This window comes from Taudactylus pleione, unplaced genomic scaffold (assembly GCF_031769625.1).
Source record: "Taudactylus pleione unplaced genomic scaffold, aTauple2 ptg000015l, whole genome shotgun sequence".
Lineage (NCBI taxonomy): Eukaryota > Metazoa > Chordata > Amphibia > Anura > Myobatrachidae > Taudactylus > Taudactylus pleione.
Window position 1 is genome coordinate 29,596,730 of NW_028284417.1, and position 72,089 is coordinate 29,668,818.

Consider the following 72,089-nt stretch of genomic DNA (forward strand, 5'->3'; position numbering starts at 1 on the left):
GACAGTGCCCTTTAAGCCCAGAAAAGGGTGGGGGCTGCTGGGGGGAGAGGTAGTTGGGGAACCATAAGAGCCAGCCACCCCTGTTCCATTGTGTTCACTCTTGAAGGGAGTAGCTGAGAGCTAGGATTGCTCCCCAGCTCGGTCTATGGTGGTCTCCCTCCACACAAATCCCCTAAGATTCAGCATAAGATAATTTAGGATTCTGACTCTTTATCATTTTCTTTTACTTGAAATCATTCTGAGCATTTATAACTGTATGTCTTTTTTATTCACCTATTTTTTCCTTGTAATTTAACCCTGGAGATATTTTCTCAATAAATCTTAAAACTTTATCAGCATTATCTCTGTGCTCTATGAATTCATGTGCCTGGAGAGGCCCATGCTACATTTGTCTAATAATTGTGAATTTAAGTGTTATTTAAGTGTTTGGCGAATGCAAGAGGGCTATTCTAATACTCTTCGTGGTGGCAGCTTTGGTAAAACCCACGTCACAACTGCCCATCTGCATCACTTTGACATATCTGAGCGCAGGCTGGGACACGGTGTTGTGACAGTATGCATAAATACTCATGTTCTCAGATGGATCCTTTTGCACCAGAAAAATGTAGGGCTGGTGCAAGTGCTCACTGATAATGATGACAGTTGTGAAACCAAGCATACAGATTGGGGTGGTCCAATTCTGTATTCAGGTGGTTATTCATATTTAGATATTGTAAGTGCATGCAATTTGGGTACAATTATAGCTGACATACATTCATCATTGCATCATTCACTAAGGAGTAAATTTTATTAAGAATTGTGCCTGGTCGAGATGTCACTCACAGGTGTGTTTGATCAGTTTTTACCACTCGCAAATTTACTAAAGGTAAATTCAGGTGAGACATCATGAAACACTCTGCAAAACATGGGTGAAAACACAAATAGAAATAAATACACCATTGGCCAAACTCGAAAGTACTTTCGAAAAACAGAAATACAACACATGAATATACCAAGAATCGTGATTATGATCACAGGTGTAATTTTAGCAAACTCGGCCCAAAATAGATGGTTCAAATAGACTAACTCTTCAGCTGCGGGTTTATCAGAAACATACACAGATCAATGTGATCTGTGATTTTTCCTGCCTGTAAATAAACAAAAAAGGGTTAAATAAAAAAAAATAATGTGGGATTCCCCCACAAAAGCTCTGTGAGTCAGTCCAGTTTTAAAAATAAAGGTAAAAACTGGGTAGGGGTCCCCCATATTTTATGAACCGGCACTGGGCTCTGCGAGCCGGTCCTCATTTTAAAAATACAGGAAAGAAATTGTGTGAGGTTCCCCGTATTTTTAAAACCAGCACAGGGCTCAAAATAGTCAGATTGTAATGTCACAACTGGAGCACCCTTTTACCAGGTCCCCTGACCAAAGCATTAACACCCAAAACAAGACAGCTCAGGCCCACTCCGACTAGTTTGAGCCCTGAGCTGGTTTTAAAAAGGTGGACCCCACATACATCTCTTCCCTGGCAAGTGATGGAAACCTTGTAGGTAATGTCACTTGTCGGGCCACCAGCCAATCAGAGGCCGCTCTAGAGTAAGTGGCCACTGATTGGCTGTGAGCTACGTGACTGTTGATTGAGAGCCATGCCGCTCACAGCCAGTTAGCAGCTGCTTACTTTAGAGTATCAATTACTCAAGTGATGTTACCCACAAGGGCCAGACATGATTTTTAGTAAATTTACGTCTGAGTGTTTATTTTTTTCACATATATTACTGTCACACATATCTATACTCTGAAAAGGATGTTAATGATACATGCTAAATATTTGTAAAATGCAGTCATGTACTAAAGAGCAACACATGTTTATTAAACTATATACTGTATATATAGTTTTCTGGAGTTACTACAGAAAGGTAAAAAGTTCATTACTAGCCTCTGGCAAACCATATAGCCCATGCCCTTCCTGAGGAATAACAGTAAATTAGTTTATAAAAAAAATCCTTTGTCAGTCATTCTGTAACAGCTAACAAGTCAGAATGAACATTTCATGAGACCGGGTGCTGTGGGCAAATGGTTTGATCTGACTCTGGTTTTGATTAAGTGACCTAAATCCAAATGGAATACTAAGCTTTTAGCTACTAGAACCACCTAAGACTGTAGCTAATTGCATTGTATCGTAATATATATATATATATATATATATATATATGTATATATATAAAATTAACTCCACAAGGGAAATACATGTTTTTTGCAGAAATGGCGCTCACATATTTAGAAATGTATATATATATATATTTGTATAGTCATATTAATTTTTAGAAAATGACAGTAAATTAGGCAACAACATTATTTTACTGTATAAAAAAAGATGAAGTGAGGTGATATTAGTCGGCTGCTGCAAAGTTGACATACAGGAACCATCTTACTAAGTTAAGTGAGCTGTTTATAAACTAGAGCCAGCTATGAAAATGCATGCTGCAGGCTTGTTTATTTGCTTGTTTTGTTTACTGAATTATCTAAATCTTAAATTAAAAATTGAGAGTGTCAAATTGAAAGACTTAATAACATATTGTGTCTCTCACAAGTGGCATTTCACAAGTTATTACAGGTTGAGTCGCCCATATCCAAATATTCCGAAATACGAAAATTTTTTGGCATGACTGAGATAATGAAACCTTTGATTTTTGATGGTTCAATGTACACAAACTTTGTCTAAGGCACAAATTATTAAAAATATTGTATAAAATTACATTCAGGCTGTGTGTATAGGATGTATATGAATCATAAATGAATTTCATGTATGTACACAAACTTTGTTTGAGCAACAAAATTACTGAAAATATTGTATAAAATGACCTGCAGACTGTGTGTATACGGTGTATATAACACATAAATGCAATCTGTGTGTATATTTGGGTCCTATTAATAAGATATTTCATTATGATATACAAATATTCCAAAATACGGAATATTCCGTTATCCAAAATACCCCTGGTCCCAAACATTTTGGATATGGGAGACTCAACCTGTATAATGTGTACAAACGGTGTATAATGTAATATAATGTGTGTATAATGGTTGTTTTCATGAACAAGTAGATCTTATTAACGGTTTTGGGGCTCATTTACATATGGATTAAAGTAAATTTTATGGCACGCCTCTCAGATGTAGCAGTACACACCCACGTTACTGCCGCGCTCATATGTGATGCTTTCACAATCTCCCTGAAATGCTTTTTCATAAGTAGGCTATATGACTTACCGGCAAACTGATCCGGCCTGTTTGATGATTCTTTTTGCCTACTCCCCTGGTACTGCTTCTCGTGACTTCCTAGTTTAATACTTCAGATCCACCTCACTTGCTTCAGTCTGTACCCTGGTTGCCTGCTTGGTTCTCAACCCATGACTGATGGTGGGCAGATAAGTTCATAATATAAAATTTAATTTAATCATCACATATAAAAAGGATCTAATTGATCACAATGCTAAATCAATATTATGTGAATATCATGCCACTAGGTATTTCCAACGTTTGGATTAAAAGAGGATCTATCAAGATTTTTCTTTGAATTACAAATTTTCTTTTGTATTTACATTTGCAAGAATGCCACTAGATTAAAAGATTCCATTGGTTGATAGTAGATAATAATAATAATAATAATAATAATAATAATAATAATAATAATAATAATAATAATAATGTGGTAAACAAAAGTATTGGGGAGTGTTATGTTTACAGTAATTGAGATTGATAATGGGCAAAAGTAGAAGGGACCCCTTTACAATATAACGGTTCAACTGAGGTAAACATTTCAATGCCATGACTTCCTATATTCCTTATTACCCCAGCACAAACAGCCCAGGTAAAAGCTGTGATAAGCTCCAGCATGTATTAGCAAAGGGCTGTGAGATTTCTACAAATTGCAAACCCAGGAATGAATGGGATCATGATATCAATGAGAATAGCCTGGATATTTATATAAAAGCACACACATGCATCCAGCATACTTTAACAGTGGAATACCGCACTTGACCTGCATATTAAATGATTTGGCAAATGGACAGAATTTATATGCATTTTTACATGCTGTTTCTCACTTGCATTTTTTAAGCAAATATTATTCAATAACCTACCTAAAAATATATCCAGAGTGACATTTTTGGGACATGTAAGTGGTATTCTTAGCATGATGCAAACGATGTTCTCTAGTTTGCGACTACACAACAGAAAAAATTATAAGCATAAGTGTTACTACTGTAACTAGCAGTGGAAAATAAAATTCAAATTATACTGATACTTTCTGTACACAATATCCCGAATGAATATACTGAAGAGTGATGTTGGATTAAAAACAAGGAAGTGAATAATGATTTTATTTCAAATTAGATGTTTCCCATAACATCTGTGAATAAGATGCATCAATTTTATAAACTGCTTTAGAAAGATTACATTAATAATCTATTTGGATCCTGTGGGTTGTAGCATGTCTGTAAAAGCACTGTGTCAGAGAGAAACAGAATTTTTATCAGAACAAAGCAAAGAAAAAAAAAGCAGGTTGCAGCCAAAAGAATATACACTTTTATTAGACAAAAAGCCTAAATCAGTCTTTTTAGTAGTCATTTTTTTATTGTCTGTAAGTAACAAGAATTGTAATTAATATTAGTGAAAAATAACATGGCAATTAGTAATCATACAGAATCAGCTAATGTGTGTGTACTGGCTATGATATGGCTCCACTCACATGCAGAAAGGAAACAATGCAACTAATATCTCTATCACGTGGCTCTGCTCCAACCACACATAGGGTCTGATGCAGATCTGCATGCAAATGCAATTGCAGTTGCGATATCGCCCAGTGAAAGCATCTCACATCCACCACTCACACACAAAACAAGAAACATTGAAAACATTGAATGCAAATCCTGCAGCCATCAGCCCTCTAACTAAGTGTAATATGCTGCAGACACAGCGTGTTTCCAGACACGCAGTGGGCTCTCCTGCTGTGAGCAAGGACATAGTGGCTAAGTTATGCATGCCAGGAAAACATTCTTTAAATGGTCAGATACGCCTGCATTTATCTAACCACACCGAGCTACCTCCCCGAAATGCTGGCAACCTGTCAAGTGGATCTTCTGTTTGTGCGTGATCACAAAACAATCGCAGCACGTGCTCAGTGCAGCTTTCACACATGTGCAGTGGATAACAATCGCTCAAACTGCATAAAAATCGTCATTGCATGCGGATCTGAATCAGGCCCACAATGTCAAAGGGAACGCGATGTGGGACGAAAGGGGCGGTCTACCTCAGGTCAAGTACAGTAAGGGCCTGTAATAGGGGCGTAAAGGGCCATTCTTACAGAGGAAAAATTCAGAGATGGTGGCGGCCATTTTTCCGGTGTTCTGAGCAGCGCTGACACAAAAACGAGGGACCACGGACAGGTAAGTATAAAAAAATATGAGTGCAGTGTGTGCGGTGCGGGGCCCCCCTGGACACTGCACCCATTATAGACACACCACTGTATACCAGGCAGTTTTGATTATATACTGAAATTTAGAATAAAGCCAGGACATACTGTACCTCTTCCCATCTAAAGATCCCTCATCACAAAGTAAGGCCCATAGAGATATATTTACTACAGTGAGAGTTTTTAGAAGTGGAGATGTTGCCCATAGCAACCAATCAAATTCTACTTAACTAGCACCTTCTAGAAGATAATAGCTATAATCTGATTGGTTGTTATGGGCAATATCTCAACTTCTAAAATCTCTTACTTTAGTAAATATACCCCATAGTGTGCAGATTCACCACAGAGATGTGTAGAACTCTGCATACAGTACACACCTTTGTTTCCATGCATGCAATGTGTGAGCAGTTATGGCTGACTTGCATGCAACTCTACTTCAGGTCCATTCATTTTTTTATACCATTTAAAGCAATTATTTCTCAATCACATTGTCCATCACAGTGTATTAACCTTTTCTGAATTTAGAAAATGAGAAGTAATTTTGCATTCTATGGAATGTGTACATGCAAATAGCTACCTATAACCTGCAGTTATGTATTACTAGTTATAGTTGCATTGCAAATAGTTAGTATTCCCTTCACATATTTGAGAATATCAAACACCATCAAGCATGTCCTTCAAAATGACTCTCAAATTGCATGCTTATTGCATATTGCATCACTACTACATAGACAGAAATCATTAAAGAGCTTCTCCTTCTAAGGAGATTCTTGACAGGATGTACAAATGTAAAATATTGATTATTAGCTTCTTTGTTCAGAGCATGAAATAAATGATGGATCAGTCTATGCATGAATATATGCCTATTGCTATAGTTAGGTAAGATTATTCTTATGGCAACTATCACCAACCAGGGAAAACAAGTTCATCAAGTTCCAGCATTTAACTTTTGCAATCCAGTTTTACAAAAAAATTTATATGAAATGTGTAGATATTAATAAAATCAGTCTATTATGTTTTTATTTTTAAAAACAGCACAGATGATACTTTCAGAATAATACTCAAACTAACTAAAACACAAAGGCAATAAGACAAAAGTATGGTTTGTGTGAGGATGGGGTTGGAATGAATAAGACATAAAAAATGACCAGAGCAAAGGTGTTGATGAGAGGCGTCACTGGGTCTGGTGACACCCGATACGCACTTCACATCCCCCTGCTTGGCCAAAAAGGGGTGTGGCCTAACATAAAGGAGCTGGCCTCACGTGAAATCCCAATCGAATAACCCCGCCGGAGACTAGTGTCAGCACTGTCGGTTCCTCCTCTATGCAGGGGAATGTCACACTGCAGCTCCTGGCTCCGGTCACTGAGGAGAAGCTGCCAGGGATTCAGGGAATTCCCCGGTGGACCTCGATGATATATAGCCACGCCCTTTCTTGCGGGAGGGCGGGACTTAGTTCATGACACCAGCATCTTTGTTTACATGTGCAGCTTCTTGCAGGGCAGTCAGGTTGTTGACTGACCCTGCGGTAGCTGCGTGCAGTGACCGGCGAGTAGCAGGTGTCCAGCGGCCGGCTCCTTCAAGTGACACCACTGATTCTACTTTCCAGAATCAGTGGTGACGTCATGGTGGCAGGGGCTTAGAGAAGCTAACCAGTGCGCCGTTGTTTAAACTGACTATGCACTGCATGCAGCTACTTGCCGGGCAGTCAGGCTGGTGACTGATCAGCTTCAGGGCTGCGATTGGTGGGCGGCCGGAAGGCAGCGAGTATCCAGCAGTCAGTTCCTTTCCAAGAAACACCACTGCACTGATTACATTTTCCAGAATCATTGGTGACATCACGGGGGGGAGGGGCTTAGCGTTAGCAGGTCCAAACATACAAGGTAAATAATGTCAGTCAGCACATCAGCCCCAATATTTATGACAGAACATATTACTCCACTACTCTCTTATACAGCACCAGTATCTTCTGCAGCCATATGCATTGTATTAGATCACAGTGCCACAAAATACTTATTTCACAATACTGTACATAAACCTGGTCGCACATGTTTTAATGGTAATTTAAGGGATTCCTTAGTGCATTTCATGTGTGAAATTATCTCAGTCTGCAGGATGCTATGGGGTAGATGTATTATAGTGACAATTAATGTGCCGCTACATCGCTACCTGCTTTGCCTCTTTACCGAGGCGAGGCAGGAAGCACTAACCATGAGATGTATAAATATCTCATTGGCCGGAGCGGGGGAGCGATAACTTCCCCCTCTGGTGCTCCCTGCTAGAGACCGCAGCGCATCAGCCTAGTGCTGATGCGCTGTGTCTCAGTCCCGGCCGGCTCTACTGAGCATGCGCAAGTATCGCGAGATCCCTGCGTGCAGCCTGAAGCCGGCAGCCGCCGCAGCAGGGACAGCGCTGTCCCTGTTGTGAGGATAGGGCATCGCCAGGCTGTAGCTGTCGATAGCGACAGCTACAGTGGGCCGAACGGTCAGACGATCTGACCGTTCATACATTGCCCAGGCTTACCGTCAAACCCCCGATCATACATTGGGTAGAAGTGATAACAGCGCACATAGCATGCGCTGATACTGCTTCTGAGCTTCTTACATCTCCCCCTATATGTCATATATCTGCAGATGATGGTCGTTCATACACACTGCGGCCTTTGCTGCATGTGTACAGGATGGTAGACCGTCCGTACACACTGGCCGATGGTCAGATATATCTGCAGATGTTTCTGCCATCGGCTCTGCAACACGATATGTCTGTGAACAACGTCATTCACAGACATATTGCTGGTACACACTGGCCGACGGGCACCAGATATATTGGCCAATCAAAAGATCGGCCAATATATCTGTCAGTGTATACCCAGCATTACCAACAGATGGAAACATATAGGGGTCAATCCAATTAGGAGCCAGTTTTTGAAATTGTGTTTGATGAAACTCTCATCAATTTGCGCACCCGAGAAATGCAAGAATCATTTAGACATGCCAATCTGCGATACTCATGGCAAGGTTTTGTGACTTTTCTACAAAAAGTGACCAGGGAGCAGGGATGGACTGGGAGCTCCTCTCTCTTCACTGCTAGTGACAGGTCAGATAAAACTAATGTGGGGGCCTGGGGCAATAATCAATTAGTGTTTATCTCTGGGGGCCAATGTCTTTGTTATTTTCCTATGGGGGCCAGTGTGTTTTATTTTTTTCCTGTTGGGCCCAATGTGTATGTGTTTTTCCCTGTGGGGGCGAGTGTGTGCATGTTTTTTTTTTTTCTGTGGGAAACAGTGTGTGTGTTTTTTCTCTTGGGGGCCAGTGTGTGTGTGTGTGTGTTTGTGTGTTTGTCTCATGGGATACTGATAGTGTGACTTAGCAATGTTAAAATCTTGTTTCATTATTTCTCTTAGAAAGCTGCCCATATGTATACAGGATGTTTAGTGTAAACTAAAATGTTCCAATTTGTTTTTAAGCGGGGGGGAAAAAAGACATCTCATTGAGAACAGACAGAGGGTGTGATTCAGAGGTGGATGCAGATGCGCACACAGTAGCAAATGCAGCTTCATGCTCTGTGAGGTTATACAAATGCTGCTACATACACTTTCTCTGCTCTACGTTCATGTGGTCAAATGTTCAAAGACTGAGACACCCACTTTCAGCATCCATGCACGCACTAATAACAATTGGTCCGTCCTTAGATACCACCATCAGTCGCACCATAGAAACTTGCACCAGTCCTATGACAGGTTCAATTTCTCCATCTGACCATAGCCTGCTATGTCTGTCCATCTCAATCACAAGACTGCCTGTATGTGTAAACTCTGTGCAACTCATGAGCCATATAAGTACTTCTAAATGTTTGTGCATACGCAGCTGCAAAAAATCACACAAATACATGAACATTGGCATTGCATTCGGATTGCATGCTGCTCTGAATCAACCCTTAGGCCCATAATACTGAGGCGCCAACGCTAAGTTGGACACATTTTGCACCAAATACACAGCACAAAATGCTACAGAAGAAAATATGTATCTATTTTGTAGTTTGCAGAGCTGGGTGTATCTTGCTTTGCATCCATCTCTGTAACATTATGCACCAGGTGTATGGATAGCGAACAGCAGTAAACAGTATTTGCCAGGTTGAAGCCAGGAGAAAACACTGGCACAATATAAAGTATTTACTTGGTTTATTGCAGGACCATCCACCAGGACAGTGATGGCTAACCTGATACATTTTGGGGGCTAAATTTAGACGTTAACCTTTATATAGTCCGCACATGGGGATACTGTGATAAAGATGATGCTTTGTCCTGCTAGCATGATGGGGATCAATGATAAATGTAAAAACAGTATTATTTGAAAGGTTAATTTATTTTTATTATATACTATATTATGGCGCTCCTATAATGGCTGGCCTCTCCTATGGTCGGATGGCCACATCCCTTCCAGCAACTTGCCTTGCCCCTTAGTGGGCCTTTGTGATTGCATTCCCCTGGTGGACCCTTCATGCCCCAGTCTGACACTGGCCGACACTTTGGTGCCATCCCCTCCGAGGGTGACATCCGGGTGAGGCACGCACCCCCTCTGTCGATGAACAATGAATAATCTTTATCAAAACAATTAACCACAAGTAAAGTTTTTTCTTTCAAGTCTATTTGTACTCCAGAAAATGAGAGCATTGATGGAGACTCAGCAGATCGCCAGTGTTGGGGAAAAGCATTCATCAATGACAGAAATACATCCCAGTTGGATAAAAAAAACTGTTGCTGTAGGAGTCTTGGGAACCGTCTGCCCAGACACCTTATAGATTCATGAATGTATCCCAGGGTTACTTTACATTTTTGGATGGTTACCAGAAATTGTTTTTCTATCTTTATTTTAATATCAGTGCCTCTGTAACTACAGGTGCTAAGAGGCTTGCTTGGGAAAGCCCCTCTCTGAAATGATTATAAGCAATGAATATTCCTATACAGTTTGCAATGCTAACATTTCACAAAAATAAATGACACTTGTAAATAAAAAAATAATTGACAGTATCTTTATTTTAAATAAATATTTCATCACTACTGTCTTCATCTAGTTTAGCTGAATACTGTCACATTGAACAGGTAAATACTGTAAAGACTTTAACATACTACAGGAAAGGAAAAAATAACTAATACACTACTATAAATTAGAGATGTGCAGTTTCTTTTTTCTTGAAATGCGAACACACCTGAACTTAATAGATCCGAATACTTGAATAAGATTGAGGAAAGATAAGCACCCTGTTTAGGATGGAATATTGCTAGTTCACCAGGGGTTAAAGAAGAGATGGTGGCGTAGCCAGGATTGTGTCCATCAAAATAATAGCCTATGGCAGCATTAAAGGGCAGGGCCCTTACTATTCTTTATAAATAGTCTGGAAGAGGAGCCATTTTCCTTTTTGCTAGTTCTGGAACCAGACTGGGCTGAGTATCACCATTTATTAGTGCATTTGCTGTCCTGCTGTTGTGTTTTTTCAATTAGCTGTTGATTTTCTGCTCGCCCCCCCTTGTTATTCCTTTCATTTCCAACAGCTCCCCTGTGCCATTCTACCCTGTGCATCAAGTAAGCAGACCCCTTGCCCCCATCTCTAGCATGCCCCCCTTCACCATGCCCCATTCCTCGCCCTTCCCTCCCCAGCACCATTTATTTGTACATCCAGACACCTTACCCATGCATCCGTTCCTTCCCCAGTCACAACGCGCACCATCCTAACAGGCTGTGATACTGCGCCTGTCTCATCTTCCGGCGCACACACTGGCAGCTCCAACGCTGGATCCCTCCGCCCCTTCACCCTCCGTCCCGCCCATGGGGACTCCGCAAGTCTTCCAGGCGGAATGGGTATGATATACCGCCGGCCTGACAGGAGCAGAGATAGAAGCAGCGGAAGCCCAACAGCACTGGAAATCCCAATCGTGGATAGGTAAATACACACTAAGCTAACCCCCCTAACCCTAACCCTCCTTAGTGGTGCCTAACCCTAACTTCCCCCCCAAGTGCCAAACCCTAACCACCCCCTTCCCCGCTGCCTAAACCTAAGTCCCCCAAGGGGTGCCTAACCCTAACCCTAAGTCCCCCCCGGGGGAGCCTAACCCTAACCCTCCCCCTAGCCTAACCCTCCAGAGGGGGTGCCTAACCCTAAGTCCCCCCTGGGAGCCCTAAACCTAACCCTCCCCCCCACGGCTGTCCGCTCGCAGTGCCCAGCATCACAACGATCGTGATGCCGGGTGCCGGTCTCCCGGCGTCGGGGAAATGCGGGCGTCTACATCTAGACACCCGGCATTTCACCCATGCCGGGATAAGACAGTCGGGAAGCCGGCTGCCGGTATTTAGGCAGGCGGCTTCCCGATTGCTTCCCTTCCGGGCACCCCCCCAAGCACATCATGTGCCATCTGAACAGGCCGCAATATCGCGCCTGTCTCCTTGCCCGCGCCTGGCTGCTTCCCCAGACAGATCAGCGGGAACCTAACAGGCCGCAATACCGCACCTGTCTTACCTCCGGCGCGCATGCCTGGAGCTCTGGCGCTGGTGCCCTGTCACCCCTTCTACCTCTACCTGGCTTGCGGGGCGCTCCGCAAGCCTCCCGAGCACCCTTGCCAGGCTGTGCATCGCCCCCAGACCAGGCACCCCCGTGCTCCAGTCTCCATCTGGCCACACCCACTGCATCCCGGTGGCCATTTTAGCCCCAAGCAACTGCAGCACCCTCTCCATTTCAATTTTAAATAAATAAATAAAATAAATAGATGTGTTTTAATGTGGCTCATATTACAGCAGGATTGGTCACTCCTCATTACAGTTTAATTATTTATTTTTTTGAAATAAGGTTAAAACTCTTACAAGATTCTCCATAACCCCTCCTTTTTATGTTCCCCCTCCATTTGCTGCCCCCCCTTTTACCAACCCCCCTCCCTTCCTGCACCATTTCTCAACCAGCCCCAGTTTTTACCAACCTTCAGCTGAAACTATATGTCAGCACGGTTACACAACCCACCACCCACTCCCCCTACTCCGGCCCGCTACCACTTTTTTACCATTCCTGATCAACTGACGGAGGTCACACCCCATGCTTCCACCTCTTGTGTTATTATTTCAAGTCCTCAGGTTGCCGTCTCAGAGTCCTCCAGGGTTCCACAGGAAGTGTCTTGAGCTGTCCAGGTTGATCAGAAGGGAATCAAGTCATGGTGGGCGCACCGCACATCGAGGGACAAGCATCCGCAGGCAATAGATCATGGACGGGCCTTCCTCTGCCGGATCTGGTGAGCATATTTTTTTCCTTTTGTGCAGCGTTTTCCCCTTTTCTTTGCATATTATAGTGATTCTTCCATAAACACCGATAGTCCCAGTAAGTTCATGAGGTGTTTGGTACAAAAGATTAGGGGTGAGCATAAAGGCCAAAGAGATATAGTACTATATTAACATGTAGGGTCCCGGTTGCAGAGGGGGATGGGGTCCATTGTGCAAATGCAGCTCTACTTAGGAGATTGGAGATTAAAGTTATGGCAGCACCGAAGGGGAGCGGTTAATGTTACTGCCTCTCAGTGCAGACTTTGAGGATTCATTTCGAGCCTTGGCCCCATCTGTGTGGAGTTGGTTTATGCTCTCATGTACTCATGTACATTGTAGGCATGTTTGCCAGTACAGCGGATGCAAAAAGGCTTAAACCAGGAGAAGACCTTTTTGGCATTTTGGGGTCGGTTACCATCGTTCATACCTGAATTGGTTAATTGGCTTGTTCATATTTGCGATGAGTCTTACTGGAACACCCGGCGGGGAATACATGGATGTGCTGAAGTACATGCAGTTTTCTGGAAGAAGCAGGAAGGTTAGGCAGTGTTTCAGTTCATGATTCAAGGACATGGAGATTTTTGGTTGGAGGTTACTTGGCAGTCCTGCATACCCATGGGTTCCATGATAGCCTGGAAGCAGCACTGTCCAGCCTGTCCAAGTACCTCAAGTGCCGGGTGCCGTGAAGGTTTTGCATTGAATAATGCAAAGTGCATCAGGGAGTCGGGCATAGGTGCATTGAATATCTGCATGCTGTGAGGCGATGGCCATCGGCCAGTAATATAGCCATGTTGGCAATGCAGGTGCGGATCGAGGGGATAATGAAACGAGCAGCAGAGGGGCATTACATAGTGTTACAGGGTTTTAATTTGGGTTTTCGTTTGCTCTCAATGCACATTATATATGTCATATTGCAAACGGCACCCTTCAGTCCATACGCAATCACCCGGAAGTCGTTAGGAGTAAATTGGTAACGGAGGTTAGATTGGGGCGCATCTGTGGCCCTTTCTTGTCTTTCCCTGGGAAAGGATTTTGCATTCGCCTTTGGGGTTTGTACCTAGGAGGGTGATGGGCAAGTTTAGATTTATTCAGCATCTTTCCTACCCAGAGTGGTGATCCGTCAACGACGCGTTAGATTCGGCAGTTTGCCATGAGGTGCACCAATCCTTCGAGCAGGCACTGGAGAGGGTGTGAAGTTTTGGCGAGCGAGCTCACCTAGCTAAAATGGATATCGAGTACACTTTTTGTTTAATGCCGCTTTCTCTCCATATCTTTTCTGAGTACGGGAATTGTGAGTCGCTGGAATTTATTCCGTAGATAAGTTCTTTCCAAAGGGTTGTTCTGTTTACTTTTCCTCTGTCGACTGTGGCAGCTCACTTTCGCAATGGTGCGTGCAAGCACGTACATGTCACGGAGACAGGGGGCGAAGCCCAATTATTTGGTTGCTTTATTTGCAGTGGGGCCAGTGGTTTTTAGTTTGCAAGGATTTACTTTTTCTTTATAGGTGTCTTACAGGCATCTTATCGATTCTAGGCGTACCGGTTGCTCGCGACAAAACTGAGGTCACTGTTTACACGTTTGTCCTCTCTGGGGATATATATGGACACTTTGCTAGGCTTTGCCGATTGCCTTTGGATAAAGTTAGTGAATTGGGGAATTATTGGGAAAGTGTCACTAAAGCAATTGCAATCGCTTCTAGGCCGTGAATTTTGATTGTAGAGTAATACCCGCGGACAGGACATTGGCGTCATTTGGACTGATCCATAGCCAGGATTCAAAATCTAACCATTTTCACTTGTCTCAGGATTTGTGGGAGGATCTGCACGTTTGGTTGGTAATGTTTTGGGAGTTCAACAGAGTTAGACTTGATTACCTGCTCAGGTGGACAATTACGGGCTTCAGCTGTTTAAGGATGCATCTAGTGCTGTAGTTTTCAGGGAGATATCAGAGGGCGACTGTGCGCGAGAATTTGGCTGGATTCATGGATGCGGTAAGATATAACTGCCAGTATGCTGTTTTTTAGAGTTTTTCCAATCATGGTTGTAGCCAAAATCTGGGCTACCAGACTCAGAAGCAGCAGGATTATGATATGCAGAGATATTTTAGGTGTAGTTTATGCTATCAATATTTACGGGGCTGAGTCCCCTCCGGTTTTGCGTTTGTTTAGGCGTTTTTTCACCTCTTTGTGTGTTTGCGCAGGAGCATAGATGTTAGGGCACGTCACTTTCCGGGAGTGGAATACAGGATAGCAGATGTCCTTGTCTCATCGTCCATGAATTGGGGTTTTGGGGGCTGGCCTCCCCCTTCTTGCTAATATACATGGCTTACCTGGGACCTTTTCATATAGACTGGTTGTTGCGCCGGTAGTTTGTTTTGATGTCATTGGCTCCGTGTATGCTAAGAATTTAGTCGACAGCTTGTATGTTTAGCAAGGTTTCTTAGCTTACAAGGGCAAGGGTGATTTGCAATTCCATGCATACATTGTTAGGACTATTTGGAAAGGGCATTGCGCTAAGTCGTTCCGGAGCGTCCATGTTTGGCGGCTCGGTCTAGCAGTTTCTTATTTCCCAAAGTTTCCTGGTAGGTCGGTCGCGAACATATGTTTTGTTTATTAGCTAGGGTAGGGAGAGGTCAGGGGCAGAGCACCTCATTTTAGTTGATTTTGCGAAGACCTATTGAGCTATCAATTTTACAGGAGCTGATAGTTACAGTGTTGGGGATCGCATAGGTTAATTAGGAGGCACAACTCTTTAATTTAGCATTTAGTTAGCTTATTTAGGGACCTTTATATTTGGCGGGTTGTTGTCAAATAAGATGGGTTAGATATCAACGGGTTGTTGTTTGAGAATGAAATTTTTCAGTATAACCTGTAATTGTGTCGTATACATAGATTAATACACTGATCAGCTTGCTAAAGAGTGATGGACCTCTATCCCGGCTCAAGCACACCCTTTCTCCAATCCAGTAGGTTTGGCCATCCATTTAATAAGTCACGGCCCCGGGTAACGCAGGATGGCTCCACCATGCCACTCAGAAAGCATTAAGTAGGGATTTGCTTTACAAGGGTCTTTCACAACTGTTTGATTGATTTAGATTTGCCGCTAGACAAGTTTGGCACACAATTTTCTGGATTATGGCAGCAACCTGCGTGGCACCTGCTTCCATTGACGCCTTAAAACATTTAGGTCGATGGTAGTCATCAGCCTATGAGAACTAGTTGCCTAGCAAAAAGTTGCATAGTTAGCATCGCTTCTTGCAAGTATGTTGGGAAACCCAGGGGCCCTATGCCTACTGCCACTATGGATTTTGAAGGGATTTTCATATTTATCCTCAAAGAGGTTTGCTGTTTTTCACTTTCAGATGGGTCACCCAACTATTGTTTTCCTTCCCTTGGCTAGGCTGTTTTTCTATAAATTGTGTTAGCCCACCCAGACGTGATTAACCCCTTTTTGCGGGGTTATTATAGGAATGCTAACTGTCAAGTGTGGTTCGGGGGACATTCATGTATCTATTGGCCCAATAAGCTTCATTTAGCATTTCAGGCCCTGCATTTATTAGGTACTAAGAAGAATTTGTGTTTCAGTTTTAGGGGCATGCCCTGGGATAGACTTTATTATGTTTATGGACAGCGGAAGCCAGATTTGGGACCTGATTAGTCGTGCAATGAGGGGGCAATGGTATGGGTGCTCGCGAATGCATTGACCTTATATTTACTATTAGGACCTGCCAATTGTCTACTAGAGATGGCCAACAGCAGGATAATCTCGCTGTAATGTCTAGTCTGGTCACTATTGGACGGATGTGTTATATTCGCACCTTTGATTGCTTTACAGGGAAAGGAGTTTTATAGGTCCGATGGGGTACACCTCATGGGCACAGGTCTAGAATTTTCTATTTGAAACATTGCAGTCTTCTTGGGAATGCGATTATTTCCTGATGGGTGGCGGGGCTCGGCTCTTGGAGCCGATATTTTAGCGGGAAGCAGTGCTACTAGGCGGCCTATTATAGCATAAGAGTGCCTGGGTAGCATTTGCCTTTTGATAGCGGCCAGTTGGTCATTCCCCTTAAGGGGGGACCGGGCCATCATCTTAGGGAGGGGTCAATGCTGTGCCAATTAAGGGAGAATGGTTCTGCCTCAGGCCAGTTTGCACTGGCCAGGGATCTGCCTCTTATTATTTAGTCAAATATATTTGCAGGGCTGTGGCCTTGGAGCACTGCTTTTTTTCTACCACCATCTTTCTAATTACAAATTGATTGATAAATTTCGGCTGGGTCCTCTTTTAATTCCACATAGGTGTCCATGTTGTTATTTCTAGTTAGTAGTCAAGTGAGAGAATTAGCATAGTGTAAGATTCAAACAATGGATGAGTTAAGGGCTCCCAGTCAAATTGAGTTGCAGTTCGGAATCAATTTGGGGTTCTGAGTTGAATCGAGTTACGACTCAGGTCTACTGTCAGTTCTGAACTCGGATTTAAAAACCAAACTCGGGTTTCGGATTGTATGTAATCAAATTGCATGAATTTAGCTGTCTTAATAATTTAGAACCAAAACACGAGGGTCCACACAAATCTCTACTTTAAATTAATCTTATTAACCATAGCTGCTTCCTATAGTCATTGCTTTTCCTTTACCTTCATCTTTTCACTATAATAGCTTTAGTATATAACTTACATGAAGAAGTAAAAGACAAGGCAATTCACAGTTTCTACAGTCCACAACACCATAACACACAAATGCATGGGAAGTTATGACAAATAACTGGGTCAGCGGTGTACACCCAGGCATAGGAATGATACATTCTGGTAAAGTTGTGATGAATAACTGGTTATTAATGATGACTTGTGTCCAATAAGGTGATTTAAGATTATCTGAAAACTGAAAGCCAATAAATGTCTTTATTATGGAAAACTCCTTAGTTATAGTTTACAGTCAGGCTCCTACAAGAAATATTATAGTCTCCTTGTACTGTAGTACTATTTTCCATAAATTGCATATGTTGGCCCTGGGGTTTCTGGCTCTAACTCCTTTCTATCACTGAGGTAAGAGGCTATCTTGAAGTGATGTTCGTATATTTTCCTACTATATGAAGTTAATCAGGGCTGGCCCTAAGCATAGGCATTCCAAGCAGAGCTCTGCTGGCCCTGCTGCGCTGTGTTTCGCACAGTGCACAAAAGCAGCAGGCACAGGCGAGGAGGAGAGAGGAGGCAGGGAGGAGGAGGCGGACTTACAGGCCAGGGCAGGGTATGAGTAGATTGGGCTCACACACTACAGGGCCCGGTGCCGTGACTGTTTGGTGTTCGGAGGAGCCCTCTGTGTCATCCATTAGCCTCTCGCTGCAATGACGCGTTTCTTTTATTTTAGCGCAGCGTGTGGGATGTCATGACATCACGCGCCATGCAGAAACTCAGAGGAGCCACGGAAGAGAAGTATCAGGGAGAAATAGAGTATGGTAAATGAGGTTGCTTCTGCACAGGGTGCTACTCGGCTGGCAAGGAAGTGTCTGTGCTTCCACTCTCACAGGCTCAGGCACGTCCTCTGTCTAGTTACCACAGTGATTGCCAGCTTAAGAGGAGAGGGGGTGGCAGCCAGGAATGTCCCCAGAAGCTAGGCAATGTCTAAGATATTGAATTGTGCTGTGTTAAAGGACTTCTGATGTCACAACCATGTGACCCATGACAGCAGGGGTAGGAGTAAGGTCAATGGGCTAGCAGTTTTACTATCCACCTGTTACCTCTGTCCTGTCCCTGTCACCACTCTCTCCTACCCCTCTGTTCCTCTATTGCTCTGTAATCCCTGTCCTTTCCCTGTCCTGGCCCTGTCACCCCTCTCTCTTGTCCCCTCTGTTCTGCCCTGGCCCTCCCATCCTTAACATGTACCCTCTGTACTAGTTCTGTCACCTCTGTCCTGGCCCCATCCATGTCACCTTTCTCCTGTTCCTGTCACCTTTGTGCTGGTCCTGTCACCTTTGTCCTGGTCCTGTCACCCCTGTTGTGCCCCACTGTCCTGTCCCTATCTTGTCCATATCAATGCTCTCCTGGACGTGTCACCTCTGTCCTGTCCTGTTACTGTCCCCCCTCTCCTGTCCCTCTTTTCTTTCTTGTCTCCCCTGCCCCACTGTCCTGGTCCTGTCACCTCTGTTCTGGCCATGTGACTGTCACTGTCACCTTGTCCTGTCACTGCTGTCCTTTCCTGCCCTGTGCTGAGGGGACAGTGAAGGGGGCAGTATGTGGTGCTGTAAGGTGGGCAGTAGCTAGGTTAGTGTGTGTACTGTGGGGGTCTTCAGTGTGCTATGGGGATGCAATAAGTGAGGTGGGATGGAGGTCAGTGTGCAAGGCCGCAGTGGACCTTTTCTTCAGGGTGCTGTGTAGGGACATGAATCTGGAATGAAAATGTAGTTCTATGGATCTTTTGAGGGGAGTGGGGCCCAAAACCGGTATCTTGCCTAGGGCCATATGAGGTCTAAATTAGGATTTTGGTACTTACCGATAAATCCCTTTCTCCGATTCCACAGGGGACACTGGGGTATAGAAGTGGGTTAACCGGGAGCTGGCACCTTTAAAAAAATTTGATTGGTAGCTAGCTCCTCCCCCTCTATACCCCCCCCAGGTCAGTCTAAACAAACTGTGCCCGAGGGGAGCTGGAAAGTAAGGAGAAGGAGACAGAAAAGCTACCGCATTCATGTACAAAGAAGTAAACAAATATATACAGGAAAACACAATATTCCAATCAGACAACATAAACATAAATAATCGTCTGCACCTGGAAAACAGTATCTAATGCAGGTAGAACAGCGCTGGGTGGGCGTCCAGTGTCCCCTGTGGAATCAGAGAAAGGGATTTATCGGTAAGTACCAAAATCCTAATTTCTCCTTCATCCTCTAGGGGACACTGGAGCCTCAGTACAATGGGGACGTCCCAGAGCTCACATCCCGGGTGGGAGAGCGCTGAGAACCCAGCAAAACTGCACGGCCAAACCCTGAAGCAGAGGCCGCAAAAGTATCAAAGCGGTAGAACTTTAGGAAAGTATGCTTGCCTGACCAAGTAGCTGCCCGACAAAGCTGGTTTAAAGAAACCCCATGAGCAGCCACCCATGAAGGGCCTACCGAGCATGTTGAATGCAACTTAATGGAACCTGGTGGTTGTCTGGAAGCGACCACATAAGCCAGTCTGATAGTCAGATGAATCCATCTTGAAATGGTTTGTTTGGAAGCCGGCCAACCTGGACGGGCCAAACCGAACAAACAAAGCATCGGATTTCGGAGTGAAGCAGTCCTAGTCTACATAAATCCGGAGCACGCTGACTACATCTAAGGACTTAGAGGTTGAAGACACATCCTTAAACACAGGGACCACAATTGGTTGGTTGTGTGAGCAACTCCGCCCTATCTTCGTTGAAAATTAGATAAGGGGGGCAACATGATAAAGCACTTAGTTCAGACACACACCTCGCTGAGGCGAGTGCCAAAAGAAGAACCACCTTCCAGGTTAGGTACTTAATCTCCACCCACTGCAACAGCTTGAAGGTTTCAGATTGGAGAAAAGCCAATACCAAATATAAGTCCCATGGTGCTGTTGGAGGCAAAAAAAAGGAGGCTGAATTCTGACTATGCCCTGGAGAAAGGTTTGGATATCCGGTAATAAGGCCAATTTCTTCTGAAAGAAAATTGACAACGCGGAACCAACATGAAGGCCTGCTGTTAAACCAGCCTGAAGGAAAAGAATACGTGATACCTTAAATACTGATGGTGGAGAATTGCGTTTTTCACTCCAAGCAACATATGTCTTCCATAAGCAGTAGTAATGTTGAGACGTGACTTCTTTCCGAGCCCGAATCATAGTAGGAATCACACTTGGTGGGATACCCTCTTTCCTGAGGATGGCCCTTTCAATAGCCACACCGTCAAATGAAGCCGCCTTAAGTCTTGATAAACAAACAGACCCTGAAGGAGGTCATCTTGTAGAGGGAGTGGCCACGGCTCGTCTACCAACAGATTCCTCATCTGCTAGTCTGGGACAATCTGGAGCTATTAGCAGCACCTTGACATTCTCGTGCTTGAGTCTTTGAAGCAATCGAGGAATGAGTGGAAAAAGGGAATAGGTAGATGTAGTGAAACTTCCACGGTGTTGTCAGTTCATCCGCTGCCTGCGGGTCCCTTGTTCTGGAACAGTAAATTGGTAATTGGTGGTTCAACTTCGATGCCATGAGGTCGGCCTGTGGACGGCCCCACCGCAGAGTAAGTTGGTGAAATACCTGAGGATTGAGCGACCATTCCCCAGATGAATGTCCTGCCAACTGAGGTAGTCGGCCTGCCAATTTTCCACTCCTGGGATGAATATTGCAGAAATTGCCACTGCGAATTCCTCCGCCCAAAGCAGAATCCTGCTTACTTATCTCATGGCAGCCCTGCTTTTGGTGCTGCCTTGTCTGTTTATATATGCCACCGCTGTGGCATTGTCCATCTGTACTCTGATTGCCTGACCCTGCAACAGAGGATGCACCAGCTGGAGAGCATAAAACACTGCTCTTAATTCTTGAATATTTATAGGCATTCGTGCCTCCTGCTGAGTCCAGTGCCCCTGAAAATGTTTCCCCAGGGTCACTGCTCCCCACCCTCTCAGACTTGCATCTGTGGTGAGGAGAAACCAATACCACACTGCAAACCATCTTCCTGCCAGCAGGTGAGAGGGATTCAACCACCAAATGAGAGATGTTCAAGTTTGGGGTGACAATAGGACTCGCTGGTGGAGAAAGAGGTGGTATCCTGACCACTGGGAGAGGAGGACCAACTGAAATTGGCAGGCATGAAATCTTGCATATTGAATCGCCTCGAATGTCGTCACCATCTTCCCTAGAAGGTGGATACAGAAATGTACAGACACTCTGCGATGCCACAGAATCAGGCGCACCATGTGCTGAATGGAGGAGACCTTGTCCTGAGGCAAGAATACCTTTTGTTCCACCATGTCCAGTATCATGCCCAGGAATAGCAGGCATTGGAATTAGGGAAGACTTTTGGAAATTTAGAATCTACCCGTGATGTAAAACAAGACTCTGAGTTAAATTAATGCCCAGTAACAAGCGAGCTACTGACAGGGCCTTGATCAGGAGAACATCCAAGTATGGAACAATGACGACCCCCTGAAGATGCAGCAGGGCCATCATACTGGCCATGACCTTTGTGAACACTCTTTCTGCCGACAAAAGACCAAAAGGTAGGGCCTGAAGTTGTAAATGTGAGTCTAGGACCACAAATCAAAGAAATGCCTGATGAGGAGGCCAAATGGGGATGTGGAGATAGGCATCTTTTATGTCTAATGACACAAGAAACTTGTCCTTCTCGAGTCCTGCTATAACAGACTGGAGAGACTCCATCTTGAACTTGAAGTCTCGAAGATAAGGGTTTAGATCCTGAAGGTTGAGAATGGGTCTCATTGAGCCGTCCGGCTTGGGCACCACAAACAAGCTGGAATGAAAACCCTGACCTCTCTGATGGGTTGGAAAATTCACTACCACCTGAGAGAATAAGAGCTTCTGTATTACTTCTTGAATTACCACTCACTTTACTGATTCCAGAGGTAAACCAGTTGTGAAAAAAACGAGAAGGTGGTTGGATTTTGAAGTCCAACTTCAGGCCGTGAGTAATGATGTCCCAGACCCAGGCGTCCTGGCAAGACTGGATCCACACTTCCTTGAAGTGCAGAAGATGAGCGTCATGCGGAAGGCTTTGCTGCAGCTTTGTCCTGCTGGGACCCAGAGGCAGCTGATGCAGAAGCTCTACCATGGTCTCTAGAACCCCAGGAGAAGGCCTGAGCTCCTCTGGAGCTCCTCTGGAACATCCTCTAAACCTTCCAGGGGCACGGAAGGACTGAAAGGAGGTTCCTGCTGCAGATCTTCTAGGAGGAGGAGCAGCAGATGGTAGCTAAGTAGATTTACCACCTGTAGCTTGTGAGATCCACTTATCTAACTCTGAACTGAAAAGGACGTCCCCCGTAAAGGGAAGAGCCTCTACTGCTCTCTTAGACTCTGCATCTGCTTGCCATTGAAACAGCCAAAGAGCTCTCCTAGCTGATATCACTAAGGCCGAAGATCTAACAGAAAGACCACATAAGTCTTTAGAAGCTTCCCCAAGGAAAGCAGCTGATTCTGCAATCTGTTCGGCCAGCTGAATGAGGTCATCAGTTTGCGTTCCGGTCTTAAGATCCTCCGCAAGCTGCATAGCCCAGTCTTCAATCGCCTTATTTACACAACAGCTAACTAGTGCTGGACGCATTGAAACCCCTGCTACTGTATATATGGATTTCAATGTGTTTTCCAGCTTCCTCTACCACAGCCTTTCCACATGTAAAACCTCGCGTACTGCAGTAAGTAATGCATCTACGCCCTGAGATGTAGGTTCAGATTCTTCAGGAATGTGAACCTCATCATCCTGAATCTTGCCCTCTTCAGGCTCCTGCATATTGCATATTGAACTGTTGTAATTCCTACACCGTTCACCCGATTTGGATGTAATTACCCTCAAATTAAATCTGAAAGTCTGCAGTTAAAGCACATCTTGTTTATTTCATTTCAAAACCATTGTGTTGGTGAATAGAGGCCAAAATCTGAAAATTCTGTCAATGTCCCAATATTTATGGACCTGACTGTATATGCAGAGTACTGTCAAACACACACACACACACACACACACACACACAGGTGAAGGGACAGACAAGATTAATACAGAGATTAATACAGTATCACAACAGAGACTTTGCTGGAAAGTTGCATAGAGGGAGATATGCTATGACCCCTGCAGCGCTAACTGAATAGTGCTGTTTAGACAATAAATGCTGATAAACAGTAATACTGGCCTGACTCCTGTCACAGTGTGCAGACAGTCTCCATGTGTAATGCAGCAGCTAAAATGGCCTCCAGCGTCCTTGTGGAAGCGCTGAGGCTGCTGGGAAGCAGGAGCAGAAGAGTCACTTATTCTCCATCCCCCCCCCGCTATGGCACTGTCAGTGCTAGCGGACTGCAATATTAATGCCCACCTAATGTAACTTCCTGGCTCCTCTGCTAGCCAGAGAGCCAGGAAACACTAACCTGGTCTGCCTGTGCTGCCGGCAGCAGGCATTGCTATGGGAGCCCGCTACATGTGCCGCATGCAGCGCGTCTAGAACTCCCCAGAGACTGAGGTCTCTGTAGCAGGAGACCTCAGCCCACACTGCAGGCAGCTGCAGTGAGCTCTCCCCGGCAGCTCCAACAACGCAGACAGGCAGGGTCAGTGAGCTGCCTGTTTGTCCTCATGCTGATTGATGATTTCAGTGTTAATTGTAGAGCTCTAAGGAAGCATAGGTACAGCTCCCAGAGCACAAATTTTAGACTGACCTGGGGGGGTATAGAGGGGGAGGAGCTAGCTACCATTCAAATTTTTTTTAAAGCTGCCAGCTCCCGGTTAACCCACTTCTATACCCCATTGTACTGAGGCTCCAGTGTCCCCTAGTGGTTGATGGAGAAATTACCTTTTCCGCAATGTAGCAACCACATAACGAATGGATTGCATCTGATTGATCTTCTTGGTAATGTACACCCAGACCTTTCCATGGTCTTGATATGTCACTTCTTCACCACTGTAAAATCTGGTTAGTGCCTCATGGCAGACAGTATCCATTGCCGTACAAGGAATAATGTAACCCTGTATCTCGCCATCAGGGGCAGACACATCAGGAGGTGATGTGCTTGTAGGGGGTGGAGGAGGAACATCTGATATTGGCACAGGACCACTCTCACCGTCCACATCTGCAAGTGTGTCATCAAGTTCATCTTCCTGTCCTAAACCTATTCCAAATTCCTCCAGATAATCATGTATATCACTGAAGCAGCCTGCTAAATCAAAAGTCATATTCTCCTCCATGAATGCCATTTAAAAAAAAACACAGGTGGTGCTATTTATAGGCATATGCGTATGCAAATTTTGAGTGGAAGAGTTCACAGCAGTTAACAGTATCTCAAGAACCATTCTCCTACAGTTGCACTAAAGGGTATAACACCTATCAAAGTGTGGTCAAAGGTACAACCAAGTGTAAGAAATTTCAGAACCTTTGGAAATATGGCCTATGTGCATATACCAAATGAGAAAAGGTGAAAGCTGGATTCAAAGTCAGTAACGTGCATCATGCTTGGCTACTGCAATGAGAACAAAGATTACAGATTGTGGAATCAAAATGCCAGAAAGAATGAGAACAACGATTACAGATTGTGGAATCAAAATGCCAGAAAGATTGTTAATTCACAATACATCATCTTTAAAGACACAACATAAGTTAAAAAAAAGTTGTAAGCTAGTATGCAGCATTAATATGTGTCGCTGGACATGCCAGCAACTAAAGATAAATTTGAAACAGAGACTATAAATGTGGAAGTTCAACCAGAGAGACGATCTTCTGCAAGGTCAAATATTAGTAAATCACCTAAAAAGTTTGATGAGTAATTTGCAAACTTTTCAATCAGTGAGACTCAAGTAATCCAGATGTCAAAACCAAAGTATGATTGGTATGAATGGAAATCCAAGACAGGCAAAGAGACTGCACAAGATTTAAAAACCACAAGCGTGAAAAACATCAAGACTCGTGATAGTTGCAACAGTCCTAAATTCGTGAGTCAAGGGACTGTTGTTAAGACCCATCTTATCAGTAAAGGAACTTTTGCTAAAGTATCTTTCAAGAAGGCCAAGTTAAAGTCATGTGATGAGTTGATGCCTTTTCATATGTTTAACCCAATTTATTTTACATGTCACTACAGAAAAGCTGAAATGAAATGTTTGTGTAAAAAGGAGAATCATTGTAGCGGTGTAGAGGATGGGTGTTGAAAGAGGACTGTGCTACTGAGCAGATTCCAGTCTTTCTGTTCTCCAGGGCGGCTTCATTCATGTCCCAAGATGGCCACTGAGCTCACTTTGAGCATGTGCAGGGGCCATTTTGTCTGTACTGTGTAAAGTTACATGGTGAGAGACTTAGCTCCGATAAGAGACCCAGTTAAATACCTGCATATAAAGCTGGTCCAGCATTCCTGCACTGCTAATCGTTTGCAACATACAATCACAGACTGGTGAGCTGTAAAAAATCCCGCTCCGCTCCAGTACCAGTGTACATGTAACAGAGAGTATGGCTGTACCTACTATCACTCAATTAACCAACAACACTGGTTAAGTAACTGGGCTATTTATAATTTCAGTCATTCACTGTTTGTGCCTACATAACTCTGAAATATCATCACTTTCACACCCATTATTGCCAACAGATTATAATAATTCTCTTTTACTATAAATTAGCATATTTGGAGTATTCCTGTCAAGTTTTGCATATGCAGAATAACAGTTGTGCCAGATCTCTTTTGTAGGATCTTAATTAAGGTTGCCCACATGTTACCATGGTTGCTAAACTAAATGTTATTTTTCTCACTCTATTTGAAGAAGACCTAATCTAGAATGATGGTAATTTAAAATACTTGCACTGCCTTGGTATGTTTAAGTATTGTTTACAGTTAGGGGATCTGAGAGAATGAATTAGAGATCAAGGGGCCTATGCAAACTTGAACACAATTTTCACTAAGAACTTTACTGTAAATTTTAATTAAAAAAAGCACGCAATTTGCTTATTAAACATATCTATAATATCATATTAGATGCACTGGTAACAAAATGCATATTTTTCAGTGTGTGAGATACACTGTAGAGTTTTCTTTTATAATAAAAGTGTGCTTTTTTAATGTAGAGTAGGTGCTTTTTTACATAATCTCTACTTGGAGCACAACATGTTCCAACATGCCATAGATAACATAGGCATGGGCATGGTTTCTCAAGTATTATAAGAACTAGGAAACCCAATCCTTTAAATACAGCCTGGGCATGCTGGGACCTGTTGTTCATCAGAAAAAAAAATATTTTTTGTTCATCAGGTAAAGATGATTTTAGATCTATTTTAACATATATTAACCAAGCATGCACCCCCCAGGGGTGTTGGGAACAGCCATAACATAAGAAAGGTTACACTAGCATGAGGGAGGGAGCACATTTTTTAGCAGGCCCAATCTGCCTAGGCAATACAGTCCATTGCGTTTTGGCCTAAGACTCATTTGCCACTTTGGCAGGGGGACACCAAGCTGAGAGTTGGTTGGCAAAGTCTAGTGATGGTAATTACACTTTCAATAAAACCCCATGCTTTTTGTGTTCCCAACCCCAAGTTATGATACTACCAGCACTAAGGCTAAATGGGGATTGAGAACTGTGTTTGTTTGTATATATTTATTATTTATTTGCTTGTTTATTTACTCATTTTTTTTAAAGCAAGATCTTTTCTGGTGATCATCATCATTATCATCATAGATATTGCACCAGGGGTAAAGTAACCACAGTAGAGGCGTATCTGCTGCTTTTCAACTCTGCATCAATTGTAAGATGAGTTATCAAGACCTTACAGTACTCTGCCCTTCTCTCACCCATTACACCTATATAAATGCAGAATGATGCATTGTGGAGATACATATCAAACTATATACGGATAGAAACATACTGTTTTTTATTTATTTAGATGCTTATTTATTTTTATTTATTTATTTACATGCACAGTTTCAAAACATGTATTTTGTGGGGAAAAACAGTAAAATGCATTTTTGCTCAACTTGAGCACCGAATTTATTTATTTTTCATTTTTTAACCTAGATATTGCTCCTGACAATGGATGCATCTGAAGAACGGTCACATGCAAAGTCCTCAAAAGTTATACTATAAACACAGTGTCTTAAAAGTACTATAGCTAAATTAAAATTTGATTCTACTGCATTGACCAATCTTTGAATACTAGTGGGGCCTCAAAAATTAACAAACATGCAACAATTACAGAATTTCACAATCAAATAAATACTACCCCATGGAATGTGTATGACAATAAGTTTAGCTGTACTTTAGATCAGCTCTGTGCCCTACCTCCAATATAATAATATCCTCTCAATTATAAAACATGGTCATCTGAGACAAAGCATCATAAACACCTTGGACACTGAGTGAGAGACTGGTTTGTATGCTCTGTATGCCCATTCAACTGGAGGTGCAATAGGGACAGGAAAAGGAAATACATTTTCAGCCCCTTGCAGATAACTATAATCAAACTGGACCTCTTACTTTGACAGATTCAGAAAACCTAATTGGTTAACTTGGAAATTTGGTGAGCTGGAGAGGTAATTGATGAAATCTATGGATACATGGTTTCATTGTCTCTGTGTTATTGGCATTAGTATGAAGAGCCTGGAGGACCTGACATCTTGCTGCATTCTGTAGAATTCCTGAAGGATTAGATTAATTATTTTTCTGGTGTTGGTATACTCTTTCAACTGTAGGTCCTACACCAAGTACAGGACCCCCACCTGGCAGTCAAAATCAAGATATCTTTAATATCTTTAATAGAGCAAGTGAAATTGACCTGCTTGTTCAGTCGACTGACGAGATGATCAAACGACCAGCAGGAGCGCGCATCGTTGATCGTTAACGACCAAACACTGCACGAATTATAAACGATTTTTAAACGATTGAATGATAACGACGTCGTTATCGTTCAATCGCCTGCTAAAATCGTGTAGTGGATGCCCCCCTTAACATTCTCAGTGCAGTTTCATATGTGGAAAAGCTAATTTCTTTGAAGCATACAGTAGCTTGATATGAAATATAAGGATTTCTGCTTTACTAACCAATTATCATGCTAAAATAATTTGAGAATCACAGTTATATTAAGCTATAAGTGGGTTGGAAATCCAATTTTGACTCTGGCTGTTTTAATATATTTAAATGAAATCCTTTTATTTGGACTATAAGTATTGTAGCATTTGTTATATGTAGAATTAATTTAAATTATTTATATAAATGGATTGGTTCTGTGAGGAGTATTAATAATATTAACCATCAATTCTGGTTTACTGTATATGGTTGAGATTGTTTACAACAATTAAATTTTATTCATTATTTTTATTGTAGCACCTGCCATGTCTCTTATATGTATTGTATGTTATATTATTAAATTTTAAGGACTGTCAGACAGTGATTCATAATTGTTTGTTTATTACAGCTTTGTTGCATTGTCAATGCTGCTCCCACTTCAACTGAGCGAGCTCTTCATTTCCAGAAAGAAGTGTAGGAATTATGTAGGTAGTAAAGCTTCAGAGCTGAAGAAAAAGGAATTTTCATCAGATGGCTTCAGTAGAGTAATAGTTTTGGTGAGAGTGATAATGTGAGCAAGGAAAGAAGAATATTCAGTGTAACATAAAGGTTGTTGGATCCATCTGAAATCCCATAGTAATAATCCCAAAGTAATCCATTTAATATCCTACACAATAATGACCATAGATATCAGAATACTCAGGCAATGATAACACAGACACTGGTGGAAGAGGTCAGAGTTCATACCAACTGTCTTTAACTGGAATGTTGCTGTTACTAAATGAAGATGTTTTTGGATACTCCTGATTAGCATCCAACGTTTATTTAGCACTAATCTACAGAGAAGAAAAAAAAACAGAAGAACCAGACTGCAAAGATAACTCATAGAAAGACTAAAATACAGTGAATGCAAATATAAAAAACATTCTAAAGCAGATATAAATTTCACTATTGGAAAGAGAGAAAAACCATAAAGGGTTAGACAAAGAAATAACACAAGACAGGGGAGAGGGTAAGGAGGGATAACAGAAGAAACATACTGTAAAGAAAGAAACTCGAAGAAGAGAATATGAATATGGAAATACAGTATACTAAAGGAAAAATAACTTTCACTATAACAGATAAAAAGAGAGTATACTACAGGACAGTGCAAATGCTGAGGAAAATAACAGCTACTTATTTTCTCAGTGGTCTTACTTCTAGAGAAATGTTACCTCAAAAGCTTAATTTAAAAGTTGGAGCAGTAGTTACTACAAATTCTTGACCCTAGCCAAGCACTGTGTCATTACACTAAATTGGTTGCCAAATAAATTATGTCAAAGTTGAAATCATTACAGGACTTTTAAGAGTTATGGTCCCGTGAAATGTGCTAGCATCAAGAGACCATGACCACTGCACTACAATAAAGCTACTACAGGTTTTTATTAGACTTTGTTTTACAATGATCATAAAAGGACAGGCAAAGTCAAACTTTAGACTCTGTTGGCACATATTTACTGTCTCTGAGTATTTAGACATGGACAACTTCATGTTGCCTTTTCCCTAACAACATCCTTTCAGTAAGTTAAATTTAAAGTTTTACCAAATGATGAACAGGGTATTCTAAAGCGAGACAACTGAGTTTTTACTAAAAATGTTTGCAAGGAAGCTGTTACTCAGTAACTCAACATCTCAAAACAGCAGCGGCTTTAGCAAATTTACCAGGCATGCTTTTTTTGTAACACTATGAGGCAACTAACAGAAGTGGTCCACACCCCATGCCCTGGGTGGACATTTTTTTATCTTCAGCAAACACTTATGTACATTTTTTTGTTCAGTTGCAGTACACCTTTTTTATGCATTTTGCAGTGCTCTGTTTGTAATGTTTAATATGATACTATGGGTCCTGCTTATTAAGCAATTCTGCCCTTACAAAATGGGGAAACTACTGTTCCTGCATGTTTAATGTCAGAATTAATTATCCCTTAAATTTAACAAGAGAGAAAGTCCTCCGATCAAACCAGTTTCCGCAGTGACCATCCCCATAGTTTTCTATGCAGATGGTATTTAACAAGATCTGCGAAGTGTAGGTTTCTGGATCTTATATGAGTGGGCTATCGCTATCTTCAGACAGCATTACCTAATTACATTTATTGCAGCACTACCAGAAAGGGATCTTGCGATCCCTCTCTCTATCCGATGAGATGGAGCTGTTAGGAATTCTAATTGTGATGTTTTTGCATTGTGCATGTATAGCTGGGTTCCCAAATCATCACATATGCAATCACTTTACTTTTGACTGTTTGCCTGGACTGGTTCTTATTGGATCCTGTATCTCGGCGACTCTGATTGGTAAATTCCCCTATTGTCTCATTATGTTGGCAATAAAGATTTTTAATTTTGGAAGGCTGGTCACTATTTATAATAAATATGTCCCTACAAATCAGAGGTGAATAGTATAGTGAAATATCAACCAGGAAGACCAAGTCAAAATTTTATAAAATAATTTTAAAAATCAAATTTAACAAAATATTTGAATAGTGTTTGCTGTGTATGTTACAAATGCCAAAATAGAAAACAAGTTGTTTATAATCTCCCTCCCAGGTCCTGAATGTTATTTTCCATTCATATTTTTACTTTATTCATACAGAATCATATGATTATTGTAAATCCATTTTTAAAAAAGACAGAAGTTAAAAAGTTATATGGAAGCAATCATACAGCCCAGATATCAAAAGAAAAATATATAGGATTTTGATGGGATTTCTTTGAGGTAGGTAGAGTATGTTTCTTAAAAAAAAACAATCTGCATCATCATGAAAGGTGCATTTTCACTTAAAACATCTGTCAAGGTTTAGAATTACTAAGAGCATTAAGGTGGTAAAGTCTCATAATTGCATTTATATGATATATTTTTGTACTGGATACAATGAGTGGGAAGAGCTGAAAGAATTCTCATTGATGCCACTGGCAGAGGGGAAATAACAAGAGCTGTCTTCAGGATAGAGGTGGAACAAAAATATCCCAGAAAATAATTAGCATTGATTGTATACAGGATAGTATATGCTTTTAAAGTCATGGCAGGCCAAGAAGTAAAAAGATAAAGACCACAAAAAAGACAGGTATTCCTTTTGTTAAATATTCACATTACTTATAATTGGAATTACTGTAGAATATCCAAGAATGAGACTCTTGTCAACAACCATAATAGTCTAGAGATTCCATATTCTACAATTAAATTATGTTTAATAAACTCTCTGACTGCTCCAGAATACAAGAAGGCTGGATGTAAAGTGACGCTGTCTCGTCCAATTCCTGTTATAGAAAAATTAAGTGATTTTGACCAGTGGAACAGTTTTCCTAGCATGACCTCTCTGACTCCAGCTGGGTGACGAAGTTTACCAGATTCTGAGAACCAGGGCCACCATCAGAGGAGGACTGCCGGGTCTGGAGTCCCGGGCAAAGACAGAAACAGGGGCCCACCAAGGGATGAACATACCGGTGATGCAAAAGGGGCCCCGTCACATATCAGATCATCACTAAAGATCTGCAGCACTGGGCACCCGTCAATGACAGCTGTCAGGGTTGTGGATAGTTCCCCTTTAGTAAATGTACCCTGAGAGCTATACTTCCTCCCTTGGACCAGCCACCTTACTATGAGCTTAGTGCAACCAGATCAGCATATGCCTGAGTTGTGACCAACACACGCTTTCCTCCCCAGTGCACTCTGCTACTTGGACTCCTCCCCATTGCAACAGGCAGTAGTGGGGACCCCACAACCACTGACATAGATGTAAATTGGGAATGGAGGGCACAGAATGACAGAAGGGAATGTGTGTGAGTATGTGGGGGGATTACTGGCAGGCAGAGGAGAATGTGTGTTGGGGGGTCACTGACAGGCAAAGGGGAGTTTGTGTGTGTGGGTCACTGGTAGGCAGAGGGTAATGTGTGTAAGAGGGTACACTGACAGGCAGAGGGGAGTGTTTTTGTGTGTATGGGGGTGTCACTGGCTGGCAGAGGGGAATATGTGTGTGAGGTGGTCACAGACAAGCAGAGGGGAATGTGTGTGTGGGGGGGTCACTGATAGGCAAAGGGTAGTGTGTGTGTGTGGGGGGGTCACTGGCAGGTAGAGGGGAATTTGTGTGTGTGGGTCACTGGTAGGCAGAGGGTAATGTGTGTAGGAGGGTATACTGACAGGCAGAGGGGAGTGTTTGTGTGTGTATGGGGGGGTCACTGGCAGGCAGAGGCGAATGTGTGTGGGGGGGTCACTGACAGGCAAAGGGTAGTGTGTGTGTGTGGGGGGGGGTCACTGGCAGGTAGAGGGGAATTTGTTCATGTGGGGGGTCACTGACAAGCATAGGGTAGTGTGCGTGTGTGTGAGTGAGAGAGTCAGAGTCACTGGCAGTGGCAGAGGGGAATGTGTGTGTGTGGTGGGGGCTCACTGGCAGGCAGAGGGGAGTATGTGTGGGGGGTCACTGGTAGGCAGAGGATAGTGTGCGTGTGTGTGTGTGTGGGGAAGGTCAATGGCAGGTAGAGGGTAATTGTGTGGAGGGGTTCAATGACAGGCAGAGGGGTGTGTGTGTGGGAGTCACTGGCAGGCAGATGGGAGTGTGTGTGGGGGGGAGTCACTGACAGGCAGAAGAGTATGTGTGTGTGGGGGGGTCACTAACATACAAAGAGAATATATGGGGATTACTTACAGACACAGAGGGGAATGTGTGGGTCATTGCTGAGAGAGAATGTGTGTGTGTGGGGGGTCACTGACAGGCAAAATGGAGTGTGTGTGTGTGTGTGCGGGGGGTCACCAATATTGGAATCTGATTAAAATGTGAACTAATACCTGAAACTTTAATTTTACTAGATATATACTGAATTGCAGAAGTCAGGACAGGAGGTGACATTTACTGTAATTTCATTCTGGGAATCCGTGTAGAAATGGTCAAATAAAAAACAATTTTTTCAATCCCAATTATAAAAATAGCATCTGGAATTGCATGGCATATTTACCTACAGTATGGCTATGGTGCATTGTCTAAGAAACTGGCAAATGCAGATGACATTCAAGCTGGTTCATCAAAGCACATCAACATAAAGGCAAAACAGATAAATAGTAGGACATTCTATAGAAAAGCATAGACAAGGGGTTCATAAATAATAAAAAAATATAATGAAGGCTACTTTAGCACATTCAGACATGAGACTTTCTAGGTGAAGTTTAAAATGAATAGATAAGCACTGGTTGATAAAGTCTCTATAAGACTCTATATGACTGTGGATCCCTGCCATAATAAAGGGGTGGACGAATGTACCGTTTAGGCACTAATTGTGCAGGGATAGGCATACTGGGTGCAGAAACTAGAGAAGAACTGGAAACTGAGATGTGGAACCAGAGCATGCATAGTATAGTGCTATAGAAAAACATTCATGCTACTATAGAGATGTTGCACAATTTTGTTCTCTTTTTTTTCTGTTTTCTACTAGCTGAGATAGCTTTTATAGAGTTATGGCTGTTAAATAAGAGTAGGTGGTCAAAAACACTTAAGCAGGCCACACACTAGACCAACTTGCATCCAACTAGCCAACTTGTTGATTGGTTAGAATGAAAATCTGGTAACGTATGGGAGTAAATGATGATCAGCAATTTGCTCCTAAATGCTAGAAAACAGGTGAATATGGTCGTTCAGACAAGTTTGTTAAATGTTTGATCTAAACTATTTGTTCAAACAACAGTTTTGGTCCATTTTCCAGTGATTGGGAGCAAATTGCTGATTGTATACCTTACCAGATTTTCATTCCAACCAATCAACTAGTTGGCTGGTTGGACAGATAATCTTTAGATGTGTGGCCAGCTTTACTGTATAACAATGTGTTGCTTGGAAACCTTATTTTCAGAAATATAAATGTTAAGTCCACACCAGTATTACAATATATGGAAACAAAATAAATGAAACCAACTCTCTTAGTAAGGTATGTATACAGGGGCACTGGGTTGGTGGTACTCTCAGAGTTTTATAAAATACAAATGAATACTAGTGCGCAAGGGCAAAAAAAATACAGAAAAATACTCTTTCTGGGGCTATCATGTGAACAAACCACATCAGACGAAATTTGTATCCTCCCAGCAGTTTGCTCCTACTCTGAACAGCCTTGCTAAGACCCAGTCTCCAGGTCTTCCACTGACCCAGCTTCACACTGTCAGACCACAGGTGTTTCTACTTTTTTCTAGACATCCTCTCATGTAAAAAGGGCTGTGGTATCTTCCTGCAATGCACTCAGTGTAACAAAAAGGACACAGCCCCTGTACAGAAAGTAGAAGTGTCTTTCTCTGCCTAACCTATGATTTTGCATTCACCTCTCTATCATTCCTTGGTCTATGCTCACTGACAGTGGACAGCAGAAGAGGTGAGGCACAATTCATATCCTGGCTCTACTACTATCCCCCCAGACGTCCGCTGTTCGGTTAATGGACACATTTATCATTATGCCTATATGTTTTAATGCTGGCAATTGGCCAGCAGCTGTTTATAATAATCATTCAACCAATGTATCCATCCAAATAGTTGCCTTTATTTTGTATGTATAGCAAGGATATGTGATTAGTACTCTGAGTATTAACTTCTGAGACATACTGTACCAGTGAGATACCTCACCCAGCTTTGGAAAATGATTGCAATATTTCTGGCACACTATGACCTATGATTGCTTTGGTTTATTTATTTTTTACCATGAGATAAATCTTAAATATTGGAGATTCTATGTGTTGAAGTAAATCTATGTGTAAGCTTGATATCCCTTTAATAATTGTGTCACACTAGTGATATAAATAAGGGATCCAATATATATATTTGTTGTCATTTTCACTTTATGCATTTAAGCACATATTAAGTGAATCTCACAATCATTTAATACTATTTTTAAATATTTAATACACCATACAGTGTATATTTTATAAAAGGGTTTTTGTATAAAAGCTACATTTTATTTAAAGAGTGCCAAAAGAGGTTTTTGTCTTTTTTGCCTTTGTGCACAGTATTCATTTGGACCCTAGTTTTCACAAGGGGTCTCTGGAAGGACGGGTTGATTTCAATGTATGGAATTTGTCACCAAAACTACACTCATTAGCAGCTACGGTCCCATGTCTTGATAAAGGCCCAGGATTGGGCTGAAACATGTTAACACATTTTGGATGCTGAGGACTCTGATTTAACTACTATAGGTAACCTATGCTGGTTTTTTTATGTTTTAGATTTTGTTTTTACATTTTTTACCTATTTTTTGTCTGTATGTTCTTATCCTTTGTATAGGTTTACATATTTATAAATAAATCTATTTTACATTTATATACACAACTGGAGCATACTTTCTTTTCATTTTTTGGAATACTATACACTGAATACCAATGACTATATGGTGAAGGCATTTACGCATCCGTGGGTAAAGATATCTTTATATGAAAGAGAACATCCAGCAAACTGTGAGTGGAGTACGCCTATCCATTTGAGATTGAAGCTATTGTGTTGATAAAGAAACTTTTACACACCGATTTTAACCTCTTTTAATGTGAGTGAGGTACGCGAATCCATCTATAAATGGTAATGGCACAAGTCTGTTACTGAATCTAGTGACTAAAAAGAAACCTTTATATTCACGTACAGCAATGTTTCTTTGTAAGTGGGGTACACCTATAGACAACAATTATAGACTAAATCACAATGCATATGGAACTTCACTTCTTTTATTAAGAAATTACAACACATTGGACTTCTTTTGTTTATGTTATCTTTTTCATATGGTCTACATTGGAATGAAGCGAATCACCACTAAATACAAGAAGAAGAATAACTTAAGGATATCGATCATTTAATAAGGGACGTATTGAGATTATTGTATACATTTATATTAGTTTTTTATATACCGACATTGCGCCATTTTTGTAGGGACAGTCTCCATTGTGTTTTGCTGTTGTACTTATTTAATCAGGTATGGTGATTCCTGTTTGGTGAGACATTGTCCTTATAAAAAGGCTGCTTTGTGCTTAGAGCAACATCCTCTATCATTATTTTTTTGGACGTACAGTGTATATTTTATAAAAGGGGTTTGGAATAAAAGCTACATTTTACTCTATATTTTCACTGTATTTTGTATTTAAAGAGTGTCAAAAGAGCTTTTTGTCTTTTTTGCCTTTGTGCACAGTATTCATTTGGACCCTAGTCTTCACTAGGGGATCTCTGGAGGATGGATTGATTTCAATGTATGGAATCTGTCACCAAAACTATACTCATTAGCAGGTATGGCCCCATATTTTTAGTAAGCAAATATAGGTTTTGGCACCTCTCAGTGGAATAAATGATATTATACACATATTCTACACATATAAAGTTAAAGCACTATAGGGCCTGTTTACAAAGCAGTTTTGCCACACATCAGTGCTCAATATGTAATTATGACACAAATTAGTGCCATAATACATAATATGCCACACATCGGTGCCACAATACATAATATGCCACACATCAATGTCCCAACACATAATTTTGCCACACAAGTGCCCTAACACATATATTTGCCCCAATCTCCAATATATTACACATCAATGCCCCAATACATAATTATGCCACACAACAGTGCTGCAATACATAGTTATGCCACACATCAATGTCACACATCCATGTCTTAATCCATTATTTATACTATAACACAGGTAAATACATCTGTTTACCTCAGACTAGGTTGATGCAGGGGCCGATAAAGACCATGGATTTGTGCTGGCTGTGGAGCCGAGATCCCCAAATGGCCATGATGGCAGAAAATATAGACACATCTGGAGCTTCTTTGCATCCTCTATAAAAAAGGTTCCAATTCTCATAACTAAAGTCCATTCTCCAAAGGGTGGTCTTAGGAAAAGGTCTCCCCTGATTGGTAGAGTTCAATGAGGGGCTATATAAGAGAGTAGTCATGTCTCATGGCCAAGATGAATTCCCTTCTGCTGTATTCATGACAGAATGCCCGACTCATACCTTGTGGGGGATAGCCAGTCACTCCCTCTTTTAACCCCTTCTAGTCATTTGTGACATTATAGGGGCTCCAGCTTCATGTTCTTAGTGTCTTTACAGGAAGTGACTGGCCCAGAATAAAACATCACACCTGGTCATGTTTAATACATTGTTACTATATGACAGAGTCAGTTACCTGGCAGAGCAGAAACATGGATGAACAGACCATGCACTGTAGTATACATGTTGTCTGAAGGCTATGTCCTCTATAATGGTTAGTCAAGACTCTGTGGTGGCTGACCACACCCATTTAGAGGGTGGCCACACCCTTTAAGCATGGGCATCTGTACAACTGTCTTCCCTAGTGAGGCCTTCATGCAGGGGCGTCTTAAGAGAGGAGGAAGCCCATGTGCACTCCCCATGCAGGGCACCCTCCTCTCTTCCCGGTGGCCGGCAGCCAACTGACGTGGCTGGCCAGCCACCAGAGCATTAGTAGACTCCAGGCACTAAAGTGTGCCTGGAGTCTACTGCGCATGCGCAGAACGCCGGTAAAATGGCTGCAGCAGCCATTTTCCGGTGTTCTGTGCATGCTCAGTAAAACTCTGGGCACTAGAGTGTGCCTGGAGTCTACTGTGCATGCGCAGAACACTTGGAAAATTACCACGGCAGCCATTTTCTGGTGTTCTGAGCAGCGCTGACACCAGCCATGGGACCACGGACAGGTAAGTTTAAAATAATATGGGTGCAGGGTGTGCAGTGCAGGGCCTCCCTGGACACGGGGGCCCGTGTGCCCCGCATACACTGCACCCATTATAGATACTCCACTGCCTTCATGCTCCAATCCGACACTGTCTAAATGAGTGTGAAAGTAACCACAGCACTGTGCAGCAGTCAGTGTGAGGTTAGGAGCACAGTCTATGAAAGAAAATGATAAATTACCTGAATGTTTTTTATTGTAAATATCAATTTTTTTAATTTTGTAAGTAAAAATCAATATTCTGTAACTAATACTTTTGCTTACTTAATCATTTTAATTAATGTTGGAAATGTCAAAACAATCAATATTTTCTTTATCCCTAGTCATCAGTAAATCCAGATTCTTCATGTCACCATGTCATGACATTATCTTGCCCATCCTCACATCACATCCAGACTGTCACATATGCAGTACAGCAAACTGTAAGGGGCATTTGTGGCTCTGGAATCGTTGCCTACCCTCCTGAGATTTCCTATTGTTCCAGAAGTTTCTCAGACAATCAGGAAAGGTACAGTAGGTGACTATAGATCATGTTTGCATGTTGTGCAGTAGTCAGTGTGAGACTGTAAGCACAGTCTGTGAAAGAAATTAACAGATTACTTTAATGTTTTTTATTGTAAATATCATTACTTTTTATTGTTTGTAAGTAAAAAATCAATATTCAGTAACCAATATTATTCTTAATGAATAATTTTAATCGATGTTGGAAATATCAAAACAATCACTATTTTCTTTATCCCTAGTCTTCAGTGAGTCCATCTTCTTCATGTCACTGTGTCATGACATTATCTTGCCCATCCTGCCATCACATCCAGACTTTCACAAATGCAGCCCAGCAAAATGTAAGGGGCATTTGTGATTCTGGAATCATCGCCTACCCTCCTGAGATTTTCTATTGTCAGGAATCAGGAAGGGTAGGTGACTATAGATCATGTTTGCATGTATAACATTATGATCTCCTGCAAGCCAATTAGTAACTTTCTTTACTATTCAAACTTTTTGGGTTTCCAGATATGTGAGTTTTTTTTGTGGTGACTTTGCAGTAACTTTTATGTTTGTTTGGTATAAGTGTTGTGAAGTGTTTGAGAACTAAATGTATATGGTATTTGTTATTTTTGTGTTTTTGATGTTTTCTTCATTTCACACTTTCCTGTCTTTCTACACACAGTTATCTGTCCTCAAAATACTGTATATAGTTATTGATCCAAGAGTGCCTGACAGTTCTTTAAATACATAATGTATTTTTATATTTTTCAAACACTGTGGATGTTCAACATTGCACTTTTGTATCGGTAAAAAACTAACATTGTTTTGCTTTGTTTTTTTTTGTATTATAGACTGTACGGAAAGTAATATATCAGTTGTATTGTTCAGGCAATCTGAAATAATAATAAAACGTAAAAATATATTGATATAAAATGTTAGATGTGTCTTGTATAACTATGAAAAATAGAATTGCTCAAGAATTGCTTCTCGAAACTAATCTTTTCTATAATACATGTTTAGACATTGAAAGCTACCATTTATGACTTGTGCACTCCATGTTGTTTCTTTTGAAAATCTGAAAGTACTTATAGTGGTGATGAAGGGGATAATGGAATACATTTTCTGAATGTGAAAGAGAACAGCCATAGTCTATTCCAGAGAGTTGGAAAAGAAACAACAAGTTTTATAGTTGTATCATACTTAATTAACTAAGAATACCAGTAGATTTAGCTATACTGTGTGTCAAAATAGTGTTTTATAATTATAACTGTTTTTTAAATTTATATTTATGAAGCATCATTATCTTACTAACTAAAAATAAATGTTCACTTAAATAATGCAGTATTTCAAAGAAGCACTGTATAGTATTATACTGTACTATAGTATATGGATGCTAATATTACAAACCTTTTTCAAATTAATGTGTGACAATAATAGTAATGTATAAGAATAAATACTTGTCCCCTAGCACACCTAAAGGTGCACAACCATTTCATGATCCTTATAATGAGTGACCTACGAAAATAAGTGTGCATCTAGCTATGCAAATTTGAGAATCAACCTAAAAATGTGCATGTTCAAAATATTTCAAAGTCCAAACTATTAAACTTTATTTATTTTTTTCATTTGTCTCCAAAAATACAATTTAGTTTGAATTCTTTATGCCTCATATTAATCATGAAATGAAGGGAGCATTGGAACTGTCTTTTCTAAATATTTTGCTGTTTATATTTCAAGTTTGTTATATATTAGACAATTTACTGTACACCTTCAAATGAGTAGATTTAAAATGTTCACAGAAATTTAGATTTTAGATGAGCATGTCCAAACTCAAATCTAATTGCAAAAGCAGATAGTAGTATTAACATCACGAAAAAAAAAGAATATTTGCACCCTGTGCAGTGCAACATGGGTTGTCCAGGAGCAGATTTACTCCTTTTTTTTTACTTTGCTCCCAATCCAGAATCTGCCCCTATGTAATATCCAATATACAACACTTCAAAGATGCTGGAACAATCAGTTTCTTGCAGGAATACCCATGGACCTGTGTGCTTTATCTTTTTTTAATTATAAATCTTGTCCCATAATTCCACAAGACAATATCTTGTTTTGGCATATTTGGTGTAAAACATAGATTCACTCATCATAATTTATACTCAGAAAGGAACATACTTCACCTGCCCCAATTCTCCAGACTTACAATGCAAACTTTTATACTCTCAAAGGGTAAAAAAATCTATGAGCCAGAATCAATTAAGCTATGTAGCCACCAGAATGGGTTACGGCAGCTACACATGTTAACTCACAGTAGTTGATTTCTGATCACAGCCTATGGAAGTGCGAGAAAAAATATCAGCCACTGTATCTGGCTGGAATATGTGCAACTTTTAGCAGCTTAATTGAATCTGTCCCTATATAATTTTTGATTCAAAAATGTACTTTAGTATCATGCACATTATTGTAACACCACTTTTCTCAGCACAGGAAAGGTTGTTGTGGCTATGTACAATGTGTGTGTCTTCTCTTCTTAATGTGAATGGATGGGTTAGGGCATTCACCAGGAGCTGACTTGGGAGACCCCTTGGATCCACACAGAGCTACTCAAGGACAAGGCACACACAACACTTAGTAAAAGCCACCTCAACACATTTATTAAAGGACAAGTAATATGGGAGGAAATTAGTGAGGGAAGGGAAAGTATTGATAGTCTCCATAAAATACACAAAAATACTATAGATCAAATACTGACATAAAGAAACTTAAAAAACAATTATCCCTCCTATACTCTTGAAATTATCTATTTCTCCCACCCATGCATTCCACATATATTGTATGCAAGCCTCACAGTGGGACACATAACCCTACAATGGCTAATAACAGTTTAGGTCCTACTTAACACTATCCATGAACAATCAACACTAGCTAAATAATACTGCAGTACTGAGCTTGTTGGGTATCATTGGTGTGCTTGATGTATGAACTGAAGTTAAAAGTATAATATAAGCCAAGAAGACTTCTGAACTATGGAGGGTCTTGTTGAAATTACAGTCTTGAGGATGATGTGTATAACAGACAACTGGTAACTTAACTGGCCAGCACAGGTAGCTTTGGACAAGTCAGTCAGATACATCCAGCCATACCTTCTTGCTTGAAGTCCTTCTGCAGCTCAATTGTGATGTAGTCAAAATGTAAAAATTTACAATGTTGACATTTATAATGTTATCAGGATATACCTTTTATTTTTTGGAAGAAAATATGCATTTCCATATTACATGTGTACACAAAATAGACTTACACTTGCATTTGCATGCATACATGGAACCATCTCTTACTTATGACTCTGTGGGTTTTATTACGAAGCAGCAGAATTTGCAAGCCACTGCCTCCTGGTGGGTTGCAGGTTGCAGGTGAAAATTTAAACCAGCTACCGCAGTCAGTGTAAAGCCCAGCATGCTTTACACTGACTGTGGGTGCCGTTTAAAATTTTCACCTGCAACTCACAAAGAAACAGTGGCTTACAAAAGCCGCTGCTTTATAAATAAAGCCCTATGTGTTAAGAGAGGCTGAGCAGGGGTAGGAAGAGGCATACGAGCATAGGCAGAGCACACTAAGGGTGTGTTCACATAAATGCAAATGAGAGAAACCTGAACACAGGTATATAGTCACCTTATCATGACAATAATCTCATAGAGTGTTCGTCTCAAGGGTCAAATTATGCACCAATCATGATGACAATCATCTGTTGCTTCTTATTTGCTTATACTGTCTGGACCCATCTTATTGATAGTATATAAATCACAAGTGTGTCTACTACTGTTTATTATATGAAGGTCATGGCCATCTATTCCCACTTAAGTAACTGACAATTGCATTTCGACTGCAATAGTACAGAATATTCCCATTTAACTTTTAAAGGAATGTATTTAATTGAATAGAATTTTTTAATATGTATTCATATATGTATTGATATTTAATTGTATTTTACATAGTAATTAACAGCAACACTGTCCAGATACTATTGTATCATATCAGGGGTGTTGGACTTATTTTATGTTGGGAGGGGCAACATAAAATCATTCTGACGCCCCTGAACCCCCTCCTCTCCCTCCCTCTCTCTCTCTTACCTGTTGCTGGGCGTGGAGCAGCAGGAGGCAGGGTTGGTACTGGAGAGGCGGCTGCAGACGGTCAGGGGCTGTGCTTTATTGCAATAGGCTGCACAGTCCCTGCACTGCACGGAGGAAGAGGTGTTATGTGCAGTCTTTTAACTTAAAGACCGCACATTACACCTTCTCCTCCTTGAGGTGCCGGGGCTGTGCAGCCTTTCGCTATAAAGCACAGCCCCTGACCGTCAGTAGCTACTGAGCCATTCAAATGTTTGGGGGTCCAGCCGCCCCTTGCCCCCCCATTTCAACGCCCATGTATCATATGTATTTGACACTTCACACAATGCCGATGTTCATGGAGTTGACCAATTTTGTGCTACTACCTTGTGAATGTCCCTAAAAGCTGGTACAGCACATGCATTACACAGAGTGTACAGTATGCACAAAGGCACTGTTGTTATTGAGACATATTGTATTAGAAATGTCTTGGAGAAGTGTGTTGGTGTTCCTGCCTGGTGACTAAAGAGCTGCATGGGCAACATGGTCCATCTTAAGGGCGTGTTGTGGGAGTGGTGTGGGCGTATCTCTAAAGTGTTTGCATACACAGATACTTCATAGTTCACAGGGCTGGTGCAAGTTTTGATGGTGTAACCAATGGTGACATCTAAAGGTGCACCAGGCAGTATTACAGCTACAGATGCTTAAAGTGGGGACTCAGTCTTTGCACATTTATACGCAGGTAAAGACTTTGAAGCGGCATTTGCATATAGTTGCACATGAGCGACAGGCAAAAAACGCAGCTGTGTCCATCCAACTATGAATTAGCCCCAAAATGTGTACAAATTGGGTAATGTAACTTTTGTATTTACTACTAACACTGTCAAGCCACATCTATATTGTAGTTTTCCTATGGTAAACCACAGATACTGTATTACTTTTTGAATCTCGCATAAATGCTGTTGCAGTATATGATGCAACTTGAGATGCACCAGGGTCAGCATACAAACATTAAGGAGAAGCATACACAAGCCATTTCACATGATATAGTATAGGTAAGAACACACCTGGATATGAAGGTGAACTGACACAGGTGACTTATGTTTGTTTCAAAAAGAAAGTGCATATTAAAAGAAATAGCCACACTTAAATTTAAAATACAACATATAAACATGGGTATAACTGCCATAGGTGCAAGTGGCCCAGAGCTTAGAGGGGCATCTTCTTTGTCAAAGTTACATGTGTTATATACATTTTTCACCATTGGGTGGTATATCGGGACCCTTACAAACTTTTGTTATGAGGCCATTAAATAGATAGTTGCTAGAGATGAGCGGGTTCAGAGATCCGAGCCCACCTGAATTTAACAGATCCAAGCAGGATCCATTTTTCCCGCCTGACTCAGATCTCAAACCGAGGCCAAACTATAGAGTCTGAAATCTCGTGGTTCACGAGCTTTCGTCTCTATGATCAATGTAGTATATAAGGGACCACGCGACGGATGCCATTTCACTCCGGCTGTGGAGACTGAACAGGGAGGGTGGGTAGTGTAGGGCTGGAAGAGGTGCTGGTGCTGTCTGCTGTGTCTTGGGCTGGTGCTTATCTATTCTGGCTGGGCTGGTGCTGTCACTGTGCTGTCTGCTGTGTCCATCTGGGTTGTTGCTGATCGATCTGGGCTGTCTGTGCTGTCTACTGTGTTCTGGGATGGTGCTGCTGATCCATTCTAAGCTGGTGCTTTGCTGTCTGCTGTATCCATCTGGGCTGGTGTGGAACTGCAGATACATCTGGGCTGGTGCTGTGTCCATCTGGGACCAACTTCTGGACTAAAAAAAAAAATATATATATATATATATAGTAAAAAAAACTGCCCGACTCCAGTTGTGATCAATCTGTGCTCTGGGCCCAAGTTCTGGAGCTGAATTTTTTTTTAAATCAATTGTCTATTTTTCTAATAATTGTCTATGTGTCTGATCGTGTTAGGCTTAGCCGCACAATATCTAGCAAGTCAGCAACACAACCTAGTGCTGCCCGACTCCAGTTGTGATCAATCTGTGCTCTGGGCCCAAATTCTGGAGCTAAAAAAAAATAAAAATCAATTGTATTTTTTTTATCTTTAACTTTAACTGTCTGTGTGTGTGCGTGTATCCAATCAGCAATTCAAATTTGCAACCTAGTGCTGCCCGACTCCAGTCGTGATCAATCGGTGCTCTGGGCCCAAGTTCTGGAGCATAAAAAAAAGTAAAAATAAATTTTTTTTGTGTGCACGGCAGCCACACCTGGCGGTCACTGTCATCGGTGTAGGTGCACAGGGGTGCTGTGCTCCTGTCTGTCGAGGGGCTGCTGCCCAAAATAATAAATAAACAATTTTTATTGTGTGCATGTTAGCCACACCTGTCATTGGCGTAGCTGCGCAGGGTTGCTGTGCTACTGTCTATCAAGGGGCTGCATGAATATTGCAATGAAAACTTTTTTTTTAAGCTATTGGGTTACAAAAAATTTTTTTTTTTTATCCTAACATTTTATAAAGTTATATACTCTAAAAAAACTAAAGCCTATATTTATTTACAAACCTATATAGAGTAGACATCCTAAGTTCTAAAACTGTTCTATTCAAAAATGTAAACAAAAGTGAGGACAGGCCTCAGAGAACATGAAAAAAGATGCTCTAGGTGCTGAACTTCAAGGGATTTCTCCATCATGTTCTGCAGTGTGGAAAGGTTTCATTCACATGTTTTCTATAAGGCAGTTCACTGTTACAGCCTTCAAAGTGTCTGGCTATAACACCCACCTTTGCCAGGAATTACCAAAGATTATTACAAGCAAAGGATTCATATGTTCAGAATTGTCTGGGAATTCAAGGATCGTATTTGGCTTGAATGCACTAAGACATCCAGTGATTCTTTCACTGTGTTCTGTAACCGACTTTATTCCTACCTGAATCGCAAACTGAAATACGGAATAGTTATCACAGACAACATGGAGGCCTTTGTTATTCCGCTGTCTGCATGCCAACCAATACCTCCCACACTACACCCACTTGGGGGACCAAGTCTTGATAATGACCATCCCCATCTGTTGCTAGGCCTTCTTCTTCCAAACCATCCATCCTGGACTTCCTGTCCAAAAAGGGTGAGCAGGGTACAGATAGAGGAGCTAGATGAACCCAATGACATTTTTTTCATCTATAATAGATGATGTGGAGAGATAAGAGCTTCAGATGTTGGAACAGGGGCACCCACCTATTTGGCTTCCCTTCAGAGAACAGAGCTCTGTTCCTCAGGAAGTGTCTATGCCTGAGCTGATAGGTAGGTAGTCTCTGTCTGTTGGTAAACACCATTCAGGAGATGGCAACCCAAAATAGCAACAACTATAATAATGTGTCCACTGATAACCAGCCTGATCCCTTAACAGCAACATACCCCATATGGCCAACTCATAACATGACACCCAGTTTGCAGCCTCCTCTTCCTTATGACACTAATCCAGTCGCCATGGTTGACCAATCAGCCATGTGTGGTCCACCCAATTTTTGCCCTTCTACATTCTAACATATTCACATATCTAAGAAGTGGACAGTGGGAACAATGGCAATTTGAAGGCCCCCCCACGGAATATACCACATTGCTTCCCCCCACAGAATATACCACATTGCTCTCCCACAGAATATAACACATTGCTCCCCCCCTAGAATATACCACTTTGCTCCCCCCACACAATATACCACATTGCTTCCCCCCACAGAGTATACCACATTGCTCTCCCACAGAATATACCACATTGCTCTCCCATAGAATATACCATATTGCTCTCCCACAGAATATACCACATTGCTCTCCCACAGAATATACCACATTGCTCTCCCACATAATATACCACATTGCTCTCCCCCCCAGAATATACCATTTTGCTCCCCTCCACAGAATATACCACATTTCTCCCCCAACAGAATATACCACATTGCTCCCACCCACAGAAAAAAGCACATTGCTCCCAACATAAGAAAATAAAACTACTTACCTGCTGTTTCATAGGCTGTGCGCGGGGGCTGAGCAAAGCTGCAGCATACGGGCAGGTATACAAGTTGGTGGATGGATGGCATGGTCGGGTAGTTGGCCAGTTAGTTGGGTGGGAGGCGCAGGCAGTCAGTGGAGCAGTGCGAGAGTGAATGGCACCTGGCCGGGATCCTCTGCTTAGCTGCTCAACGTGACGTCACGACGCAGCCGCGTTATGCGGTGGGTGGTCGGGGACAGACAGCCTGGGTGAGAAGGAGTGGCGCCGGCGAGCGCAGGGAAGCGGTCACTGCTGCCTCTGCTACAGTCGTCTGTGTGAGTGACTGACAGGGCAAGGGCGGGGCGCCCCGTGAGATTAGAAACAGCCCTGTGCGTCAAAGTTATTGACACATACAGTACCAAGCACTCATGCAAAAGATGCTATACCATCGTTGCAATAATGTGAGAATCCATCTTCAATTATATATTAGAGGTAATGTAATGCAATGTCTGTCATTATGGTTTACATGTGTGAAATACAATTCAAACATACATACAATGGAAAAATAAATGTAAGAATTGTTATCTTACAGATCAAATGAATCCTGTTTAAAGCTTTTGCATTTATGCCAATGATAGAAGCAAGATATGAGACAGATTGTGAGTGCAAAAGTTGAAATATAGCTACAGGGTGCATTTCAAATAACACAGCAGAAAGTGATGTTGTTGTCTTCATATTGCTTCCCAGTGAAATACCTCACACTTGGTCAGTTCTCATGCACATGTAAAAAACATGTGCACTACAAAATGTAGCATTACAGTGTGTATACAGAGCTACTTGTGGTTATTTCAATTTAATTCTGCAATATTTAACAGCATGATATTATACTGCAAAACTATTTTTATACAGTAAATAAATAATAGATAGTTCCCTACCCAACTCTTCCACACCATTATCATGTGTACCTCCCCCTCCACTCACTATCTACCTAATACTCTGCTCTACCCCCTTTTTCCTCCTATATCATTTCCCCCTTGTTTCCTCCACCTTCCTTTATCTCCCCTCCTCTGTCTGCTGTCCTCCCTCTCCTCTCCCACTACTACACTTTCATTCTCTTCTACCCCTCCTTTGTCCTACTACCCCACTGATAATCCTTTGTCCAAACCTCCTCTCCATGTCACCCCATACCACCCCCATCATATTAAACTCCCTCCCTGCCAACCACCTACAGGTTCCCTTCCCAGCACTGGTCCCCACATAATCTCTCCACTACATTCATCTCGGCCACCCATATTAAACTCACCTTCTCGCTACAGCAACCCAAATAATCTAATTCACATTTCTCCCACAAACACTGTCCCTCTATCCTGTGCCCTCTGGAATGCCAGATCAGTATGTAACAAACTCGTACCCACCCATGACCTTTTCATCTCTAAAAACTTGCATCTCCTAGCCATTACTGAAACCTGGATTTCACCCTCTGACACCACTTCCCCTGCTGCTCTCTCCTCTGGGGGCCTCATCTTCTCTCATATCCCTCGGCCTGGGGGTCGTCATGGTGGTGGGGTAGGGGTCCTTCTATCCCCCGGTTACTCCTACCAACTCCTACCCTCTGAACCATCTCTTACTTTCTCTACATTTGAGGTTCATGCTATACGCCTCTTCCAACCAGTTCACCTTAGAGTAGCTGTTATTTACCATCCCCCTGGCCCTCCTTCCAAATTCATTGACAACTTCACTTCCTGGCTTCCTCACTTTCTCTCCTCTGACCTTCCCTCTATTTTCCTAGGTGACTTCAATATTCCTATTGATATCCCCACAGAAGCCTCTGCCTCCAAACTCCTCACCCTCATGTCTTCATTTGGTCTCTCCCAATGGACCTCCTCACCCTCCCATGTGAGTGGGCATTCGCTTGACCTGGTCTTCACTCACAGTTGTGATATTTCTGATTACTCCAATTCCCCATTCCCCCTCTCAGACCATCACCTTCTCTCTTTTAACCTATCCCTCTCTCCTTCCCTTCCTCTACCTCCTTTGGCCACTATCACTAAGCATAACATTGATGCTATTGACACAGTTTCTTTTTCTTCCCAGCTTGACTCACTTCTCTTCCCTATCCTCTCTCTCTCTTGCCCTGAACAAGCCATTTCTCTATACAATACCTTCCTTACTTCTGCTCTGGACTCTGTTGCTGTGGCAATTACTATTCACCCCCGCAGATTTACACCTCAACCCTGGCATTCCAAATGCACCAGATACCTGCAAAAGTGTTCGCGAACTGCCGAGCGACAGTGAAGATCACGCTCTAAGGCTGATTTTCTCCATTTCAAATTTATGCTCTCATCTTACAGTGCTGCCCTTTCCCTTTCTAAACAGTCATATTTCAAGAACCTCATCTCCTCTCAGTCCTCAAATCCCCAATGTCTCTTCACCACCTTCAACTCCCTTCTCCGCCCAACCCCTCCTCGCCTCCCCTCCTTGCTCTCTGCCCTTCATTTTGCTACCTACTTTACACCTAAAATTGACTCCATACGTCAGGACATCATATCCCACCAGTCCCCCTGCTATCCACCTCCTCTCTTCCCAGATCACCCCTCTCCTTCAATTCTACTGACTCTAACTTTCTTCTCCCCTGTATCTGGAGAGGAAGTCATGTCCCTCATCCAGTCCTCCCCCCCTTCCACCTCCCCCATTGACCCTATCCCTTCATGTCTCCTCCGCTACCTCTCTCCTTCTGCCTGCTCCCATCTTGCCCACCGCCTTAATCTCTCCCTATCATCAGGCACTGTCCCATCTGCATTTAAACATGCCCTTGTCTCCCCCATACTAAAAAAACCAACCCTTGATTAGAACACTCTCTCCAACTACCGTCCCATCTCTCTCCTCCCTTTTGTTTCCAAGCTCCTTGAGCGTGCTGTTTTCAAGCGCCTTACCACCTTTCTTTCCTCTCATTTCCTCCTTGACCCTTTTCAGTCTGGTTTCCGTTCTCTCCACTCCACTGAAACTGCCCTCACAAAAGTCAGCAATGACCTCCTTGCTGCTAAATCCAAGGGCCACTACTCTCTGCTCATTCTCCTTGACCTTTCTGCTGCTTTTGACACTGTGGACCACCCTCTCCTTCTGCAAGTCCTTCACTCCCTTGGTCTGTGTGACACTGCCCTCTCCTGGCTATCCTCCTACCTCTCTGACCGATCCTTCTCTGTCTCCTCTCATGACTCATCTTCTCCCCCACAGCCTCTTACAGTGGGTGTTCCCCAAGGTTCTGTTCTTGGACGTCTCCTTTTCTCACTCTATACATCCTCACTAGGTGAACTCATCAGCTCTTTTGACCTCCAATATCATCTCTATGCTGATTATACTCAAATCTATCTTTCCTCCCCTGACCTCTCTCTCTCTCCTCACTCATGTCTCCAACTGTCTCTCTGCCATTTCTTCCTGGATGTCCCAGCGATTTCTTAAACTTAATATGTCTAAGACTGAGCTAATCATCTTCCCTCCCCTTCTACATAACCACACTTCCCACCTTTTCTTTATAAATTGATGCCACAACTATCTCCTCTAGCCCCAAAGTGCACTGTCTTGGAGTTATCCTGGACTCATCCCTCTCCTTCAAACCACATATCCAGAATCTCTCACAGTCCTGTCGCTTTCATCTTAAAAATATTTCCAAGATTAGACCCTTTCTCACCCAGGATGCCACTAAAACCCTCATACACTCATTGGTCATCTCCAGATTGGACTACTGTAACCTTCTCCTATCTGGCCTCCCCAAATCCCATCTCTCTCCTCTCCAGTCTATCCTTAATGCTGCTGCTCGGCTCATCTTCCTCTCAAAATGCTCTGCATCTGCCTCCCCTCTCCTACAAGCCCTCCACTGGCTCCCCTTCCCCTTTAGAACCCAATTTAAGGTTCTCACGCTCACTTACAAAGCCCTCAGCCATTCCTCTCCCACTTACATCTCTGCTCTCATCTCCCTTCACTCTCCTGTCCGCCCTCTTTGTTCAACAAATGCACGCCGCCTTTCATGCCAGCTGATTACTTCCTCCCACTCCCAACTCCAAGATTTTGCCCGTGCTGCTCCCCACCTTTAGAACTCTCTCCCGCTTCCCATCAGAATCTCCACCTTTCTACAATCCTTCAAATGGGCTCTCAAGACCCACTACTTCATCAATGCTTTCCAGCTCTCATCCTAGCCCGCTGCTCCATATTCCTTCCTCCCTGCCTACCCCATCTGTGTCATCCCTGTTTGTCTGTCCCTCCCCTTTAGAATGTAAGCTCCTATGAGCAGGGCCCTCTACCCTCTTGTGCATCTCCTTACTATACCTTCATCTACATCTTACTCTCTACCAGGGCACCTAACACTTGATTGCTTTGCATTGTTGCTTATCTGGGTGTTATGGTCGTGAATGTAGCAATGTATATTATACATGTCCTGTAATGTATTGTATTGTACTGTACTGTAAGTCACTGTAAATCAATCTATTTGTTTATGTACTTTGTAAGGCGCTGCGGAAAACTTGTGGCGCCATATAAATAAACGATAATAATAATAATAATAATAATAATAATAATAATAATATGGGTATGATATGTCAACATTCATAATGTCGAATTGGGCATAATGTCAGTGTTGGCCATGTCGATATCACAAAAAGAGTGACGAAATGTTCACGTTTGAATGTTGACATATCGTCCCTGGTGGTCCAATGGTGACTCTCCCGATGGCTGCAGTGGCATCGTCTGGGTATCAGCGATCATGTGACTGTGACTTCTGGATAAGACTGGCGTTTGGATGAGTATTAGTTGCCTATCTCTAACAGTAATCCCTAACCCTAACCTCACTGTAGTCCTAACTCTAACCTCCCCCCTACAGTCTAAGCCTAACCTACCCACCCGCAGTCTAACCTTAATGTCGACATTCTGACAATGTCAGCATTCTGTAATTTTTTTTGTAATATGTAACTCACCCAGGGGCCTATTTATCTATATTTTTTTAACTAAAAAAAATTTAAAAAAGGGTTTTCACACCCATTTCACATTATTATAGTATCACATACATTTATTAAAGAGCAATTAGAGTAGTTTTCTTGAAAAATTACTTTATGTCCTTTGGTGAGTCAGCGGCACATGGCGGACACCTTCTCACTGTATATTTTTGTGAATAATACAGTGAGAAGACTGCGGAGGGGATTCGTAGGGACAGAGCTTTATCGCAAGCTCTGACCCTGCAAGGGATTATGGATACATTTCTGGGACATTTCCTAAAATCGCAATGCAAATTTAGGCAAAAATATCACACAACAACTGAATTTGAAATGCAGATTGTAGTAAATAATTGCCATTATGTTTAGCAAACAAACTATTACCAACATTATATGAATTTATAATGATGTATAGATTTTGTTAGATTTCCCAAAGTGTTATTCCTGCTAATCTAATCTAACTATTTTGTAGTATTAATATATTACGTATAACTATGTATCCTAGCATGTACAAATGGGTATGTCTCCATATGTTTACCTGTCAAATGTTGCTAGAATGTCTGAATGTCTTCATTATTTGCTAGTAACCCAAGGCATTCCTGGCAAGTAAATAAATCATTTGTTATATATTTCTATTATATGATGACATTATTGTGCCTGTGGCGGCTGTTGTTTTGGTATATTTACAACCACAAACTATTCAGGATCATTTACAGCTTAGTTTTTGACCTTATACATAATTGATCATGAACATTGTCTATCACTGGACATGTTCTAACGGTTATAGAATAATACTGACAAGTTTCATTATCTATTTTTTTTCAAACAGAAGGCAGACATACAACTAAAAGCACTTTGCTGTGAAACCTCTATTGTGCTATAAAAAAAGCAATACAAAACAAACCCTCAAGATGGCGCAACTATACCATTAGCCACAAGCTGTGAAGAGGGGTGTAAATACCTCCTATTGATGTCAAACAGATCTATATACGTGTAAAGAATGAAGATATAGGGTCTAATACATAATTGTACATAAACTTGATGGTTTATGTCCAAATACAATGTTTGCAATATCGCTAGCAGCTGTCAATCATGCTGCAGCATTTGGGGAGCAACACCCAGCACCATTCTTTAAAACGGGTACATGTCATCCCCATTTTAAAGTCATGACCGGGTCCAGGGTCTGCACCGTTGGATGCAGACTTCCTGGACCCGGGTATCCGGATCCTGTGGCCAGCCCAAGTAAGCTTCAGCTTACATAGGCTTGCCAGTACCTGAGACATCATGAATCGATGGTCACGATGGTCACAGTGGTGATCCGAGGCTGCGTCCTCACACGCAGCACTCGTATCTTGCAAATGCTAACAGGAGGTGTTTATCTCCTACACAGGCCTCCTGTTGCATTTCAATTTTAATAACATGGTATTGCACAGCCGTTCAGGGAATCAGGAAGACATAGCTTATATTCCGGCTGTTGGGATACCGGTGCTCAGAATGCCAGTGCCGGAATCCCGACATCAGTCAGAATACGGGTGCCGGCATCCCGACAGTAAGTATTGGGGTTATGGTTAGGCACTAGGGGGAGGGTTAGGTTGCGATAGTGAAAGGGTTAGGGTTAGGCTGCGGGAGGGAAGGTTAGATTTAGGCTGTGTGAAGGGAAGGTTAGGTTTAGGGGTAGGGGTAGGATTAGGATACTTACCGACAAGTGACGGTATCCTAACCCTGTCAGGATGCCGGCATCAGGATTCTGACTGGTGGGATTCTGAGCGCCGGCATCCCATCCCCAACCCGAACCTGGCTCATAGTATAATTGTTACATATAAATAATGAAGAATTTGCTAATAAAGGGAATACAAATAGTATATAAGCGATTTATTCTGTTCAGAAGTTACTAAAAAGCACAACAATATAAAAAATGCAATTTTGAGAAAAAAATACAACATATACTGTATCATTTAAGTTCTCATGAATGAGTCTATTAGTCAATAAAGGAGCCCAGTGACTCTTCTGAATGTTAATGGTTGGGGCTGATAGTACACTGCATGAAGCAAACTCCAGTATATGAATTGAAAGGATATCACCAGGCTTGACAAAGGGGAACACCATGTAGCAAGATGATTCTTTGCACAGTTGTATAAGTCTTCTGGAATCCTTGTGAATTGCTTTGTCCCATACTGAAGCTGGGGAGTGGTGGTAAGTGTATTAAGCAGTCTATAATAGAATAGGTGCAATCCTCATAGCAAGTGAAAGGAAGTAAAAGGCAACTAACATGTTTTTCCATGGCTACGTCCATGGCTTCATCAGAGCAGAGGTGTAGCATGTGGCCAGGGTACCCAGAGCACGAGCGTGCTACCGCACCCCCCCTCCCCCCCAAAAAAAGTGTGTGTGCTATATAATATAACCGCTACATATATACACATACATACATGGCAAGGTCACACATACATACATACAGGGTCACACATACAGTATATACAAACATATACACATACAGGAATGGTCACACATACATACAGGCAGGGTCACACATTCATACATACATAGATACACACATACAGGCAGGGTCACATACATACATACATACACACAGACATACATACACACAGACATACATACACATGCAGGCAGGGTCACACATACATAGACACACACATACAGGCAGGGTCACATACATACATACACACAAACACATGCAGGCAGGGTCACACATTCATACATAGACACATACATACAGGCAGGGACACATACATACATACATACATACATACACACACATACAGGCAGGAAGGGTCACACATACAGTACATACACACATACAGTACATACAGGCAGGAAGGGTTACACATACATACACACATACAGTACATACAGGCAGGAAGGGTCACACATACATACACACATACAGAACATACAGGCAGGAAGGGTCACACATACATACATACACACATACAGTACATACAGGCAGGAAGGGTTACACATACACACATACAGGCAGGAAGGGTCACACATACAGAACATACAGGCAGGAAGGGTTACACATACACACATACAGTACATACAGGCAGTAAAGGTCACACATACACACATACAGTACATACAGGCAGGAAGGGTCACACATAAGTACATACAGGCAGGAAGGGTCACACATACACACATACAGTACATACAGACAGGAAGGGTCACACATACACACATACAGTACATAGAGGCATGAAGGGTCACACATACATACAGGCAGGAAGGGTCACACATACACACATACAGCACATACAAGCAGGGATGGTGATAGACAAACTACTGGGGTATAACCTCTCTTACCTTAATGTGGACCCTGCAGCTTCTTCCTCGACATGCTGCTGTAGTCCTGCCCCCTGCTGGGGTTAGATGAACATGTGCTGAGCTCCACCAATCAGGGCTCAGCACAAGCTCCTCTAGTGACCAAGAGTCTCTCACTAGAGCAAGAAGGCAGGACAGGAGCTGCTGTTGCTGCTGCGGACCTGGCACAGCCTGTCAGCTTCTTGACAGCTGCTCCGGAGTCCGACTGCAGTGCACCCTCTGGTAAGTAAGGTGCCTGGAGCTCATGCTCCAGTGGAACCACCCTCCCTACGCCCCTGCATCAGAGCTATGGCTGTTGTTATTTAACCACAATAAAAAACACAGAGATCAAACAGAATGCCGCTGTCAAATAAGCTGCTGGTTCAAGAGAGTGTGTCAAGCTCGAAATGAAACAAAATGTATACAATAAGGAGATGAACTGCGCTAAAAGAAATGTCCAGATGTAGACAATATATCAAAACCACTAATATATCTAAAACTTTTTTCTAAGGATGTGCATGTTAATTTGTATTCTCAAAATCATTGTCCCTTAGATAAATATATCAAATATATATGACTGTATACGGCTTAGATTGAATAAAAAAATAATAATTTAATGATATTGCATTCATTAAAAAATAAATAAAAACATATTTACTTTAAAGTGCAAATGTAATATACAAATGTACATAAATACACCATAAATCTCATAAAAAATCCATTAGAAAAAAAACCTATTAGTAATGATAGTAATAATGTGCAAAAAAGTAAAAAATATATAAATAATGATGAAAGTCCTGTGTAAGTTCCTGTTAAAAAAGTATTGATCCAAAAGGCAGTCAATGATGAATAACCATAGACATGTCCTCAATAATACATCTGAGATATTATGCAGTTTTGAATAGTGGACAGCGGATGCCCGACAGGAGGAGATCCCGACTGGGGAAGATAAGTACCTAACCCTTCCCTGTCCCCCCCTAACCCTAACCCTCCATTAGTGGTGCCTAACTCTAACCTCCCCTCCTAGTGCCTAACCCTAACCTCCCCCCAGGGGTACCTAACCCTAAACCCCTCTTACAGCTCCCTAAACCTAAGCCTCCCGTGGGGGGGGTGTCTAACCCTAATCTCTCCCTGAGTATGCCTAACCCTCCTCCTTAGGAGTGCCTAACCCTAATCTCCCCCCCAAACCTAACCCTAACCCCCCATGGCTAACGCTAAGGTCGCCCCAGACTTACCTTCGTTTGGGCTGGCAATGTGGCTATGATGTAAGGGCCTGATTCAGACCCACTCACGAGCGGCTGTCCGCTCACAAGTGGGTCGATGTTCTGCACTGAGCATGCGCACGACGGAGGGTGCTCCGTCGTGCGCATGCGCCAGACGTGACGAGCGAAGGACTTTCCTTTGCTCGTTTTGTCTGATCAAAGGGGGCGTGCTGTCGATGTTGATTGAAAGCACACCCCCTTTGGTGGGCGTGCCGGGGGCGTGCCTCCCTGACGGGGGCGTTCCTAAGGGAACGCCTACCGTCAGAAGCCGGCCCACTGACATCACTAGTGATGTCAGTGGGAGTGATTTTGGCTCTGATAGAGCCAAAATCACTCCGGGCCTTGCGGTTGAAAACCTCAACCGCAGGCTCCGGCTCGCAGTTTCGATGGTCGCGATGGTCAAGACCATCGTGGCCATCAAACTGCACGCTCGTATAGGCTGTGGGTGGTGACCCACAGCTATACGAGCGTCCAGGAGGACGCTCCATAGTTATGGAGGACGGCCCTCATTCAGAGCGTGCGCTCTGCTCAGAGCGTACGGCTCTGAATGAGAGCCTAAGTCAGCTGTCTGGCTGTTCAGTTACACTCCCTGAGAGAACGATTATTATGATACGTCAGCTGTGCCACATATGCCCTGAGCAGCGTACAAAACATTTGTATTAGTGGTCACCTAGGATACCAAACACAGTGGTTCCTGCATTCTTAGCCAAATCATTATTCCTCTAGTTGAGGATATTTATATATGTGTGTGTGCTCCTAATACCTGACAGTGGGCCTGATTCAGACCCGCTCGTGAGCGCTGAGCACTCACAAGCGGGACGATGTTGGCCCAGTGTGCATGTGTACGACGGAGCCGGCTCCGTCATGCGCATGCGCGAGACCCGGATAGCGACGGGCAAGCCGTCGCTCCGGGTCTCGCATCAAAGGGGGCATGCTGTCGATGGTGAGTAACAGCACGCCCCCTTTGGTGGGCGTGCTGGGGGCGTGGCTGCCCAGATGGAGGTGTTTCCATGGGAATGCCTACCGTCTGGGGCCGGCCCCACTGACATCACAAGTGATGTCAGTGGGAGTGCTTTCGGCTCTGATAGAGCCAAAAGCACTCCAGGGCTTGCGGCAATGAGACCCTACCACAAGGGTCTTGGCGCAAGCCCGATGGTCGCGATGGTTTTGACCATCGCGACCATCTTCCTGGCCACTCGCTATAGCTGTGGGTGGTCACCCACAGCTATACGAGCGGCCAGGAGGCCGCTCTAAAAATTAAGAAGGAGAGTCCTGATTCAGAGTGAGCGCTCTGTCAGAGCGTCCAGCTCTGAATCAGGGCCTGTGTTTATAAGTGTGGATTCAGAATCCAAGTCCGACGGGTCCTTAAATCCTCGGAGCCACACTATCTTCTTTTTAGGAAAAGGATCACTTGCTTATATATTTGACTGCCTAGTTATTATCTGGACACACTAAAGCCGTTCTAACAAAAGGATTTAACCCTAGGAGGGGTCTCCGTGTGGGTGATTTCAGACTATACAAGCCAATTAGAGTGGTCATATATTGTAATTTATATCTGTGGTGCTTATATATCTTAGCCAATTGTTAAGGAGATATAGGCTATTTAAGTCTGTATACACACAATTGAGGTTTTTAGTTTAGAGTGGTGATAATTGGATATAATTATTTATGAAGGTCAGGTATTAATATGGATATTTTTATGTAATAAATGCTTAAAAGTGTTTTATAAATAAATCTGTGCGTTTATACATATTAGATCGAGATGTGTTTAAAATCATTTCGGATTATGATTAGGCATTAAGCGCAAAGTCCATTCTTGTTTTCTTTTTCTGTTTATAGCTGTAATGGGCAATACCAGCCCTTATAGATATACTGTAGAATATGAATGCTGCAATATCTTATTCTGACCATAGATAGTTATATCTGTTTTTGTTACACATTTATATACAGGTTGAGTCTCCCATATCCAAAATGTTTGGGACCAGGGGTATTTTGGATAATGGAATATTCTGTATTTTGGAATATTTGCATATCATAATGAGATATCTTAGGAATGGGACCCCAATATACACACAGAATTAATTTATGTGTTATATACACCTTATACACACAGCCTTTATATACAATATTTTCAATAATTTTGTGGCTCAAACAAAATTTGTGTGCATACACAAAATTCATTTATGTTTCATATACACCTTATGCACAAAGCCTGAAGGTAATTTTATACAATATGTTTAATAATTTGTGCCTTAGACAAAGTTTGTGCACATTGAACCATCAAAAATCAAAGGTTTCATTATCTCAGTCATGGCAAAATTATTCCATATTTTGGAATATTCTGTATTTCGGAATATTTGGATATGGGAGACTCAACCTTTATAATCATAATATTAATGTTGATATGTAATTGCTCTCACACACTTTCTTTTTTAATGTACTTTGTTATATGATAGATTTATTTATATTTTTTCTATACAAGCATTTCTTAGCCACCTACTAATAAAATCTGAGAGATCATATAAGATGTGGACAATGCCTATAGCGGTGCATTAAAAGGCAATGCATATACTGCACACATTAATAAGTAATACAAAGCTCATGTCAAAAAGTAGGTAAAAATAACTTTCAAATTAATCAGAAATTGGTGCAGATTTATTTTTTCTGGTAGAGTGAATTGTGAAAAAGATAATTTTGGTTAAAATAAAGATAATTTTAAGCTGTATATTAACAAGATAGTAAGTAAATACCTTGAAATTTACTAATGCTTTGATTTTTATTTACCATATTTAAAATCAATTAAAATATGTATGTCTCTAAGAGTAAAAAATAATAAAACACTAACAAAATATGTTTTAAAATAAATTTTAATTGAATAAATACTCTCCAAAACTGTTTTCCATCTGAGTAGAGTTTTTATGTTTTCCTGTTTGTTTAGATTTCCTTTGGGTATCCTCTAAATCAGGCATGTCAAACTCAAAATACCAACCGGGCCGGATAATCAAGGTCTATGAGTGTGTGGGCCGCAACAAAAAAAAAGTCTTATATGCAATTTTTAAAGGTTTATTATTAATAAAACCCAATGCAGTGCCCCCTGTAGTAGTACCCTTATGCAATTCTACCCTGTATTACAGCCCCTTTGCAATGCTCCGTGAATTTGTGCACATTATGCAATGCCCTTTTTGCAGTGCCCTAGTAGTGCCCAGTATGCAGTGCCCCAGTAATGCCTCTTATGTTGTGCCCCCAGTAATGTCCTTAGTAGTGCCCTTTATGCAGAGCACCCAGTAATGCCCCTTTATGCAGAGCCCCAGTAATGCCCCTTTATGCAGAGCTCCCAGTAATGCCCTAAGTAGTGCCCCTTTATGCAGAGCCCCTAGTAATGCCCCTTATACAGAGCCCCCAGTAATGCCCTTTTATGCAGAGCCCCCAGTAGTGCCCCTTATGTAGAGCCCCCAGTAATGCCTTTAGTAGTGCCCCCAGCAATGCCCCTTATGCACAGTCCCCAGTAATGCCCCTTTATGCAGAGCCCCCAGTAATGCCCTTAGTAGTGCCCCCAGTGATGCCTCTTATGCAGAGCCCCCAGTAATGCCCCTTAAGTTGTGCCCCCAGTAATGCCCCTTTATGCAGAGCCCCCAGTAATGCCGTTAGTAGTGTCCCAAATGATGTCCCTTTATGCAGAGCCCCCAGTAATGCCCATTATATTGTGCCCCCAGTAATGCCCCTTATTTTGTGCCCCCAGTAATTCCCCTTATTTTGTGCCCCCAGTAATGTCCTTAGTAGTGCCCCTTATGCAGAGCACCCAGTAATGGTCTTTATGTTGTGCCCCAAGTAATGCCCCTTATGCAGAGCCCCCAGTAATGCCCTTTTATGCAGAGCCCCCAGTAATGCCCCTTATGCAGAGTCCCCAGTAATGCTCTAAGTAGTGCCTCTTTATGCAGAGCCCCCAGTAATGCCCCTTTATGCAGAGCCCCCAGTAATGTCCTTAGTAGTGCCCCTTATGCAGAGCACCCAGTAATGGCCTTTATGCAGAGCCCCCAGTAATGCCTCTTTATGCAGAGCCCCCAGTAATGCCCCTTATGCAGAGCCCCCAGTAATGCACCTTTATGCAGAGCTCCCAGTAATGCACCTTTATGCAAAGCTCCCAGTAATAGCCTTAGTAGTGCCCATTTATGCACTACTAAGGTTAATTGGATTCTGAGAAAAATTAACGCTAGTGTGTTTGTGTATTTCTATTGTTTGTTAGAGAATTGAGTCAGTAAGATCCAATGGTGCAGGCACTAATATGAATTATAAACATTATCCATACATAAAATGGTGGCACTATATAAATAAACAATAAAAATAATTATAAAATAAAAATGTACTTAACCACTTATATTTCTAACAATGAGAAAGTGCTGATGTCAGTAACTTTACAATTTCTGTCAATGTTTTGAGGGTGGCTTCAAAACTAGTTCATTAGAGGTTGATCCAATTGGCATAGATTTGGTCAATAGAAGATAAACCTATAAATCCACCCGAAAATTACTATTTCTACAAATAGACCCAAGCCCAACAGACTGTGTTAGTTAGTAGTCAATTCAATGATAATTATTATTGGAAGAGGCATTTTCTGCTTAGTTCTAACTATGCAGAAAATGTTGCTCTTTAACTTGTTGCAAGACCAATGTATCAGCCTGTAATACATTTTAATACGCATCTATTAATATTAGTTGTTTTTCATTAAAATACTGTAGGTTGTATAGGAGTTTATTTTGATTTACCGTATTAACTACCCTTATCTGTCAAACTATTAGAAGGGCATTTGACTTTACTTTCTTTATATCACCATACGGATCCAGGTCTGTAAATAGGTAGGGTATGTGAGGTCAACAGTGAAAATGTCACCAGTAACTACGTCACTGTCAAACTTATGACTGCATACCCTATAAATGGGATCCGGTCACAATCCCGAAAGTTGGGATGCCGACGCTTAGAATGCTGGAATCCCAATCACCGGCATCCCGAAGGTAAGTACTGGGGTTAGCAGGAGAGTTAGGGTTCGGGGCTAGGGTTAGGCACTAGTGGTAGGGTTAGGGTTAGGCACTAAGGGGGAAGGGTTAGGTTTAGGGTGCAGGGAGGGGAAGGTTAAGTTTAGGCAATTGGGGGAGGTTACATTTAGGCACCGGGGAGTGAGGGTTAGGGGAAGGGAGAGGGGGAGGGTTAGGATACTGACCAACAAGTGTCAGTATCCTAAATTTGTCAGGATTCCGGTCTCTGGGTTCTGGATCCGGCATCTCATACCCAACCCCGATAAACAGTATGTTACATATAATCCTTTAAGCAAAAGGTAATGAGTACTGTACATTTTATTTAGCTTAGCCTGGTTAATAAGGCACTGACACATTTTAGAAAGCATTGTAAATTGTCCATTGTAAATGGTGTGTTGAAATGAAGCACCATAATTCAGTTGACTAAACTGTATCAAGTAAATTTATTATTTATTAAGATATTTATTTATTTAAATAAGCAACAACATAGTCTGTTGCGCTGTACAATTGAGAACAAAACAATAATAAAACAAGACTGGGTAATAACATAATGACAAATAGGTAAGAGGGCCCTGCTTGCATGCTGACCATCTGTAGATGTGATGTACACAACAGGTACATCATATCAAGGATAGTTTGGCATGTACAGTCAGGTCCAGAAATATTGGGACATTGACAGAATTTTCATATTTTGGCCTCTATTCACCACCACAATGGCTTTGAAATGAAACAAACAAGATGTGATTTAACTGCAGACTTTCAGATTTAATTTTAGGCTAACTACATCCAAATCAGGTGAACGGTGTAGGAATTACAACGGTTTCTATATGTGCCTCCCACTTTTTAAGGGGCCAAAAGTAATGGGACAAACTAAACATCCTAAATCTAACTTTCACTTTTTAATACTTTGTTGCAAATCCTTTGCAGGCAATTACAGCCTGAAATCTGGAATGCATAGACATCACCAGACGTTGGGTTTCATCCCTGGTGATGCTCTGCCAGGCCTCTACTGCAAATTTCTTCAGTTCCTGCTTGTTCTTGGGGCATTTTCCCTTCAGTTTTGTCTTTATCAAGTGAAATGCATGCACAATCGGAATCAGGTCAGGGGATTGACTTGGCCATTGCATAACATTCCACTTTTTAGTCTTAAAAAACTCTTTGGTTGCTTTTGCAGTATGCTTCGGGTCATTGTCCATCTGCACTGTGAAGCACCGTCCAATGAGTTCTGAAGCATTTGACTGAATATGAGCATACAATATTGCCCGAAACACTTCAGAATTCATTCTGCTGCTTTTGTCAGCAGTCACATCATCAATACATACAAGGGAACCAGTTCCATTGGCAGCCATACATGCCCATGCCATGACACTTCCACCACCATGCTTCACTGATGAGGTGGTATGTTTTGGATCATGAGCAGTTCCTTTCCTTCTCTTCTCTTCCCATAACTCTGTTACAAGTTGATCTTTGTCTCATCTGTCCATAGGATGTTGTTCCAGAACTGTGATGGCTTTTTTAGATGTTGTTTGGCAAACTCTAATCTGGTCTTCCTGTTTTTGTGGCTCACCAATGGTTTACATCTTGTGGTGAACCCTCTATAGTCACTCTTGTGAAGTCTTCTCTTGATTGTTGACTTTGAGAAATATACATCTACCTCCTGGAGAGTCTTCTTGATTTGGCCAACTGTTGTGAAGGGGTTTTTCTTCACCAGGGAAATAATTTTTTTGTCATCCACCAGTTGTTTTCTGTGGTCTTCCGGGTCTTTTGGTGTTGCTGAGCTCTCCGGAGCGTTCTTTCTTTTTAAGAATGTTCCAAACAGTTGATTTGGCCACACCTAATGTTTTTGCTATCTCTCTGATGGGTTTGTTTTGATTTTTCAGCATAATGATGGCTTGCTTCACTGATAGTGACATCTCTTTGGATCTCATATTGAGAGTTGACAGCAACTGATTCCAAATGCAAATGTCACACCTAGAATCAACTCCAGACCTTTTACCTGCTTAATTGATAATGAAATAATGAGCGAATAGCCCACACCTGTCCATGAAATAGCTTTTGAGTTGATAGTCCCATTACTTTTGGCCCCTTAAAAAGTTGGAGGTTCATATTCAAACTGTTGTAATTCCTACACCGTTCACCTGATTTGGATGTAATTACCCTCAAATTAAGTCTGAAAGTCTGCAGTTAAAGCACATATTATTTGTTTCATTTCAAAACCATAGTGGTGGTGAAAAGAGGCCAAAATCTGAAAATTCTGTCAATGTCCCAATATTTATGGACCTGACTGTATACCCCATATTCTGTGTGATGTGAGAGTGGCTCACCTGAATAGTCAATGTATAATGGTAAGTTTCCCCACCCCTTCTACTGAAATAGAAGGCAATACTGTAAAAAGATTACACAAATTATAGTTCATTAAGCTGGATTGAATAGATAAATTGTACAAGCAGACTTCTAGCACTTTGATACAGAATCTTCACTGATTCTCTGTGATCAGTATTTAAATAGTAAAAAGATACATTGGTCCTGATTCTGATATATCTGTGGCAACTGATTTTGCTGCCTTGGAAGTTTATTTAGATCCTTATGCTAATGTGAAAATCCACTTGTGTATACTTAAAATCCACGCACCTCCATGTGAAGTCTACTCTGCCCACTGTTTTTATGTACACAGCCATCACCATTACTATTTAGGTTTGCACCCACCCCATGCTAAGTGCAAAAGATCTGTCTGAAATATGTATCCAAACTCTTTCCACATGCTGCTATTAAGGACAGAAGCCAGCATACAATCTCATGACTCTACCACGAGATAAAAGAGATCAGAGCGCTGGCATGGTCACCACCCAGTCACAGTCCAGAAATGCCGATTTCATGGATAATGTGCTCTGTCGACAAACAATCAGTATGCACTAGCAAACTCTGCCCTGTGCATATACCTGAACTGGCAAATGCACAGAAAGATTTATTTCTTTGGCTGATGCACAGTATGCAGAAATCCATGCGTGTAACTCATATGCATATACTATATTTAAAATTAACTGGGATAGCCAGCATTGCACGGGTTGAAGAATGGACCTTGATATACTTTTCAGTCTTCATTTTTTACATTATCCTCGTCTACAACCTAATTTCATTATTCCATTGACATCTGCTTGTACTTCCTCTGAGGTCTCCTCATGTCTTGCCTCTCTTTTACTTCTAGAATTTGAGGGGCTGCAACCCAGACTAGATTGTTTTATTGGTGGCATGGCTATTCTGAAACTAAGTTTTTGGTTGTGCTTTTACAGTAAATGGTCTTGAAAAGGACCACACTTTCAAAGTCTGAGATATGAAAAGAACTAAACTTAGTTTGAGTGTGGTATACTAAAGGGGAAAAGCTTTGACAAGGAACACAGAAGTCATTCACACCTGGATAACAATGCAATCTAAGAGTAAATGACAATGTAGGCAGGCATATTCTTGGACTGTTTGTAATGGGGTTTATCAAGAGCATAGTGTCTTACAGGGCAGAATCAGTCTAGCTTTCGAAATCACTGGAGAACAGAAATCAGTGCAGAACAGAAATCAATGCTGAGCAGAAATCTCTGCAGACCAACATTGGAGACCATGGCATATGAAAGTGTGTTTGGAGGAAATTAGTAACTGTCAGTGCAGGTGCAGTGTGACAGTTGATCCTCAGACTCACTGTTCTTCCATTGGAACACTGCCTACCCCTACTGGTAGATATCAGCCTGTGCCTTCAGATCAGTGCAGTTTTAGGCATTGGTAGATATCCTGAGTAAACTTGCCTAAACTAGAATTTCAAATCAGGCCTACTTGATGGGCCCCATGTAGCCTTCCATGGCCCTGATGAACAAACCTAATCCCGGTCAAAGTACACTACCATGCCACATTTGGTGGAGCTAGGTCCAAAACTCTGGCCATGCATAAAGGACAAACAGACTGACATGCACATTGTCGCTTATTATAAAGATAGTAGCACAGTTCTTTTTCTGTTTTTCTTATCTTGTATAAATAGTGTGCTATGAACTGTAGGTACTTGACAGGAAATGAGTCTATTCAGATTATGTAATTGATCATCCACAATTACAAATAATAAAACTGTGCTGCCATGACCTCTGCAATTCACTAGACACTTACCTCCACCTACACACAATTGGGTTGATTCTGCATGGAAAGTGGCAGCAGTTGAAGTCAGTATTACTACCTTATGCTAATGCAAGTTTCTGTGGGACTATTGCAGGGATTTGTGCATCTGCAAGTGGGAAGCGGTGCCACCCATTTCTTCTACACTAGCTGCCATATCCAGGGATTAAAGTGGGCAGGAACAGGATGGAATTGAGTTCCGTCACCTCTAATGGTAGGTGGAACTAGTTCCACCTCCAGTAAGTCCCTGCACAGAAGTCCCACAGAGAGCAACTCACTGTCTACTTAGGGAGGCTCAATTTCTTTAGGAGGTCCCTTATTTCAGAGAAACCAGCATATAGGTAAGGAAAGAATCAAGCAAAGGCAGTACATAGGGCTTGCAAAAAACATTGGGAATCCAAGTGACATAGACTAGTTTGTGGGGACCCCATAAAAAACTCAGAGGCACGGCAATAAAATAACACTGATGATATAGTGCCTAGGCGGTCCCCAGCCATTCACTTTACCATTTACTAAACACAACAGTGTGTGTGTGTGTGTAAAGAACAATTTTCACACTTGTTTTGGCCTGTCAGACTAGCATGGGGATATAGGTGGCGGGAGAGATTAGTTCCACCACCTCTCCAAGACCACTTTAAGCCCTGCCCATAACCATCATTAGTATCTGCATTGCACCGGCCTTATTTTAGGTGCAAGAGATCCATCAGAAGCAGGCTTTACTACCCCATATGCATGGCTCAGAATTGCATGGAGCTTTTGATGCATGCCCACAAAACTCCCATGACACTCCCACAATCATGGCGGTTCTGTGTACTTGCGTTGTTGCCACTCAGTTCCCATCACAAAACACCCAATTTATCAGAAAGACAGGTTTTGTCAAGTTCCATCCAGCTCAGAATAGTATGGACATATGCAAAGATGTATAAATTTGCATTTGTGTACGTGTCTTATGCAATTATATAGGTCCATGCAGAGAGATCATGTCCTTGGATGCAATACAAGATTTTTATTGCAACTTAAGGTTGGGGGAAATGTAATTGCACATGGTTTATAGTTAATGTTCCTCATGCTATAAACCAGGGATGGGGAACCTCAGGCCTGGGGGCCGTAAAAGGCCCCTGGGATCATTTGGTCTGGCCCTCTGAGCTATTTTCTGCTAGCCTTATCTGGCTAGCAGGGTGCCTAGAATGGAACCCTGCAGCCTTGCCGCCTGGAGCATCCTTAGGATGCTTCAGACAGTCACACTGCTGCCCTTACAGCACCCTGGAACATCCTCATGATGCTTCGGGGCATTGCTGTAATCACTGGCGATTGTGGCGCCGGCCCGTGTGATATCACATGGAGGGGGCATGGCCTGAACCGGGCCCACAAATAACGTTATATATATCAAAATGGCCCTCGGCAGAAAAAAGGTTCCCCATCCCTGCTATAAATAAACCATGAAGAAGCATCATGTGAAGATGTTGGCAGTTGTCTTTTCCACAAATTATGGGGTTATAAGACATAGTACCCCAACAGTTCTACTTGCAAATAGGATGGACTTATGAAAACAGGTTGGAATTTAAAGTCTGAGTTGTAGGCAAGATATTTTGTACAGTAGGTGTATTACATTTGGGGTCAATGCCTTTTGAATTAATTAGGAGGTCATGGGAGACCATGTGCATGTGCACATTTAACGACCTGAGAAGGGCTCTATTTGTTGGATTGAAACAGATTCTGCAAATGCCCGCCTCCATCTCTATTCCCTTATATGTGTAATGTGTGACAGTATATTTATAGAGGTGATCACAACTCAAATAAGACCTAGGAGTACATGTACTAAAGCTTCTAAAACAAACAACTGGTTGTGTAGCACATACAGTAGCAACCAATCAGATTGATCATTTCTCTATTGATTTCTAGAAAATCATTGACAGAATCTGATTGGTTGCTATGGACAAAACCACTATTTGTTTGTTTTAGAAGCTTTAGTAAGTCTACCACCTGGACATATATTACTTTAGTAACAAATTACTGAAATTATGTATTTATAATATATGCATATGAAAGGTGTATATGCCATACTAAACGTGTCATACTGGATGACATAAAAACAATCCAATATGTATAGTAAAGATTAATAATTACAATCTTTTTTATTCTAAGAGTGTTGAGAACAGTATACTTTACTTTTGAAATAATATAAAAGAAAAATATGATTACAAAACAAAATGATTCCATTAATATCTAGCATGCTGGCTGTGACAATAGTTGTTATTTTGAAATGTCAGCAGTCCATCGCCTCCTGCAGATCTCACTTTGTTCAACAGTAAATCCCTAAATACATGAACTGATTGTCTGGAGGGTAAAAGCTGTTATATATTGAAATAAACTGTGGACATAAGAGCAGGGGCGCAGAGAGGGGGGGTAGCGACTACAGATTATTTAGGCATGCCAGGGAGCCTGGGCGGCCTGCAGTGCAACAAGTTGTTTTTTTTTCAACCTATTTTTTTTTTGTATTTCCCTTTAATAAATCATCACTGGCGGTAGCAGGTGGCAGTTCGGGAAGGGGGGCAAGGGGTCACTGTCACCGCGCACTGTCTGTGTGTCAATGTATCACACAGGCAGTGGTGTCACTTACGTGCAGGCTGCAGCCGTACCACTGCGGAGCTTATGCTCTTGTGAGATGATGACATCATCATCATCTCGCGAGGCTCTCACCACCAGCAGGGACACCAGTTCCAGGCTCCTCCAGGCAGTGACAGCGGGCGGAGACTGGAATGGATAACCGAATAGCAGGTGACCGTGGCAGCACTGTGAATGGAAGAAGAGCCCGGGTGCGCTTGCTACTGTGCTGTGACCCTGTGAGTCTGTCATTGTGTGAGTGACTGTGACATAATTGTCTTTGGCACTGTGGTGCTGCAACTATGTAAATCTATAAATTCTATATAATTTACAAATATAATGCCTCCACCAAGTGTTATGTACATCATGTGTATAATATATATATATATATATATATATATATATATATATATAATGTATATGCATGCAGCATCTCAACCCCCGGAAAACTCGCAAGTGACACATGCATGTCAGGAGTAATGATAAACTGAACATAGCGTATATCATTACCCCTGACACGCTCGCGTCACTTCCGGGTTTTCCGGTGGTTGAGACGCTGCATGCATGTGTATCTTTTGAGACTGATTGATTTTCTATAGCAGGTGAGTATTGTTGCTAATTATTGGTGGGCATTTTGCCCTTTATATACTCTTATTTTGGTTTACACCTTAGATGGTGTTGTGCCCTGTGATGACAGTGCTTCTAAGCACTGAAATGGCCGTCGGGCTGCCCTTGCTTTAATACTATGGCTCCATATGGACCCTGTAAAGTCTGTTAAATATAAGCTTTTTTGAACTATGCACTTTAATATGTGACTGAAGGTACCTTTTTGGAAGCTGATATGCTTTACTTAAACATGCACAATAGAGAATACTTTGCATTTATATGAAGGTGTGCTGGTCGTTCCTTTTTATGGAGATGCTGCTGTGATTTATAAATGACTGAGCACCCATCACCTTATATGCATTGCGAGTGTGCGATACTTGTTGCTCTCTTTTATTTATATATATATATATATATATATATACAGTCAGGTCCATAAATATTGGGTCATTGACAGAATTTTCAGATTTTGGCCTCTATTCACCACCACAATGGTTTTGAAATGAAACAAACAAAATGGGCTTTAACTGCAGGCTTTCAGATTTAATTTGAGGGTAATTACATCCAAATCGGGTGAACGGTGTAGGAATTACAACGGTTTCAATATGTGCCTCCCACTTTTTAAGGGGCCAAAAGTAATGGGACTATCAACTCAAAAGCTATTTCATGGACAGGTGTGTGCTATTCCCTCGTTATTTCATTATCAATTAAGCAGGTAAAAGGTCTGGAGTTGATTCTAGGTGTGACATTTGCATTTGGAATCAGTTGCTGTCAACTCTCATTATGAGATCCAAAGAGCTGTCACTATCAGTGAAGCAAGCCATCATTAGGCTGAAAAATCAAAACAAACCCATCAAAGAGATAGCAATAACATTAGGTGTGGCCAAATCAACTGTTTGGAACATTCTTAAAAAGAAAGAACGCACCGGAGAGCTCAGCAACACCAAAAGACCCGGAAGACCACGGAAAACAACTGTGGTGGATGACAAAAGAATTATTTCCCTGGTGAAGAAAAACCCCTTCACAACAGTTGGCCAAATCAAGAACACTCTCCTGGAGGTAGATGTATATGTGTCAAAGTCAACAATCAAGAGAAGACTTCACAAGAGTGAATATAGAGGGTTCACCACAAGATGCAAACCATTGGTGAGCCACAGAAACAGGAAGACCAGATTACAGTTTGCCAAACAACATCTAAAAAAGCCAGTACAGTTCTGGAACAACATCCTATGGACAGATGAGACAAAGGTCAACTTGTACCAGAGTGATGGGAAGAGAAGAGAAGGAAAGGAACTGCTCATGATCCAAAACATACCACCTCATCAGTGAAGCATGGTGGTGGTAGTGTCATGGCGTGGGCATGTATGGCTGCCAATGGAACTGGTTCCCTAGTATTTATTGATGATGTGACTGCTGACAAAAGCAGCAGAATGAATTCTGAAAAGTTTCGGGCAATATTATATTCTCATATTCAGTCAAATGCTTCAGAACTCATTGGACAGTGCTTCACAGTGCAGATGGACAATGACCCGAAGCATACTGAAAAAGCAACCAAAGAGTTTTTTAAGGCTAAAAAGTGGAATGTTATGCAATGGCCAAGTCAATCCCCTGACCTGAATCCGATTGAGCATGCATTTCACTTGATGAAGACAAAATTGAAGAGAAAATTCCCCAAGAACAAGCAGGAACTGAAAACATTTGCAGTAGAGGCCTGGCAGAGCATCACCAGGGATGAAACCCAGCGTCTGGTGATGTCTATGCATTCCAGACTTTAGGCTGTAATTGCCTGCAAAGGATTTGCAACAAAGTATTAAAAAGTGAAAGTTAGATTTAGGTTTGTTTAGTTTGTCCCATTACTTTTGGCCCCTTAAAAAGTAGGAGGCACATATAGAAACCGTTGTAATTCCTACACCGTTCACCTGATTTGGATGTAATTACCCTCAAATAAAATCTGAAAGTCTGCAGTTAAATCACATCTTGTTTGTTTCATTTCAAAGCCATTGTGGTGGTGAATAGAGGACAGAATATGAAAATTCTGTCAATGTCCCAATATTTATGGACCTGACTGTATATATATATATATATATATATATATACTGCAGTCGGGCGGCACTCACAGTGTAACTTGAATTACAAAGGCCTTCCAAAAGAATCCCATCACACAGTATCCACAATGTGCATTACAGTTGGCGGTACTCAGGTAATGAAACAGCACTAGTCACAGGAGTATTCCAATGTTCTGATGTTTACTATATCGTCATCAGGGATATGATTGTGAGAGTCTATAATAATTTATAGTATTTATTTAAAACATACTATATGATTTTTCAGAAAAAATCATTTTCCTTTACACAAATATCATGAGATTGAGCCAGCATTATACTGTATGAGCAGTTAAAAGACAACAGCAGCTGAATGATCCCAGAATAGGATACCAAGTCTGGACACTGTGAAAAAAAGACAAACTGAAGATGCATTGACACATCCTATGTACTTTTTAAACCCATCATATGTATTCTTTTCTGTCAAACCATTTTTGGCAAATGTTTGTGACAGCAGTTTTCTGAACTTACAAAAGACAGCTCAAAGGGCATGTGCCTCTGAGAGCTGAGTGGATTCATCACAAGTGTGTGTGTTGCGTTTTCCTCATCTGCCCAGCCGGCTGGAAGGAAAATTAATAAAGCACAGGAGTAGTGTTTTGCATACCGTGATCCAGGGGTAGGAAGCCTCATCACCCTAACATTTTGTGGGGGCAAACGTCTGGGATCCCCAACTGCCTGTCTGTACTGACGGATGTCCACTTGAAAATTTGGAACTGCAGAAGCAATACCCGGGTGAGTATTGAAAAACAAATTTGCATTTGCACTTTTCAATGCTCTCTTCTGTGCTTCCTAATTCGTATTGTGGGGTTCAGTATGGATGAGCTAATCAGGGATCTATGAAAATATTGTATGCCAAACCTGCTCTTTTAAAGTATAAGTTGTCCTGTCTTGAAGTGAGTAAAAGGAGTGTGATTGTATGTGTGCTAACTGTGAGATGTATATGAAGGAATCAGATCTTTAAATGATCTACCAAGACTGCACCTCTCATCTGTAATTAGAGGCTTGTCCTGTCTTTTGAGAGGTGTGACCCATGGGTTGAGACATCCACTGATGCTCTCTTAGTAGGTGTAAAAAGTGACACCTAGCGCCTAAACACGGCAAAAGTGTTTAGGAGTGCAGAGTAAGGTGCCCATTGATTCATGATAGGGTCCTTCACGTTTCCTCATTGGTACCCCTAGGGGCGCCTGGGGCTGAAGGGTTGTACATGTTATTCATCTGTGTAGCATGCCAGAAGGATTAGAACAGTGGGTCATAATCTGTGGGAGTGTTATAGTGACATTGGAAATACTGTATTGTCTTTTT